Source organism: Oncorhynchus keta, unplaced genomic scaffold (assembly GCF_023373465.1).
Source record: "Oncorhynchus keta strain PuntledgeMale-10-30-2019 unplaced genomic scaffold, Oket_V2 Un_contig_5009_pilon_pilon, whole genome shotgun sequence".
Classification (NCBI taxonomy): domain Eukaryota; kingdom Metazoa; phylum Chordata; class Actinopteri; order Salmoniformes; family Salmonidae; genus Oncorhynchus; species Oncorhynchus keta.
The window spans coordinates 1-52054 of record NW_026288071.1 but is presented as its reverse complement, the minus strand read 5'-3'; the positions used below and the strand labels follow the sequence as shown (position 1 = coordinate 52054).

At 46.4% G+C, this 52054-nt stretch overlaps 2 long non-coding RNA genes and 1 pseudogene across 2 annotated transcripts; 2 read left to right on the top strand and 1 right to left on the bottom strand.

Annotated features, from left to right (window-relative positions):
- The first annotated feature begins 12799 nt into the window (after nt 1–12799).
- On the top strand, nt 12800–40616 carry LOC127925049 (casein kinase I-like; annotated as a pseudogene).
- On the bottom strand, nt 20688–23696 carry LOC127925050 (uncharacterized). The gene is made up of 3 exons (XR_008119591.1): nt 22876–23696; nt 22366–22781; nt 20688–22296 (listed from the first exon to the last, which is right to left on the bottom strand). It is a non-coding gene; the product is annotated as an uncharacterized LOC127925050 (long non-coding RNA).
- Nucleotides 37601–38429, top strand: LOC127925051 (uncharacterized). Its single transcript, XR_008119592.1, has 3 exons — nt 37601–37671; nt 37935–38013; nt 38332–38429. It is a non-coding gene; the product is annotated as an uncharacterized LOC127925051 (long non-coding RNA).
- Nucleotides 40617–52054: the final 11438 nt, after the last annotated feature.

The window sequence follows — 52054 nt, the reverse complement described above, 5'->3', positions numbered from 1 at the left end:
ATTCCTGCTAGGTCTAGCTATAGCATGATGTTGATGTATTCCTGCTAGGTCTAGCTATAGCATGATGTTGATGTATTCGATTCCTAGCATGATGTTGATGGATTCTGCTAGCTAGCTATAGCATGATGTTGATGTATTCCTACAAGGTCTAGCTATAGCATGATGTTGATGTATTCCTACTAGGTCTAGCTATAGCATGATGTTGATGGATTCTTACTAGGTCTAGCTGTAGCATGTTGTTGATGGATTCCTGCTAGGTCTAGCTATAGCATGTTGTTGATGGATTCCTACTAGGTCTAGCTATAGCATGATGTTGATGTATTCTACTAGGTCTAGCTATAGCATGATGTTGATGTATTCCTGCTAGGTCTAGCTATAGCATGATGTTGATGGATTCCTACTAGGTCTAGCTATAGCATGATGTTGATGTATTCCTGCTAGTCTAGCTATGGCATGATGTTGATGGATTCCTACTAGGTCTAGGCTATAGCATGATGTTGATGTATTCTACTAGGTCTAGCTATAGCATGATGTTGATGGATTCTGCTAGGTCTGGCTATAGCATGATGTTGATGGATTCCTACTAGTCTAGCTATAGCATGATGTTGATGGATTCCTGCTAGGTCTAGCTATAGCATGTTGTTGATGGATTCCTACTAGGTCTAGCTATAGCATGATGTTGATGTATTCCTACTAGGTCTAGCTATAGCATGATGTTGATGGATTCCTGCTAGGTCTAGCTATAGCATGATGTTGATGTATTCCTACTAGGTCTAGCTATAGCATGTTGTTGATGCGATTTTTAAAATGGTATACCACTTTTCCAGGCATTTTAAAGATCTGTTAATCTGTAAGATTTGTGTGGGACTATCTGGACCAAATGAACCTATTGCCTACCAAAAGGCTCTTTATAAAACGGAGAGATGGAGTCCTAATCTTAGATGAAATGTCTGTGACACTTCAACCAGAGACAAAACCCCTCTAGATTGCTGACCCGCATAGATGTCTAATAATACCAGGCCTGTTGAGATCGGCTGCGTGTTCAACCCAAATATCTCTACTGTGTGTTTGTACACGCACTGCAAGTCATCCTTGGGCCGCTATTACCATGGTAGGTTACCATGTATCATATAGTTTGAAACCACTTTCTCTGGCTTATCATACTTTATTTTGTCAGTGTAAAGACAGCCTAAGTCATGTTATGTCCACACTGTCCCAACTGGCAACCTAGTATCTATTACAGCCATTCTGTCCACACTGTGTCCCAACTGGCAACCTAGTATCTATTACAGCCATTCTGTCCACACTGTGTCCCAACTGGCAACCTCGTATCTATTACAGCCATTCTGTCCACACTGTGTCCCAACTGGCAACCTAGTATCTATTACAGCCATTCTGTCCACACTGTCCCAACTGGCAACCTAGTATCTATTACAGCCATTCTGTCCACACTGTGTCCCAACTGGCAACCTCGTATCTATTACAGCCATTCTGTCCACACTGTGTCCCAACTGGCAACCTCAGATCTATTACAGCCATTCTGTCCACACTGTGTCCCAACTGGCAACCTAGTATCTGTACAGCCATTCTGTCCACACTGTGTCCCAACTGGCAAAACTAGTATCTATTACAGCTGTTCTGTCCACACCGGAGCTCTACGGACAATTTCATGGCTTGGTTTTTGCTCTGACATGCACTGTCAACTGAGGGACCATATATAGACAGTTGTGTGCCTTTCCAAATCATGTCCAATCAATTGAATTTACCACAGGTGGACTCCAATCCAGTTGTAGAAACATCTCATGGATGATCAATGGAAATGGGATGCACCTGAGCTCCATTTTTTATGTATACGACCAAACAATTGACTAGTCAAGTAAATGGGGTCAGCTCTGTGTTCGTATATAAATCAAATTGTTATGAATCAATCTTCTTACATTAGCTGATGTCACAAAGTGCTGTACAAAACCCAGCATAATCCCCCAAACGGCAAGCAATGCAGGTGTAGAAGCACGGTAGCTAGGAAAAATTCCCTAGAAAGGCCAGAACCTAGGGAAGAAACCTAGAGAGGATCCAGGCTATGTGGGGTGGCCAGTCCTCTTCTGGCTGTGCCGGGTGGAGATTATAACAGAACATGACCAAGATGTTCAAATGTTCATAGATGACCAGTAGGGTCAAATAATATTAATCACAGTGGTTGTCGAGGGTGCAACACGTCAGCACCTCGGTAGTAAATGGCAGTTGGCTTTTCATAGCCGATTATTGAGAGTATCTCTACCGCTCCTGCTGTCTCTGGAGAGTTGAAAACAGCAGGTCTGGGACAGGTAGCACGTCCAGTGAACAGCTCAGGGTTCCATAGCCTGATGATTTTATTTCGCGACATCAAGTAGTGTCTTATAAGTGGGCTTGGCGTTATTAAGATTGTCATACCCTCATACCGACCTTGTGCCATACCCGGATATTCGGTAATACCGGCACTGAACACAAGGGGCGCTGTTTTCAAACCTCACTGATCCTCTATAATCCGAAGGTTAACAATGCTAACAAGTACATGTAAAATCCATTAGAATATGCTTACTAAATGCTAACAGGTTCATTGCGAACATTTTGTACCGTTTCTGACCTAAACTATACAAGTAACTCAAAAAGGCTACACAGTTTGCTGTACTCACAAAACAAATCTCAGCCAGGAGGGGATTTCTCTGCTGTTACCAAGCGAATGCTTGATTTTGGTAGACCCTAACCACATAATTAGATAGCTAACCAGCTACTAAATTAACAAAACCAAAAGCACAACTGCAGAGCATTTAGCATATTTTAGACAGTTAACTTAATAGTTATAAGATATCTAGCAGGCAAAGATTTAGTTGTGAATTCCATACTGTAACCTGGCGCTGTTGAACAACTGAGTGAATCACACGGCTCCGGTCTCTGGTCGTTTGGTGTGTTTTTATAAACAGACACCACGTGACTGGGAACAACTGTAAGCTACGTAATAATGTTCTTTATCCCCTAACCAGGGACATCACTAGACATTCAGAACATCCGGGTCTCAGCCCTGAAGACTCCGGAGGGGGTGGGGATTTGATTCCTGCGTGGGCCCCGCACTCTGGCCTCGCATGCTAGCAGTGAACATGTAGCAAAACACAACGCGATGTTGCATGTCTCACTGCTTTGTTCCATGCGCTGTGCTCTCCTGATCATGAACACTTAATATTGACCACGTATTGTTCCAAATACAACGGTTGGTGGTTAGCTAGCTGGCGAATTGTAGCTTTATTTGCATATGGACATGAAATCAAATGCCTCAAAACACCACATGGTATCAATAACATGCAGAAATAAGCCACCGTGACAAATAAAGTTTGATTTTGAAAACCAATGGAACAGGCTACTGGTTTCAAATGGTAAATCAGAATATACTGGTCACCTCAACGTACTTAACAGATGTTATTGTGGGTGTAGGGAAATGCTTGTGTTCCTATCTCCAACAGTGCAGTAATATCTTACAATACACAAGGGGCTCCCGAGTGGCACAGCGTCTCAGGCACTGCATCTCAGTGCTAGAGGCGTCACTACAGACCCTGGTTCGATTCCAGGCTGTATCACAACCGGCTGTGATTGGGAGTCCCATAGAGCGGCGCCCAATTGGTCCAGCGTCGTCTGGGTTTGGCCGGGTAGGCCGCCATTGTAAATACGAATTTGTTCTTAACTGACTTGCTTTGTTAAATAAAGGTTGAATAAATAAATAACAATACACACATCTCAAATTAAAAGAATAAAATTAAGAAATGTATGAATATTAGAGGAGCAATGTCGGGGTGTCATTGACTAGAATACAGTTGAATACAGTATAGACATATGAAATAGTATGTAAACATTAAAGTGATTCCATGTCTATGGATATAGGGTAGCAGCCTCTAAGGTGCAGGGTTGAGTAACCAGGTGAGTGATTCTATGGATATAGGGTAGCAGCCTCTAAGGTGCAGGGTTGTGTAACCAGGTGAGTGATTCTATGGATAAAGGGTAGCAGCCTCTAAGGTGCAGGGTTGTGTAACCAGGTGAGTGATTCTATGTCTATGGATATAGGGTAAGCAGCCTCTAAGGTGCAGGGTTGTGTAACCAGGTGAGTGATTCTATGGATATAGGGTAGCAGCCTCTAAGGTGCAGGGTTGAGTAATCAGGTGGTTACTTTTACAGCCTGATGGCCTTTAGATAGAAGCTGTTTTTCAGTCTCTCGGTCCCAGCTTTGATCATGTCCTTGATGATCTTTATATATGGAAGTCTATTTATTAAATTATTGCTTCCACTTATATGGTAAGATTTTTGCCTAGGCTACTTTGAAGCAAGGTTAAACATGCCTCATAATATGTAGTAAAACGTCCTTGATGTCTTTTATTCCCCCAGTAAGATAAGTGTCCTTGATGTCCTTGATATATATGTCTGTATTGTACAGACACTCTTTTGGCGACTCCTCAAAGTTGTCGTTCTGTCTGTCCACAACAGCTGACATGATTGTGGTCCTTCTGTAGCTCAGTTGGTAGAGCATGGCGCTTGTAACGCCAGGGTAGTGGGTTCGATTCCCGGGACCACCCATACGTAGAATGTATGCACACATGACTGTAAGTCGCTTTGGATAAAAGCGTCTGCTAAATGGCATATTATTTATTTTTATTATTTAGAGTGCGAGGTCCGTTCCTCTAAGCAGAGAGCTGGGCTGGAGAGGGAGGGGTGATAGGACAGACAGAGGCAGAGAGCGCTAGAGAGAGAGCTTGGCCGGGAAAAGAGAGAGCGCAAGAGAGGGGGGTGATAGGACAGAGTGGCAACGAGCACTAGAGCGAGAGCTTGGCTGGGGAAGCGAGAGAGCGAGGAGGGTGATAGGACAGAGCGGAAAAGAACACGAGAGAAAGCTTGGCTGGGGAAAGAAAGAGAGAGAGAGAGAGAGAAAGGGGTGATAGGACAGAGCGGCAAAGAGCACAAGAGAGAAAGCTTGGCTGGGGAAGCGAGAGAGAGGAGTGTATTTTTAGAGCTGGTACTCAAACACTAGATAACACTTCCTGCCTGCAGTTGTAGGATGAAATGGGCTCTGGTTTCTGGACCTGACCAGTAGCTGTACTGTAGGATGAGGTGGGCTCTGGTTTCTGGACCTGATCAGTAGCTGTACTGTGGGATGAGAGGGGCTCTGGTTTCTGGACCTGACCAGTAGCTGTACTGTGGGATGGGAGGGGCTCTGGTTTCTGGACCTGACCAGTAGCTGTACTGTAGGATGAGGTGGGCTCTGGTTTCTGGACCTGACCAGTAGCTGTACTGTAGGATGAGGTGGGCTCTGGTTTCTGGACCTGACCAGTAGCTGTACTGTGGGATGGGAGGGGCTCTGGTTTCTGGACCTGACCAGTAGCTGTACTGTAGGATGAGGTGGGCTCTGGTTTCTGGACCTGACCAGTAGCTGTACTGTAGGATGGGAGGGGCTCTGGTTTCTGGACCTGACCAGTAGCTGTACTGTAGGATGAGGTGGGCTCTGGTTTCTGGACCTGACCAGTAGCTGTACTGTGGGATGAGAGGGGCTCTGGTTTCTGGACCTGACCAGTAGCTGTACTGTGGGATGGGAGGGGCTCTGGTTTCTGGACCTGACCAGTAGCTGTACTGTAGGATGAGGTGGGCTCTGGTTTCTGGACCTGACCAGTAGCTGTACTGTAGGATGAGGTGGGTTCTGGTTTCTGGACCTGACCAGTAGCTGTACTGTAGGATGAGAGGGGCTCTGGTTTCTGGACCTGACCAGTAGCTGTACTGTAGGATGAGAGGGGCTCTGGTATCTGGACCTGACCAGTAGCTGTACTGTAGGATGAGGTGGGCTCTGGTTTCTGGACCTGACCAGTAGCTGTACTGTAGGATGGCTCTGGTTTCTAACTCCGTCAGTCAGACGCCGAGCAGGCAGCTGCAGTAAATGACATACAGCTTTCAACACGACTTCCATTCTACTTTCTGTCCTGGATAATTCCCTCTCCCTCCACCTTTTAGTTCTGTTTGACGATCAGAGGAAAAATGGATGTCTACCTACAAAGATAGCGCCCAGAGCACTATGCAACATTTCTAAATGCACATACAGCTGTATATTGTAACACATAGTGGCTGACTAATGTCAGAGACAATTCTGCACATTCTAATACTTTGTTTTAGTTTGTCATGTCCTTGACCTTATCTAATTAAAATGGTTAACACTAAAATGATGGTCTAATTTTGTTATTACAAACATGTAATGAAAAGTTGTTATGATTGGTTTCCAGATATGTCCTGCTGTGCTATCTAGGTGGTGTTTTTTTCACAACACAGTTAAGCCAAAACCATGGCCTGTTATTCAGAGGGGCCATTTCACCCTTAGGCAATAGGGGGCAGTTTGGGATGTAGGCAATTGCAGGAAGCTTGGCCCCAGTGAAGTACTGTGCCGTACGCACTACCCTCTGTAGCGCCTTGCGGTCAGATGCCGAGCAGTTCCCATACCAGGCGGTGATGCAACCGGTCAGGATGCTCTCGATGGTGCAGCTGTTGAACTTTTTGAGGATCTGGGGAACCATGCCAAAGCTTTTTAGTTTCCTGGGGTGGGGGAAGGTTTTGTCGTCCCCTCTTCAAGACTGTCTTGGTGTGTTTGGACCATGATAGATCGTTGGTGATGTGGACACCAAGGAACTTGAAACTCTCGACCCGGTCCACTACAGCCCCGTTGATTTTTAATGGGAGACTGTTCTGCCCACCCTTTCCTGTAGTCCACGATCAGGTCCTTCTGTCTTGCTCACATTGAGGGGAAGGTATTATTATTATTATATTATATTAAGGTTGTTGTCCTGGCACCACACTGCCAGTTCTCTGACCTCCCTATAGGCTGTCACATCGTTGTCGGTGATCAGGCCTACCACTGTTGTGTCGTCAGCAAACTTAATGATGGGGTTGGAGTTGTTTGGCCACGCAGTCGTGGGTGAACAGGGAGTACAGGAGGGGACTGAGCACGTACCCCTGAGGGGCCCCAGTGTTGAGGATCAGCATGGCTATTCTGGTTGGGATATGTACGTACGGTCACCGAGGGATGACGTCGTCGATGCACTATTGATGAAGCAGGTGACTGATGTGGTATACATCTTATTGCCATTGGGTGAATCCCGGAACATATTCCAGTCTGTGCTAGCAAAACAGTCCTGTAGCATAGCATCCGTGCCGTGCCATCTGACCACTTTCGTATTGAGCGAGTCACTGGTACTTCCTGCTTTTATTTTTTCTTGTAAGCAGGAATCAGGAGGATAGAAAATGGTTGGATTTGCCAAATGGAGGTCGGGGGAGAGCTTTGTGTGCGGAGTAAAGGTGGTCTAGGATTTTTTTCCCCCTCTGGTTGCACATGTGACATGCCGATAGGAATGAGGTAAAACTGATTTAAGTTTCCCTGCATTAAAGTCCCCGGCCACTAGGGGGCGCCGCTTCTGGGAGAGCATTTTCTTGTTTGTTTATGGCCTTATAGAGTTGGTTGAGTGCGCTCTTAGTGCCAGCGTCGGTCTGTGTAGACGGCTACAAATAATGTAGATAAGAACTCCCTTGGTAGAGAGTGTGGTCTACAGCTTATCATAAGGTACTCTACTTCAGGCGAGCAATACCTTGAGACTTCTTTAATATTAGACATCGCGCACCAGCTGTTATTGACAAAAAGACACGCACGCCCACCCCTCGTCTTACCAGACGTAGCTTTTCTGTTCTGCCGGTGCATTGAAAATTATTTCTCGAGTCAGTTGTTTGAATGGCGTTAGGAGTGTGTTCATGTTTCAAGTTTCAAACATGTTCTCAAATGCCGTTGAAATGGCAGCAGAGGTATGAGAACCAGCCCATTCTTGAGAAATACGGCTTTCCTCAGTACGAAATCCTCATCGACCCACTGTACTGTCAGACTCAGCATGCTCATGGTGCTATTGAAGCTAATAACAGTGATACCCATAGCAAGTAGCTCGTGGATGTGCATTTCAGCAATACTGTGTAACTCCGGTAGAACAACATCTGGAAAATAGTGCCTACTTGGTAGTGTGTACCGGAGCTCGAAGTGCTCGACCAGTCGGCGAAAGCCAACATCATCCACGACAGAGAACGGTTGATTGTCAAGGGCAATGAATTCCATTTTCTTGGCATTAATGGATTTAGCCTTTTGAGTTTCAAATGACTGCTCGACTTGATCTTGTTTCGTTATTGTAAGTGTGTGTTTAGTTTTTTTTCTTTTTGCTCTAAGTAGTTGCTGAACGTCTGGAGTTGATGCACTTTCTAATGAGTAGTTAGGTTTGTGGTATTGAAAATGTCACTTTCTCCCCTCCTCGAAATAGTAGCAGCACAAACGGTGCATATGGCCTTTACCTTCCTTTGAAACGTTAAAATAGATCCAGACAGCAGACGTTGTGGGCCAGGTTAGGAATGCTGTGTTGCACATGGCCTTTATCTTCCCTTTGAAACGTTAAAATAGATCCAGACAGCAGACGTTGTGGGCCAGGTTAGGAATGCTGTGTTGCACATGGCCTTTATCTTCCTTTTGAAACGTTAAAATAGATCCAGACAGCAGACGTTGTGGGCCAGGTTAGGAATGCTGTGTTGCACATGGCCTTTATCTTCCTTTGAAACGTTAAAATAGATCCAGACAGCAGACGTTGTGGGCCAGGTTAGGAATGCTGTGTTGCACATGGCCTTTACCTTCCTTTGAAACGTTAAAATAGATCCAGACAGCAGACGTTGTGGGCCAGGTTAGGAATGCTGTGTTGCACATGGCCTTTACCTTCCTTTGAAACGTTAAAATAGATCCAGACAGCAGACGTTGTGGGCCAGGTTAGGAATGCTGTGTCGCACGTGTAGCGCTGTACTTTTCATGGCGGCGTCATCATCTTCCTACGTTATGTAGGTATGCACGGCAGCTTTGACATTGGTTTTGTACCTAACCTAGACATCGGGCCGATGTTACCGTTTTTAGCAAATATCCGCCGATTCCGATATGCTTACCAAAAATCAACATTTCTTCGATTCTCCCCCAGACCTCAAGTGGTTTAAGCATTGTTGTGGAATAACAACATCGAATTTTGTTGTTTTTCTATAAGAAGTGTGATTTTTGAGACTGAAAACTGGGGAAAAACAGAACCTGGAAACTAAACGGAGAGCAGGTGAAGAGATGGTACCAGATGAATAAAAATAACCTTCTGGTATTGGACACAAAGGGACGATAACCTTCTGGTATTGGACACAAAGGGACGATAACCTTCTGGTATTGGACACAAAGGGACGATAACCTTCTGGTAATGGACACAAAGGGACGATAACCTTCTGGTATTGGACACAAAGGACGATAACCTTCTGGTATTGGACACAAAGGGACGATAACCTTCTGGTATTTGACACAAAGGGACGATAACCTTCTGGTATTTGACACAAAGGGACGATAACCTTCTGGTATTTGACACAAAGGACGATAACCTTCTGGTATTTGACACAAAGGGACGATAACCTTCTGGTATTTGACACAAAGGGACGATAACCTGGTATTTGACACAAAGGACGATAACCTGGTATTTGACACAAAGGAACGATAACCTTCTGGTATTGACACAAAGGGACGATAACCTGGTATTTGACACAAAGGGACGATAACCTGGTATTTGACACAAAGGGACAACGTTTAGGTATTTAGTTAGACACAAATGGACAAACGTCAAAACAATAAACAGTAGTAAAGAAGCAACCAAACGGCTACAAAAGGCTAAACGCCTGTAAGCCTATAGCAGGCTTTTCATACTCTCACCACTGAGAATTAGTTGTAGACCTAAGTAACAAGTTACCTTCACAACAGTCCTCTCGATTGACAAAGAACGGGTATATATACTCACAGCAACCGGCACATTCAATTAGGAGAAACCGGACCAATGCGCACTTTATTGAGTGAAGTAAAAGCAGCCAACAAGTGCTCAGCATATGTGGGAACTCCTTCAAGACTGTTGGAAAAGCATTCCAGATGAAGCTGGTTGAGAGTGCCAATAGTGTGACAAGCTGTCTTAAAGGCAAAAAAGGGTGGCTATTTGAAGAACCTTAAATATAAAATCTATTTTGATTTACCTTTTTTGGGGTTACTACATGATTACATGTGTCGTTTCATAGTTTTGATGCCTTCACTATTTTTCTACAATGTAGAAAATAGTAAAAATAAAGAAACCCTTGAATGAGTAGGTGTTCTAAAACGTTTTACCGGCAGTGCACATACAGGCCTATAGCGACATACAGGCCTATAGCTGCTATAGTGACTGAATAAGCAATCAACTTGCGCGATATAGAGGTAGGTGGGAGGTGCGCACACTCTAGGAACACTGCGCGGCCTCGAAGGATTGTGTGCCCGATACCACGCCCTAGAAACACGGTGCGCCAGACACCACGCCCTAGAAACACGGTGGGCCAGACACCACGCCCTAGAAACACGGTGGGCCAGACACCACGCCCTAGAAACACGGTGGGCCAGACACCACGCCCTAGAAACACGGTGCGCCAGACACCACGCCCTAGAAACACGGTGGGCCAGACACCACGCCCTAGAAACACGGTGGGCCAGACACCACGCCCTAGAAACACGGTGGGCCAGACACCACGCCCTAGAAACACGGTGGGCCAGACACCACGCCTAGAAACACGGTGCGCCAGACTCCACGCCCTAGAAACACGGTGGCCAGACACCACGCCCTAGAAACACGGTGGGCCAGACACCACGCCCTAGAAACACGGTGGGCCAGACACCACGCCCTAGAAACACGGTGCGCCAGACACCACGCCCTAGAAACACGGTGGGCCAGACACCACGCCCTAGAAACACGGTGGGCCAGACACCACGCCCTAGAGACACGGTGGGCCAGACACCACGCCCTAGAAACACGGTGCGCCAGACACCACGCCCTAGAAACACGGTGCGCCAGACACCACGCCCCTAGAAACACGGTGGGCCAGACACCCGCCCTAGAAACACGGTGGGCCAGACACCACGCCCTAGAAACACGGTGGGCCAGACACCACGCCCTAGAAACACGGTCGCCAGACACCACGCCCTAGAAACACGGTGCGCCAGACACCACGCCCTAGAAACACAGTGCGCCAGACACCACGCCCTAGAAACACGGTGCGCCAGACGCCACGCCTAGAAACACGGTGCGCCAGACGCCACGCTCTAGAAACACGGTGGGCCAGACGCCACGCTCTAGAAACACGGTGTGCCAGACACCACGCTCTAGAAACACGGTGGGCCAGACACACGCTCTAGAAACACGGTGGGCCAGACACCACGCCCTAGAAACACGGTGGGCCAGACGCCACGCCCTAGAAACACGGTGGGCCAGACACCACGCTCTAGAAACACGGTGGGCCAGACACCACGCTCTAGAAACACGGTGCGCCAGACGCCACGCCCTAGAAACACGGTGGGCCAGACACCACGCTCCGAAACACGGTGCCGCTTTTGAAACACTGTGTCGCCCTAGAAACACGGTGCGCCAGGCACCACGCTCTAGAAACAGAGTTTGGAGAAATGGAAATGTCTGTACTTGGCGCTTGTGGAAATGGAAAGGTGGTTCGATGAGAAAGCAGTGGAAAGCTGGCGTCCTCACCGATTGATTTAAACACATTGTTGAATTACAGCATGCTATAGCTCCCTAGCTGTTTGTGTGTATATGAGATCCATTTGAATTGCTATGTTGTTTAATTAATTAATGGAGTATTCCCTGATTATAACAGTTGACGTTCTGTCTCTTCCCCCAGGTGTAGAGCTGTTGTGTTAGCCCGTCTGTCCAACCAACCGCTCCCCCAGGTGTAGAGCTGTTGTGTTAGCCCGTCTGTCCAACCAACCGCTCCCCCAGGTGTAGAGCTGTTGTGTTAGCCCGTCTGTCCAACCAACCGCTCCCCCAGGTGTAGAGCTGTTGTGTTAGCCCGTCTGTCCAACCAACCGCTCCCCCAGGTGTAGAGCTGTTGTGTTAGCCCGTCTGTCCAACCAACCGCTCCACCAGGTGTAGAGCTGTTGTGTTAGCCCGTCTGTCCAACCAACCGCTCCACCAGGTGTAGAGCTGTTGTGTTAGCCCGTCTGTCCAACCAACCGCTCCACCAGGTGTATCAGACCGCTGGGGAATGACTACACCTTCACAACCTCACCAGGAGTGGGCCCTGGAGGACGACGCCCACATCAATCACACAGCCAGGAGCTAGGAGCACCTTCCTTCCTTTAGCTAGGATAGCCTTTCTTACTTTAGCCAGGAGCACCTTCCTTCCTTTAGCTAGAGCACCTTCCTTCCTTTAGCTAGAGCACCTTCCTTCCTTTAGCTAGGAGCACCTTCCTTCCTTTAGCTAGGAGCACCTTCCTTCCTTTAGCCAGGAGCACCTTCCTTCCTTTAGCCAGGAGCACCTTCCTTCCTTTAGCCAGGAGCACCTTCCTTCCTTTAGCCAGGAGCACCTTTCCTTCCTTTAGCTAGAGCACCTTCCTTCCTTTAGCTAGGAGCACCTTCCTTCCTTAGTTAGCTAGTGTGTGTCCAGTCCTAGGTTTAGATGCAGCTATGATGCTGGTGGTGATTTAGAGAGAGAGAGAGACCCACAGAAGAGGATGGCTCATCAGTTCACCTGATCTCTACCCTCACTGTTGCTAACTTGATTAGTAGTTATCAGCCGTAGGCCTCATAAAGAGTATATTCACACTCACACATTCAGTACTAGTCCTACACTGTGTGGTGACTTGGCTCCCGCCACCTCTCAATTCCCTCCACGCCCCCTGCCGGTCTGGTGGATGTTTTGGCGGCTCTGAGGACTGCATGGCAGTGGCGTAATCGTGGAGAGGCCAGGGTACCACAAACTTATGGACTTTGACAAGAGAGGAGGAGGAAAGGGGGAGGCAGAGGAAGGGAAGAGGATGTCAAAGACGGGAGGGAGCCGGTCGGGCACGGCAGTCGTAGCTCGGGGAGCAACTCCGGGTGCTCATGGTGGGCCTAACTTCCGGGTCGGGAAGAAGATCGGCTGTGGGAACTTTGGAGAGCTACGCCTGGGAAGAACCTGTACACTAATGAATATGTGGCTATCAAACTGGTGAGTGGACCTAATGCTATAACATATTATATGAACATGGAGGTTGAACCTTGAGACTGTTCTCTCTGCTAGCGCACGGCAAGTGGTCCCGGAGCGCAAGTCTAGGACCAAGCCATAAGACTCCTCAACATATAAACAAATGGGTACCCAGACTATTTGCATTGCCCCCGACCCTTATTTTATGCCCAGCTACTCTTTATTATCTATGCATAGCCACTTTAATAACTCTACCTACATGTACATAATTACCTCGACACCGGTACCCCCGCACATTGACACATTGACTGTGTATAGCCCCGCTATTGTTAATTATTTGTTTTTCTTATCTCTTACTTTTTTTTAGGGATTTTCTTAAAACTGAATTGTTGGTTAAGGGCTTGTAAGTCAGCATTTCACAGTAAGGTCTACACTTGTTGTATTTGGTGCATGTGACAAATAAAATTGAATTTGAAGTAGCTAGCAAGCTAGCCAACCTTAGCCTGTTAGCTTGGGTGCTTGACTGCCATTGTGAGGCCAGAATGCTCGGATCAACCCTACTCCTCGGCCAGAGTCCAGTGTGTGCTCTGAACTCTGAGAGGGAAACAATTTGGATTTAGACTATACCTTAGTTATATTATATAAACATGAGGTTGAACCATACAGTGCATTTGGAAAGTATTCCGACCCTTGACTTTTTTAAACATTTTGTTATGTTACAGGCTTATTCAAAATGTAATTAAATTATTTTTTCCCCTCAATCTACAGTGGGTTGTGAAAGTATTCACCCCCTTGGCATTTTTCCTATTTTGTTACCTTACAACCTGGAATTAAATTTGATTTTTTTTTTTGGGGGTGTGTGTGTATCATTTGATTCACACAAAATGCTTACCACTTTGAAGTTTTTTTGGTGAAACAAACAAGAAATAAAACAAAAAAATTTAAAACTTGAGTGCGTATAACATTCATCCCCCCAAAGTCAATACTTTGTAGAGCCACCTTTTGCAGCAATTACAGCTGTAAGTCTCTTGGGGTATGTCTCTATAAGCTTGGCACATCCAGCCATTGGGATTTTTGCCCATTCTTCAAGGCAAAACTGCTCCAGCTCCTTCAAGTTGGATGGGTTCTGCTGGTGTACAGCAATCTTTAAGTCATACCACAGATTCTCAATTGGATTGAGGTCTGGGCTTTGATTATGCCTTTCCAAGACATTTAAATGTTTCCCCTTAAACCACTCGAGTGTTGCTTTAGCAGTATGCTTAGGGTCATTGTCCTGCTGGAAGGTGAACCTCCGTCCCAGGCTCAAATCTCTGGAACACTGAAACAGGTTTCCCTCAAGAATTTCCCAGTATTTAGCACCATCCATCATTCCTTCAATTCTGACCAGTTTCCCAGTCCCTGCCGATGGAAAAACATTCCCACAGCATGATGGTGTTGATGGTGGGATGGTGTTCTCGGGTGATGAAAGGTGTTTGGTTTGTGACAGACATTGCGTTTTCCTTGATGGCCAAAAGCTCAATTTTAGTCTCATCTGACCAGAGTACCTTCCATGTTTGGGGAGTCTCTCACGTGCTTATTTATTTCTGGCCACTCTTCCGTAAAGCCCAGCTCTGTGTAGTGTACGGCTTAAAGTTGTTCTATGGACAGATATTCCAATCTCCGCTGTGGAGCTTTTGCAGCTCCTTCAGGGTTATCTTTGCTCTCTTTGTTGCCTCTCTGATTAATGCCTCCTTGCCTGGTCTGTGAGTTTTGGTGGGTGGCCTTCTCTTGGCAGGTTTGTTGTGGTGCCATATTCTTTCCATTTTTTAATAATATATTTAATGGTGCTCAGTGGGATGTTCAAAGTTTGTTATTTTTTTATAACCCAACCCTGATCTGGACTTCTCCACAACTTTGTCCCTGACCAGTTTGGAGAGCTCCTTGGTCTTCATGGTGCTTCTTGCTTGGTGGTGCCTCTTGCTTAGTGGTGTTGCAGACTCTGGGGCCTTTCAGAACAGGTGTATATATACTGAGATCATGTGACCACTTTTCTGGGGTTTTTAAAAATACTTTTTTGAAACAAGTAATTTTTTTCATTTCACTTCACCAATGTGGGCTGTTTTGTGTATGTCCATCACATGAAATCCAAATTCCAAGGTTGTAATGCAACAAAGTAGGAAAAACACCAAGGGGGATGAATACTTTTGCAAGGCACTGTACTCACAATACCCCATAATGACAAAGCAAAAACAGTTTTTTAGAAATGCTTGCAAATTTGTAAAAAAAAATGTTTTTAAAGGAAATATCACATTTACATAAGTATTCAGACCTAAGGGGAGCTTTGAGTTGGTCAGTAGCCTACAGAGTGGTGGAAGTAGAGTACCATCCTCTAGCCAGTACCATCCTCTAGTCAGTACCAGTAAAAGTACCATCCTCTAGCCAGTACCATCCTCTAGTCAGTACCATCCTCTAGCCAGTACCATCCTCTAGTCAGTACCAGTAAAGTACCATCCTCTAGCCAGTACCATCCTCTAGTCAGTACCATCCTCTAGTCAGTACCATCCTCTAGTCAGTACCAGTAGAGTACCATCCTCTAGCCAGTACCATCCTCTAGTCAGTACCAGTAGAGTACCATCCTCTAGTCAGTACCAGTAGAGTACCATCCTCTAGCCAGTACCATCCTCTAGTCAGTACCAGTAGAGTACCATCCTCTAGTCAGTACCATCCTCTAGTCAGTACCATCCTCTAGTCAGTACCAGTAGAGTACCATCCTCTAGTCAGTACCATCCTCTAGCCAGTACCATCCTCTAGTCAGTACCAGTAGAGTACCATCCTCTAGTCAGTACCAGTAGAGTACCATCCTCTAGCCAGTACCATCCTCTAGTCAGTACCAGTAGAGTACCATCCTCTAGCCAGTACCATCCTCTAGTCAGTACCATCCTCTAGTCAGTACCATCCTCTAGTCAGTACCAGTAGAGTACCATCCTCTAGCCAGTACCATCCTCTAGTCAGTACCAGTAAAGTACCATCCTCTAGCCAGTACCATCCTCTAGTCAGTACCAGTAAAGTACCATCCTCTAGCCGGTACCAGTAGAGTACCATCCTCTAGTCGGTACCAGTAGAGTACCATCCTCTAGTCAGTACCAGTAGAGTACCATCCTCTAGTCAGTACCAGTAGAGTGCCATCCTCTAGTCAGTACCAGTAGAGTACCATCCTCTAGTCAGTACCAGTAGAGTACCATCCTCTAGTCAGTACCATCCTCTAGTCAGTACCAGTAGAGTACCATCCTCTAGCCAGTACCATCCTCTAGTCAGTACCAGTAGAGTACCATCCTCTAGCCAGTACCATCCTCTAGTCAGTACCATCCTCTATTCAGTACCAGTAGAGTACCATCCTCTAGCCAGTACCATCCTCTAGTCAGTACCAGTAGAGTACCATCCTCTAGTCAGTACCATCCTCTAGTCAGTACCATCCTCTAGTCGGTACCATCCTCTAGTCGGTACCAGTAGAGTACCATCCTCTAGTCGGTACCAGTAGAGTACCATCCTCTAGTCGGTACCAGTAGAGTACCATCCTCTAGTCAGTACCAGTAGAGTACCATCCTCTAGTCAGTACCAGTAGAGTACCATCCTCTAGTCAGTACCAGTAGAGTACCATCCTCTAGTCAGTACCATCCTCTAGTCAGTACTGTGTAGACCTCACTGTGAAATGCTTACTTACAATTCCTTAACCAACAATGCAGTAAAAAAATGTTTATTCTGTGCTTTCAGACGAGAGTGATCTGAATTTACGATCGCACCCTTTAACTAAACTACGGACTCTGTCGTCACACAGGACCGCGTGCTGACAATTATGGGCCGGCAGGCTACGAGGAGGCTAGATCTTTGTTCGTGGACCTAAGGGATATGCTATCCAGATGAGTGTAGAGTCAGTGTGCCTGTCAAGTGGGGATATAGCTGCCAAAAGGTTGCACGTACGTATCGTTAGGAGCGTAAGAAAAGCTATGCGTGAAACATGAAACGTAAACGTTCAAATAGATCTTTAAACGTACAAACTCTGTTACGACTATGAATGGACATTTACATGTTCAATTCTGACTTTACGTCTTCCTTTACTCGGTTACAGATATTTTTTTTTATAGATGCCACGTTACTGACAAAAGTTTGTATCTGCAAAGGACATAAACCGAACGTAGCTAGTTGAAATTAGCTAGTCAATCAAGCAACTAAAGGACATAAACCGAACGTAGCTAGTTGAAATTAGCTAGTCAATCAAGCAACTAAAGGACATAAACCGAACGTAGCTAGTTGAAATTAGCTAGTCAATCAAGCAACTAAAGGACATAAACCGAACGTAGCTAGTTGAAATTAGCTAGTTAATCAAGCAACTAAAGGACATAAACCGAACGTAGCTAGTTGAAATTAGCTAGTCAATCAAGCAACTAAAGGACATAAACCGAACGTAGCTAGTTGAAATTAGCTAGTCAATCAAGCAACTAAAGGACATAAACCGAACGTAGCTAGTTGAAATTAGCTAGTCAATCAAGCAACTAAAGGACATAAACCGAACGTAGCTAGTTGAAATTAGCTAGTTAATCAAGCAACTAAAGGACATAAACCGAACGTAGCTAGTTGAAATTAGCTAGTCAATCAAGCAACTAAAGGACATAAACCGAACGTAGCTAGTTGAAATTAGCTAGTCAATCAAGCAACTAAAGGACATAAACCGAAGGTAGCTAGTTGAAATTAGCTAGTCAATCAAGCAACTCCAGCCCAGACGTTGGAGTTGCTTTGCAGGTTCTGGTTTCTTTTTCAAAAAAGAAGTCGAGAGCTTGTTTTAGACCTGCATTCAATAACGATGTTATACCAGTAGATGGCGTAGTAAAGGCTTGGGCCTTCAGCAAATGACTCATGTGAGAATGATAAAGATCCAGAAGAGCCTTGTCAAGAATAACCGCCTGAGCTGCAAAAGAGAAGTAAATCTGATTTAAGCTAGGCCTATTCTAGGATCTAAATATGCCATCCTGTTGTGTGTCATTTAATTGCATTGTTTATTTTTATAGCCGCGTGGGGCTAATGTGGTGATCATGTCATCAAATGAATCACACTTTTCCCAGTATTTGGGAGCACGGACTGTAGGCCTTATATTAGTCATTATGACTGGTGTCTTTGTGAATTCTACTCTGTGTGTAGGCTTGTTGCAGCCATTTGCGCTGCTCAACCCTGTCACATATTAGGATACAGTTGAAGTCTGAAGTTTACATACACCTTAGCCAAATACATTTAAACTCAGTTTTTCACAATTCCTGACATTTAGTCCTAGTAATAATTCCCTGTCTTAGGTCAGTTAGGATCACCACTTTATTTTAAGAATGTGAAATGTCAGAATAATAGTAGACAGAATTATTTATTTCAGCTTTTATTTCTTTCATCACATTCACAGTGGGTCAGAAGTTTACATACACTCAATTAGTATTTGGTAGTATTGCCTTTAAACTGTTTAACTTGGGTCAAACTGTTTAACTTGGGTCAAATGTTCGACAACAGCCATCCTCGAAGCAGCGTTAGCCTCTCGGCCCTTGCAGAGCGAGGGGAACAACTACTCCAAGTCTCAGAGCAAGTGACGTCACCGATTGAAACGCTATTAGCGCGCACCTCGCTAACTAGCTAGCCATTTCACATCGGTTACACCAGCCTAATCTCGGGAGTTGATAGGCTTGAAGTCATAAACAGCTCAATGCTTGAAGCACAGCGAAGAGCTGCTGGCAAACACATGAAAGTGCTGTTTGAATGAATGCTTACGAGCCTGCTGCTGCCGACCACCGCTCAGTCAGACCGCTCTATCAAATATCAAATCATAGACTTAATTATAACATAATAACACACAGAAATACGAGCCTTAGGTCATTATGGTCAAATCCGGAAACTATCCTTTTAGAAAACAAAATGTTTATTCTTTCAGTGAAATACGTAACCGTTCCGTATTTTATCTAACGGGTGGCATCCCTAAGTCTAAATATTGCTGTTACATTACACAACCTTCAATGTTATGCCATAATTACGTACAATTCTGGCAAATTAATTACTGTCTTTGTTAGGAAGAAATGGTCTTCACACAGTTCGCAACGAGCCAGGAGGCCCAAACTGCTGCATATACCCTGACTCTGCTTGCACTGAACGCAAGAGAAGTGACACAATTTCCCCAGTTAAAAGAAATTCATGTTAGCAGGCAATATTAACAAAATATGCAGGTTTAAAAATATATACTTGTGTATTGATTTTAAGAAAGGCATTGATGTTTATGGTTTGGTACACATTGGAGCAACGACAGTGCTAAATCATCACCCGTTTGGCGAAGTAGGCTGTGATTCGATGAAAAATGAACAGGCACCGCATCGATTATATGCAACGCAGGACACGCTAGATAAACAAGAGTTTAGAGCGTTGGACTAGCTGCCCTCGTGTAACAGGTAGTCGGCCTGCCACGCAGGCTCCTCATGGAGTGCAATGTAAGGCAGGTGGTTAGAGCGTTGGACTAGCTGCCCTCGTGTAACAGGTAGTCGGCCTGCCACGCAGGCTCCTCGTGGAGTGCAATGTAAGGCAGGTGGTTAGAGCGTTGGACTAGCTGCCCTCGTGTAACAGGTAGTCAGCCTGCCACGCAGGCTCCTCGTGGAGTGCAATGTAAGGCAGGTGGTTAGAGCGTTGGACTAGCTGCCCTCGTGTAACAGGTAGTCGGCCTGCCACGCAGGCTCCTCGTGGAGTGCAATGTAAGGCAGGTGGTTAGAGCGTTGGACTAGCTGCCCTCGTGTAACAGGTAGTCGGCCTGCCACGCAGGCTCCTCGTGGAGTGCAATGTAAGGCAGGTGGTTAGAGCGTTGGACTAGCTGCCCTCGTGTAACAGGTAGTCAGCCTGCCACGCAGGCTCCTCGTGGAGTGCAATGTAAGGCAGGTGGTTAGAGCGTTGGACTAGCTGCCCTCGTGTAACAGGTAGTCAGCCTGCCACGCAGGCTCCTCGTGGAGTGCAATGTAAGGCAGGTGGTTAGAGCGTTGGACTAGCTGCCCTTGCGTAACAGGTAGTCAGCCTGCCACGCAGGCTCCTCGTGGAGTGCAATGTAAGGCAGGTGGTTAGAGCGTTGGACTAGTAGCAAGAAGGTTGCAAAAACGAATCATCGAGCTGACAAGGTAAAAATCTGTCTTTCTGCCCCTGAACAAGGCAGTTAACCCACCGTTCCTAGGTAGTCATTGAAAATGAGGCGGCAGCGTAGCCTAGTGGTTAGAGTGTAGAGGCGGCAGCGTAGCCTAGTGGTTAGAGTGTAGAGGCGGCAGCGTAGCCTAGTGGTTAGAGTGTAGAGGCGGCAGCGTAGCCTAGTGGTTAGAGTGTAGAGGCGGCAGCGTAGCCTAGTGGTTAGAGTGTAGAGGCGGCAGCGTAGCCTAGTGGTTAGAGTGTAGAGGCGGCAGCGTAGCCTAGTGGTTAGAGTGTAGAGGCGGCAGCGTAGCCTAGTGGTTAGAGTGTAGAGGCGGCAGCGTAGCCTAGTGGTTAGAGCGTTGGACTAGTAACCGTAACACTCTAACCACTAGGCTACGCTGCCGCCTCTACACTCTAACCACTAGGCTACGCTGCCGCCCCGCTCATTGAAAATACGAATGTGTTCTTAACTGACTTGCCTGGTTAAATAAAGATTAAATAAAGAAAATGGCTAAATCGGTGTCCAAAAATACCGATTCCCAATTGTTATGAAAACTTGAAACCGGCCCTAATTTATCAGCCATTCCGATTAATCGGTCGACCTCTAGTAGATACTACTGGTTATGATTCCTTATTCCTGGTGGATACTACTGGTTATGATTCCTGTTAGATAAAGCTGTTATAGTCCTGCAGCATGTATGTAGTTCTAAAGCTGTTATAGTCCTTCAGTATGTATGTAGTTCTAAAGCTGTTATAGTCCTGCAGTATGTATGTAGTTCTAAAGCTGTTATAGTCCTGCAGTATGTATGTAGTTCTAAAGCTGTTGTAGTCCTGCAGTATGTATGTAGTTCTAAAGCTGTTATAGTCCTGCAGTATGTACGTAGTCCTAAAGCTGTTGTAGTTCTAAAGCTGTTGTAGTACTGCAGTATGTATGTAGTTCTAAAGCTGTTGTAGTCCTGCAGTATGTATGTAGTTCTAAAGCTGTTGTAGTACTGCAGTATGTATGTAGTTCTAAAGCCGTTGTAGTACTGCAGTATGTATGTAGTTCTAAAGCCGTTGTAGTACTGCAGTATGTATGTAGTTCTAAAGCTGTTATAGTACTGCAGCATGTATGTATTCCTAAAGCTGTTGTAGTACTGCAGTATGTATGTAGTTCTAAAGCTGTTGTAGTACTGCAGTATGTATGTAGTTCTAAAGCTGTTGTAGTACTGCAGCATGTATGTAGTTCTAAAGCTGTTGTAGTACTGTCGCATGTATGTATTCCTAAAGCTGTTGTAGTACTGCAGTATGTATGTAGTTCTAAAGCTGTTGTAGTACTGCAGTAATGTATGTAGTTCTAAAGCTGTTGTAGTACTGCAGTATGTATGTAGTTCTAAAGTTGTTGTAGTACTGCAGTATGTATGTAGTTCTAAAGCTGTTGTAGTACTGCAGTATGTATGTATTTCTAAAGCTGTTGTAGTACTGCAGTATGTATGTAGTTCTAAAGCTGTTGTAGTACTGCAGTATGTATGTAGTTCTAAAGCTGTTGTAGTACTGCAGTATGTATGTAGTTCTAAAGCTGTTGTAGTACTGCAGTATGTATGTAGTTCTAAAGCTGTTGTAGTACTGCAGTATGTATGTAGTTCTAAAGCTGTTGTAGTACTGCAGTATGTAGTTCTAAAGCTGTTGTAGTACTGCAGTATGTATGTAGTTCTAAAGCTGTTGTAGTACTGCAGTATGTATGTAGTTCTAAAGCTGTTGTAGTACTGCAGTATGTATGTAGTTCTAAAGCTGTTGTAAGGTTAGCTGTTCAGAACATCCTGTGGGTTTAAATGCAATCTGTTTCTGTTTGGCTTGTTGGTTTGGTTTTACACACACTTGCTCAGAAAGCCCTCTCGTCTGTGGTTTGCTTGCGCACTGAGTGTCATGAATGACTCAACCCCCTGTGGTCCTGAACCCCACCACCCGTGCTTAGTCGGGGACACACGTTCACCCACCAACTGAGTTATTGGGATTGATTGATTCACAGTCTCTTTCCTATGATGAGGTTATGAGCTATCCCCATTGTTTGACCTCTAACCCTCATGGTGTTTATCCTCTAACCCTCATGGTGTTTGACCTCTAACCCTCATGGTGTTTGACCTCTAACCCTCATGGTGTTTGACCTCTAACCCTCATGGTGTTTGACCTCTAACCCTCATCATGTTGTTTGACCTCTAACCCTCATCATGTCGTTTGACCTCTAACCCTCATCATGGTGTTTGACCTCTAACCCCCATGGTGTTTTGACCTCTAACCCTCATGGTGTTTTGACCTCTAACCCTCATGGTGTTTTGACCTCTAACCCTCATGGTGTTTGACCTCTAACCCTCATGGTGTTTGACCTCTAACCCTCATGGTGTTTGATCTCTAACCCTCATGGTGTTTGAACTCTAACCCTCATCATGGTGTTTGACCTCTAACCCTCATCATGGTGTTTGACCTCTAACCCTCATCATGTTGTTTGACCTCTAACCCTCATCATGGTGTTTGACCTCTAACCCCCATGGTGTTTTGACCTCTAACCCCCATGGTGTTTTGACCTCTAACCCCCATGGTGTTTTGACCTCTAACCCCCATGGTGTTTTGACCTCTAACCCCATGGTGTTTGACCTCTAACCCTCATGGTGTTTGACCTCTAACCCTCATGGTGTTTGACCTCTAACCCTCATGGTGTTTGACCTCTAACCCTCATCATGTTGTTTGACCTCTAACCCTCATCATGTCGTTTGACCTCTAACCCTCATCATGGTGTTTGACCTCTAACCCTCATCATGTTGTTTGACCTCTAACCCTCATCATGGTGTTTGACCTCTAACCCCCATGGTGTTTTGACCTCTAACCCTCATGGTGTTTGACCTCTAACCCTCATGGTGTTTGACCTCTAACCCTCATGGTGTTTGATCTCTAACCCTCATGGTGTTTGAACTCTAACCCTCATCATGGTGTTTGACCTCTAACCCTCATCATGGTGTTTGACCTCTAACCCTCATCATGTTGTTTGACCTCTAACCCTCATCATGGTGTTTGACCTCTAACCCCCATGGTGTTTTGACCTCTAACCCTCATGGTGTTTGACCTCTAACCCTCATGGTGTTTGACCTCTAACCCTCATGGTGTTTGACCTCTAACCCTCATGGTGTTTGATCTCTAACCCTCATGGTGTTTGAACTCTAACCCTCATCATGGTGTTTGAACTCTAACCCTCATCATGGTGTTTGACCTCTAACCCTCATCATGTTGTTTGACCTCTAACCCTCATCATGGTGTTTTGACCTCTAACCCTCATGGTGTTTTTACCTCTAACCCTCATGGTGTTTTGACCTCTAACCCTCATGGTGTTTTGACCTCTAACCCTCTTGGTGTTTTGACCTCTAACCCTCTTGGTGTTTTGACCTCTAACCCTCATGGTGTTTATCTCATTTCCAGGAGGCCATCAAGTCCCGGGCCCCACAGCTCCACCTGGAGTACAGGTTCTATAAACAGCTGGGGAGTTCAGGTGAGAAACATCACAGAATTATATTGATTCTCTGTGGTCATGAACACCAATGTAATGGAAGTTTATTATCAGGAAAACTGTTAAATGTAGTATTGAATCCACCAATATAATGGATGTTTATTATGAGGGAAACAATTAAATATATCTTCAACTAAACTGTACCCCCGCACATTGACTCGGTACTGGTATCCCCTGTATATTTTCTCCACATTGAGAGTGTGTGTGTGGCAGGCTTACAGTGATGTCAAAAAAACAACATTTGAGAGTGTGCTGACCCTGGTGCTAGAGGGGGTACAGCTGACCCTGGTGCTAGAGGGGGTACAGCTGGAGGTTGAATGTTTGAAGGGGTACGGGAATATAACCAGTCTGGGAACCACTGATCTAGGACCCAAAGGGCTTCTTAACAGCTTCTATCCTCAAGCCATGAGACTCTTGAACACGTAATCAAACGGCTACCTGGACTATTTGCATTGTACCCACCATGTCCTCCATTTTGACGCTACTGCTACTCTGTTTATTATCCATATACATACATCCAGTCACCTCTATCTACATGTACATATTACCTCAACTACCTCCACCAACCGGTGCCCCAGCACATTGACTCTGTACCGGTGCCCCCCAGTTTATAGTGTCGCTATTGTTATTTTACTGCTGCTCTTTAATTACTTGTTATATTTCAATATGATTTTTTTGTTTTTCTTAAAACTGCATTGTTGATTAAGGGCTTGTAAATAACATTTGATTTGATTTAGATTTGATATTGATATAACAGGCTGAGTGAGGTACAGTCACCAGGTGCTCTCCACTATAACAGGCTGAGCTCGTCACCAGTCACCAGGTGCTCTTCACTATAACAGGCTGAGCTAGTCACCAGTCACCAGGTGCTCTCCACTATAGCAGGCTGAGCTAGTCACCAGTCATCAGGTGCTCTCCACTATAGCAGGCTGAGCTAGTCACCAGTCACCAGGTGCTCTCCACTATAACAGGCTGAGCTAGTCACCAGTCACCAGGTGCTCTCCACTATAGCAGGCTGAGCTAGTCACCAGTCACCAGGTGCTCTCCACTATAACAGGCTGAGCTAGTCACCAGTCACCAGGTGCTCTTCACTATAACAGGCTGAGCTCGTCACCAGTCACCAGGTGCTCTCCACTATAGCAGGCTGAGCTAGTCACCAGTCATCAGGTGCTCTCCACTATAACAGGCTGAGCTAGTCACCAGTCACCAGGTGCTCTCCACTATAGCAGGCTGAGCTAGTCACCAGTCACCAGGTGCTCTCCACTATAACAGGCTGAGCTCGTCACCAGGTGCTCTCCACTATAACAGGCTGAGCTAGTCACCAGTCACCAGGTGCTCTCCACTACAACAGGCTGAGCTAGTCACCAGGTGCTCTCCACTATAACAGGCTGAGCTAGTCACCAGTCACCAGGTGCTCTCCACTATAACAGGCTGAGCTCGTCGTCAGGTGCTCTCCACTATAACAGGCTGAGCCAGTCACCAGGTGCTCTCCACTATAACAGGCTGAGCTAGTCACCAGTCACCAGGTGCTCTCCACTATAGCAGGCTGAGCTAGTCACCAGTCACCAGGTGCTCTCCACTATAACAGGCTGAGCTCGTCACCAGTCACCAGGTGCTCTCCACTATAGCAGGCTGAGCTAGTCACCAGTCACCAGGTGCTCTCCACTATAACAGGCTGAGCTCGTCACCAGGTGCTCTCCACTATAACAGGCTGAGCTAGTCACCAGTCACCAGGTGCTCTCCACTATAACAGGCTGAGCTAGTCACCAGTCACCAGGTGCTCTCCACTACAACAGGCTGAGCTAGTCACCAGGTGCTCTCCACTATAACAGGCTGAGCTAGTCACCAGGTGCTCTCCACTATAACAGACTGAGCTAGTCACCAGGTGCTCTCCACTATAACAGGCTGAGCTCGTCACCAGGTGCTCTCCACTATAACAGGCTGAGCTCGTCACCAGGTGCTCTCCACTATAACAGGCTGAGCTAGTCACTCGTCACCAGGTGCTCTCCACTATAACAGGCTGAGCTCGTCACCAGGTGCCCTCCACTATAGCAGGCTGAGCTAGTCACCAGTCGCCAGGTGCTCTCCACTATAACAGGCTAGGCTAGTCACCAGTCACCAGGTGCTCTCCACTATAACAGGCTGAGCTAGTCACCAGGTGCTCTCCACTATAACAGGCTGAGCTAGTCACCAGTCACCAAGTGCTCTCCACTATAACAGTTTTTCTGATATTAAACTTCCATTACATTGGTGGATTCAAATCAAATCAAATTTTATTTGTCACATGCGCCGAATACAACAGGTGTAGACCTTACTGTGAAATGCTGACTTTACATACCTGTGGATGTATTTCAAGGCCTACCTTCAAACTCGGTGCCTCTTTGCTTGACATCATGAGAAAATCAAAAGAAATCAGCCAATCAGCCGTCATACCGCTCAGGTAGGAGACACGTTCTGTCTCCTTGAGATTAATGTACTTTGGTGCGAAAAGTGCCAATCAATCCCAGAACAACAGCAAAGGACCTTGTGAAGTTGCTGGAGGAAACAGGTACAAAAGTATCTATATCCACAGTAAAACGAGTCCTATATCAACATAACCTGAAAGGCCGCTCAGCAAGGAAGAAGCCACTGCTCCAAAACCACCGTAAAAAAAGCCAGACTACGGTTTGCAACTGCACTGGGGACAAAGATCGTACTTTTTGGAGAAATGTCCTCTGGTCTGATGAAACAAAAATATAACTGTTTGACCATAATGACCATCGTTATGTTTGGAGGAAAAAGGTGGAGGCTTGCAAGCTGAAGACACCATCCCAACCGTGAAGCACGGGGGTGGCAGCATCATGTTGTGGGGGTGCTTTGCTGCAGGAGGGACTGGTGCACTTCACAAAATAGATGGCATCATGAGGGAAGAAAATTATGTGGATATATTGAAGCAACATCTCAAGACATCAGTCAGGAAGTTGAAGCTTGGTCGCAAATGGCTCTTCCAAATGGACAATGACCCCCAACGATACTTCCAAAGTTGTGGCAAAATGGCTTAAGGACAACAAAGTCAAGGTATTGGAGTGGCCATCACAAAGTGTGTGTGAGCAAGGAGGCCTACAAACCTGACTCAGTTACACCAGCTCTGTCAGGAGGCCTACAAACCTGACTCAGTTACACCAGCTCTGTCAGGAGGCCTACAAACCTGACTCAGTTACACCAGCTCTGTCAGGAGGAATGGGCCAAAATTCACCCAACTTATTGTGGGAAGCTTGTGAAAGGCTACCCGAAACGTTTGACCCAAGTTAAACAATTTAAAGGCAATGCTACCAAATACTAATTGAGTGTATGTAAACTTCTGACCCACTGGGAATGTGATGAAAGAAATAAAAGCTGAAATAAATCATTCTCTCTACTATTATTCTGACATTTCACATTCTTAAAATAAAGTGGTGATTCTAACTGACCTAAGACACGAGGCTACTCAGGCAAGAGGGGGAACTCATCCAAATGTATAGCCCCGTTGGCACCAAGAGGACTGGTGTTGGCTTTAAAGAGCAATAGCAGTCTATTGACCTAATGAAATGAGACCAGCACTCACTTGATTCTAAGTTACAATTGAAGCTTTGTTTTACTGTTTAAAAAAATAAAATAAATAAACAATGTCTTATTGTAATCACACACTGTTGTTTTTCTTGCATCTTCAGTGTGTTTGTGAAACCATTCACTTTGTCTCTGCAGAGGGCGTCCCCCAGGTATTCTACTTCGGGCCCTGTGGGAAGTATAATGCCATGGTTCTGGAGCTGCTGGGACCCAGTCTGGAAGACCTGTTTGATCTGTGTGACAGAACCTTCTCCCTCAAGACCGTCCTCATGATCGCTATTCAGCTGGTACAAATGCACACTCTTTATTTCACTTTGTAGCGGTAATTATTAGTGAGGGGTAAAGATAAAGATTGTGTTCGGGCGCCGGGCAGGTATTAACCATGCCAAAAGGAGAAGAGTAGAATAGAGAGTGTACCACTACCAGACCCACACACATCAGCAGAAGAGACTGCCTAGAGTGTAGCCTGTTCACCAGATAGCCAGTGGAGAGAAAAGGGAATACACACCCTATGAAACCCACAGATCAGCACAAGGGTAACCCCACCCAGAATACCTCATCAGCACAGGGGTAAGTCGAGTATCGGTAGGATAGTCAGTTTTACTAGGGTAAGCTTGGCAGCGTGAGTGAAGGAGGCTTTGTTGTGGAATAGAAAGCCGACTCTTGATTTGATTTTCGATTGGAGATGTTTGATATGGGTCTGGAAGGAGAGTTTGCAGTCTAGCCAGACACCTAGGTACTTACAGGTGTCCACATATTCAAGGTCAGAACCATCCAGGGTGGTGATGCTAGTCGGGCATGCGGGTGCAGGCAGCGATCGGTTGAAAAGCATGCATTTGGTTTTACTAGCGTTTAAGAGCAGTTGGAGGCCACGGAAGGAGTGTTGTATGGCATTGAAGCTCGTTTGGAGGAATCTACAAAGAGCTCTGTTCATGTTCCTGCTACACAAAACCAGGGAAGTCCTCCTCATCAGAGTCCTCCACGAAGAGGTCCTGCAGGTGTTGCTTTTGCCTGCGATCCAGCTCTTCTGCCGTAGGGTAGCAGGGCTTTAGGTCAACAACATGCACTGTCCTGACATCTTCCCCAGTGTCCTCCAAACAGACCAAGTAGTTCACTGGTCCCAACTGCTGCACTACACGGTATGGACCTTTCCATCTCGAAGCTAGCTTGGCAGTGAACTTTTTAGATGCCTTTGACAGATTATGTGAACGTACTCAGACACTGGGGTGGAAAACACACGTCTCGTCTATGTTTGTCATAGTTTCTCAGCTGTCGTTGTTTGGCTTTGGTTTTGCTGGCCTCCACTCTGGCTAGCAAGGTGTGGTGGTGTTGTAGGGTATCAAACGCTGGGCAGTCAGGTGAAACATTTGAACTTTGCAAGAGTCTGTCCATCGGACCTTTTAATGGTCTTCCCAGGTGGAGTTCGGCGGGAGTGACCCCAGAAGTCTCCTGCACGGCAGAGTTCAGTGCAAAGCGAAATTCAGGGAGATGCTGATCCCACCTTGTGTGCTGATCCCCCACGAATTAAGCAATCATCCCCTTCAGGGTTCGGTTTACCCTCTCGGTCAGGTTGGTCTGAGGATGGTAGGCTGTGGTCAACTTGGCAATTACACCCCAGTAGGTACAGAGCTCTTTGTAGATTCCTGATATGAACTGCAGACCTCGGTCAGAGAGGATTTGGTCTGTAATTCCGAATCTGGTAAAGACCTCCCTTCGCAGAATTAGAGCAATGGCTGATGCAGTGGCTTTGCGGAGGGGGAACAACTCCACCCAATGTCTCTCTCTCTCTCTCTCTCTCTCTCTCTCTCTCTCTCTCGTTCGTTCGTTCGTTCGTTCGTTCGTTCGTTCGTTCGTTCTGTCTCTCTCTCTCTCGTTCTGTCTCTCTCTCTCTCGTTCTGTCTCTCTCTCTCTCGTTCTGTCTCTCTCTCTCTCGTTCTGTCTCTCTCGTTCTGTCTCTCTCTCTCTCGTTCTGTCTCTCTCTCTCTCGTTCTGTCTCTCTCTCTCTCGTTCTGTCTCTCAATCGGTGTCTCTCGTTCTGTCTCTCAATCTGTGTCTCTCGTTCTGTCTCTCAATCTGTGTCTCTCGTTCTGTCTCTCAATCGGTGTCTCTCGTTCTGTCTCTCAATCGGTGTCTCTCGTTCTGTCTCTCAATCGGTGTCTCTCGTTCTGTCTCTGAATCGGTGTCTCTCGTTCTGTCTCTGAATCGGTGTCTCTCGTTCTGTCTCTGAATCGGTGTCTCTCGTTCTGTCTCTCAATCGGTGTCTCTCGTTCTGTCTCTCAATCGGTGTCTCTCGTTCTGTCTCTGAATCGGTGTGTCTCTCTCTCTCTCTCTCTCTCTCTCTCTCTGAATCGGTGTCTCTTGTTCTGTCTCTTAATCGGTCTCTCTCTCTCTCTCTCTCTGAATCGGTGTCTCTCGTTCTGTCTCTGAATCGGTGTCTCTCGTTCTGTCTTTGAATCGGTGTCTCTCGTTCCGTCTCTGAATCGGTGTCTCTCGTTCCGTCTCTGAATCGGTGTCTCTCGTTCCGTCTCTGAATCGGTGTCTCTCGTTCCGTCTCTGAATCGGTGTCTCTCGTTCCGTCTCTGAATCGGTGTCTCTCGTTCCGTCTCTGAATCGGTGTCTCTCGTTCCGTCTCTGAATCGGTGTCTCTCGTTCCGTCTCTGAATCGGTGTCTCTCGTTCCGTCTCTGAATCGGTGTCTCTCTCTCTCTCTCTGAATCGGTGTCTCTCTCTCTCTCTCTGAATCGGTGTCTCTTGTTCTGTCTCTTAATCGGTCTCTCTCTCTCTCTCTCTGAATCGGTGTCTCTCGTTCTGTCTCTGAATCGGTGTCTCTCGTTCCGTCTCTGAATCGGTGTCTCTCGTTCCGTCTCTGAATCGGTGTCTCTCGTTCCGTCTCTGAATCGGTGTCTCTCGTTCCGTCTCTGAATCGGTGTCTCTCGTTCCGTCTCTGAATCGGTGTCTCTCGTTCCGTCTCTGAATCGGTGTCTCTCGTTCTGTCTCTGAATCGGTGTCTCTCGTTCCGTCTCTGAATCGGTGTCTCTCGTTCCGTCTCTGAATCGGTGTCTCTCGTTCCGTCTCTGAATCGGTGTCTCTCGTTCCGTCTCTGAATCGGTGTCTCTCGTTCCGTCTCTGAATCGGTGTCTCTCGTTCCGTCTCTGAATCGGTGTGTCTCTCTCTCTCTCTCTGAATCGGTGTCTCTTGTTCTGTCTCTTAATCGGTCTCTCTCTCTCTCTCTCTCTGAATCGGTGTCTCTTGTTCTGTCTCTTAATCGGTCTCTCTCTCTCTCTCTCTGAATCGGTGTCTCTCGTTCTGTCTCTGAATCGGTGTCTCTCGTTCCGTCTCTGAATCGGTGTCTCTCGTTCCGTCTCTGAATCGGTGTCTCTCGTTCCGTCTCTGAATCGGTGTCTCTCGTTCCGTCTCTGAATCGGTGTCTCTCGTTCCGTCTCTGAATCGGTGTCTCTCGTTCCGTCTCTGAATCGGTGTCTCTCGTTCCGTCTCTGAATCGGTGTCTCTCGTTCCGTCTCTGAATCGGTGTCTCTCGTTCCGTCTCTGAATCGGTGTCTCTCGTTCCGTCTCTGAATCGGTGTCTCTCGTTCCGTCTCTGAATCGGTGTCTCTCGTTCCGTCTCTGAATCGGTGTCTCTCGTTCCGTCTCTGAATCGGTGTCTCTCGTTCCGTCTCTGAATCGGTGTCTCTCGTTCCGTCTCTGAATCGGTGTCTCTCGTTCCGTCTCTGAATCGGTGTCTCTCGTTCCGTCTCTGAATCGGTGTCTCTCGTTCCGTCTCTGAATCGGTGTCTCTCGTTCTGTCTCTGAATCGGTGTCTCTCGTTCTGTCTCTGAATCGGTGTCTCTCGTTCTGTCTCTGAATCGGTGTCTCTCGTTCTGTCTCTGAATCGGTGTCTCTCGTTCTGTCTCTGAATCGGTGTCTCTCGTTCTGTCTCTGAATCGGTGTCTCTCGTTCTGTCTCTGAATCGGTGTCTCTCGTTCTGTCTCTGAATCGGTGTCTCTCGTTCTGTCTCTGAATCGGTGTCTCTCGTTCTGTCTCTGAATCGGTGTCTCTCGTTCTGTCTCTGAATCGGTGTCTCTCGTTCTGTCTCTGAATCGGTGTCTCTCGTTCTGTCTCTGAATCGGTGTCTCTCGTTCTGTCTCTGAATCGGTGTCTCTCGTTCTGTCTCTGAATCGGTGTCTCTCGTTCTCTCTCTGAATCGGTGTCTCTTGTTCTGTCTCTGAATCGGTGTCTCTCGTTCTCTCTCTGAATCGGTGTCTCTCGTTCTCTCTCTGAATCGGTGTCTCTCGTTCTGTCTCTGAATCGGTGTCTCTCTCTCTCTCTGAATCGGTGTCTCTCGTTCTGTCTCTGAATCGGTGTCTCTCGTTCTGTCTCACTCTAATTGTTTTATATTTTTTACATTTTGTCATGAAATGCAGCTCTGTCTCAGGTTCTGCTGTTGTGCAGTGGTTACACAGACTTTCCTCTACAGGGAGCCATGTTTTCCTGTGTCTACCCTTCTCAATGGTAAGGCTGTGCTCACTGAGCCTGTACTTTATCAAGGTTGTTCTAAGGTTTTGATCAGTAACCATGGTCAAATAGTTTGCCACGGTGTACTGTTGATTTAGGGCCAGATAGCACTGCATTTTCCCAATGAGCAATGTAGTTTAGTTTTGAGTGTGTTGTAATTTGGTTTATTCTGATTGATTGGATGTTCTGGTCCTGAGGCTTCAGTGTGTTAGTAGAACAGGTTAGTGAACTCAGCCCCAGGACCAGCTGGATGAGGGGACTGAGGCTTCAGTGTGTTAGTAGAACAGGTTAGTGAACTCAGCCCCAGGACCAGCTGGATGAGGGGACTGAGGCTTCAGTGTGTTACTAGAACAGGTTAGTGAACTCAACCCCAGGACCAGCTGGATGAGGGGACTGAGGCTTCAGTGTGTTACTAGAACAGGTTAGTGAACTCATCCCCAGGACCAGCTGGATGAGGGGACTGAGGCTTCAGTGTGTTAGTAGAACAGGTTGGTGAACTCAGCCCCTGGACCAGCTGGGTGAGGGGACTGAGGCTTCAGTGTGTTAGTAGAACAGGTTGGTGAACTCAGCCCCTGGACCAGCTGGGTGAGGGGACTGAGGCTTCAGTGTGTTAGTAGAACAGGTTAGTGAACTCAGCCCCTGGACCAGCTGGGTGAGGGGACTGAGGCTTCAGTGTGTTAGTAGAACAGGTTAGTGAACTCAGCCCCTGGACCAGCTGGATGAGGGGACTGAGGCTTCAGTGTGTTAGTAGAACAGGTTAGTGAATTCAGCCCCAGGACCAGCTGGATGAGGGGACTGAGGCTTCAGTGTGTTAGTAGAACAGGTTAGTGAACTCAGGACCAGCTGGATGAGGGGACTGAGGCTTCAGTGTGTTAGTAGAACAGGTTTGTGAACTCAGCCCCAGGACCAGCTGGATGAGGGGACTCTTTTCTTTGCTCAGCTCTTGGCATTGCAGGGCTTGGTAATGATATGAGAGGGGGTCACTGTATTTGAGATGTTTCCAAAACTTATTTGCTCTTTTTTAATTTTGTATTATTAGTGGATATTGGCCTTATTCTGCCCTGCATGCATTGTTTGTAGTTTTCCTCTGGACATGTAGGAGAATCTTACAGAACTCTGCATGCAAGGTTTCAATGGGGTGTTTGTCCCATTTGGTGAAATCTTGTTTTGCAAGTGGACCCCACACCTCGCTGCCGTGGAGTGCAATTGGTTCAATGACACATTCAATTAGTATTTCAATTTGAATTGGTTTTTTAATGGTGTAGAATGCCCTGTGTACTTTCTCTCTCAGCTCATTCACTGCCTCATTAAGGTGTCCAGTTGAGCTTATTTTTAAAGTAATAGTAGTGTGTGCAGTACTCTATATATTTTGTACCAATTGAGAACGTTGGTCTAATTCCCTGAGATCTGGATCTTCTCTGGAAAATCATTATTTTAGTATTTTGGGGGTTTACTGCCAAGGCCCAGATCTGACAGTACTGCTGTAGCAGGGCCACGCTCTGCTGTAGGCCATGTGCCGTGGGCGACGGCAGGCATAGATCATCTGCGAAGAGCAGTCATTTAACCTCTGAATTGTGGAGACTAACACCAGGGGATGAGAATTTTTCTAGAATAGTGGCCAGTTCGTTGATGTAAACATTGAAGAGTGCAGGGCTCAGATTGCAACCCTGGCGAAGACCCTGCCCCTGGTGGAAAAAAAAAAACGTATTTTCTTGCCAATTTGAATGCTTATACATTGATTTAATTCTGTCATATGTTTTACCCCCTACACCACTTTCACTAACTTTGTAGAACAGTCCTGTATGCCAAATAGAATCAAATGCTTTTTGAGTTTGGCGTTGTTCTGCATTTGTGTCAATTTGAACGGTGTCGTAGAGCGTTTTAAAATGGGTTGTCCATATGTCACCATTTTGTATCGCTAATTCCTCTTGTTTAGATTTGTTTCGTTTTTTTAAATTTTGCCAGAATTTGTTTGTGTTTATGGACTCTTCAGTTAGTGTCAGCTGCTTGCTGTTGTACTGTGCTTTTATGGTTCTGAGTGTTACGTTTATAGAGTTTTAAAAGTCTCACAGTAATGAAGGCGTAATTCACCATTATTTAGGTCTCTGTGCTTTTATGGTTCTGAGTGTTACGTTTATAGAGTTTTTAAAGTCTCACAGTAATGAAGGCCTAATTCACCATTATTTGGGTCTCTGTGCTTTTATGGTTCTGAGTGTTACGTTTATAGAGTTTAAGTCTCACAGTAATGAAGGCGTAATTCACCATTATTTAGGTCTCTGTGCTTTTATGGTTCTGAGTGTTACGTTTATAGAGTTTTAAAGTCTCACAGTAATGAAGGCGTAATTCACCATTATTTAGGTCTCTGTGCTTTTATGGTTCTGAGTGTTACGTTTATAGAGTTTTAAAGTCTCACAGTAATGAAGGCGTAATTCACCATTATTTGGGTCTCTGTGCTGTTTGGTTCTGAGTGTTATGTTTATAGAGTTTTAAAGTCTCACAGTAATGAAGGCGTAATTCACCATTATTTAGGTCTCTGTGCTGTTTGGTTCTGAGTGTTATGTTTATAGAGTTTTTAAAGTTTCACAGTAATGAAGGCGTAATTCACCATTATTTAGGTCTCTGTGCTTTTGGTTGGAAAGTGTTCTACGTTTATTCCTTATAATTTTACAATCTGCTTCACACCAGTTGTCATTTGTGGTCTTTTTCGTTTTGTTTTTTTAATCAATTTCAGTTGTGCTTCTTTTGCTGTTTGCCTGAATATATAGTCTATGTTTTGTACTGATAGATTGATGTCTGTACTGTGGGACAGTGAGTGACAATATCAGCCTTACACCACATCTCTCCTGCAGAATGATGATGTCAACATCTTTCAGATGTTTGTTGAACTCTAGTGCCAAACTCGTCAGTCCAAAGGTTGATGAGTTTAGGCCCTGAATGTTCCACATGCCAACTGATAATGATTTCATGTTGCAAAGAGGACCTCTTTCTCTCCCCCTATCCCAGATCACGCGGATGGAGTTCGTCCACACCAGGAGTCTGATCTACCGGGACGTGAAGCCAGAGAACTTCCTGGTTGGCCGGCCCGGCAGCAAGCGGCAGCACACCATCCACATCATCGACTTCGGCCTGGCCAAAGAGTACATCGACCCTGAGACCAAGAAACACATCCCTTACAGGGAGCACAAGAGCCTGACGGGCACCGCACGTTACATGAGCGTCAATACTCACCTGGGCAAAGGTAAACAGCCTGACAGACCCTACATGAGCATCAATACTCACCTAACGGGCACCACACCCTACATGAGCATCAATACTCACCTGACGGGCACCACACCCTACATGAGCATCAATACTCACCTGGGCAAAGGTAAACAGCCTGACAGACCCTACATTAGCATCAATACTCACCTGACGGGCACCACACCCTACATGAGCATCAATACTCACCTGACGGGCACCACACCCTTACATTAGCATCAATACTCACCTGACGGGCACCACACCCTTACATTAGCATCAATACTCACCTGACGGGCACCACACCCTTACATTAGCATCAATACTCACCTGACTGGCACCACACCCTTACATTAGCATCAATACTCACCTGACTGGCACCACACCCTTACATTAGCATCAATACTCACCTGACGGGCACCACACCCTTACATTAGCATCAATACTCACCTGACTGGCACCACACCCTTACATTAGCATCAATACTCACCTGACTGGCACCACACCCTTACATTAGCATCAATACTCACCTGACGGGCACCACACCCTTACATTAGCATCAATACTCACCTGACGGGCACCACACCCTACATGAGCATCAATACTCACCTGACAGGCACCAGACCCTACATTAGCATCAATACTCACCTGGGCAAAGGTAAACAGCCTGACAGGCACCACACCCTACATGAGCATCAATACTCACCTGACGGGCACCACACCCTACATTAGCATCAATACTCACCTGACGGGCACCACACCCTTACATTAGCATCAATACTCAAAAAGACCCCAAAACACACATGACAAAGATGGAGGAAGAGGAGTGTTTCCGATGACATCATTAGTGTGCATCATGTGATTAAAAAAAATAAAAAATATGAGGAGGCATTGCCTTCTGATTGGTAGACGATGTCATTGGAAACACTTATCTTCTTCCTGAAATATATTTCACTGTAAAAAAAAATAGAAATGCTCCATTTTCACATGTTGATGTTGGGGCGGTGCTGCAGAGGAAATGAAGGTGTCCCTTTAAGCCTGAATTCATTTGTCCTGTTTAAATCAGTGGATGTCCTCCTTGAAATCTCAATCCCGTATTAGTCTGTCATGTTACTGTTGGAGGTGACAGGAAGTCGATCCAAAGTGCTGCTAGTCCAGGGGGAACCCTGAGATAACAGCTGTCATGCGTTTTGCTACACCAGTCTTTCGACTCAGGGTGGATTTTTATGGAGCTGTTTTCTGGATTAGTCCATCTGCTTCAACAGGCGGGATTGGTCAGCATCCGCTATCAGAGCAGCTAACCGATCGCTGCAGCTGTACATAGTTAAATAAAGGTGTTCTCAACTAGGCTACCTGGTTAAATAAAGGTGTTCTCAACTGGCCTACCTGGTTAAATAAAGGTGTTCTCAACTGGCCTACCTGGTTAAATAAAGGTGTTCTCAACCAGCCTACCTGGTTAGATAAAGGTGTTCTCAACTAGCCTACCTGGTTAAATAAAGGTGTTCTCAACTGGCCTACCTGGTTAAAAAAAGGTGTTCTCAACTGACCTACCTGGTTAAATAAAGGTGTTCTCAACTAGCCTATCTGGTTAAATAAAGGTGTTCTCAACTGGCCTACCTGGTTAAATAAAGGTGTCCTCAACTGGCCTACCTGGTTAAATAAAGGTGTTCTCAACTAGCCTACCTGGTTAAATAAAGGTGTTCTCAACTGGCCTATCTGGTTAAATAAAGGTGTTCTCAACTGGCCTATCTGGTTAAATAAAGGTGTTCTCAACTAGCCTACCTGGTTAAATAAAGGTGTTCTCAACTAGGCTACCTGGTTAAATAAAGGTGTTCTCAACTGGCCTACCTGGTTAAATAAAGGTGTTCTCAACTGGCCTACCTGGTTAAATAAAGGTGTTCTCAACTAGCCTACCTGGTTAAATAAAGGTGTTCTCAACTAGGCTACCTGGTTAAATAAAGGTGTTCTCAACTGGCCTACCTGGTTAAATAAAGGTGTTCTCAACTGGCCTACCTGGTTAAATAAAGGTGTTCTCAACTGGCCTACCTGGTTAAATAAAGGTGTTCTCAACTAGCCTACCTGGTTAAATAAAGGTGTTCTCAACTAGCTTACCTGGTTAAATAAAGGTGTTCTCAACTAGGCTACCTGGTTAAATAAAGGTGTTCTCAACTGGCCTACCTGGTTAAATAAAGGTGTTCTCAACTAGCCTACCTGGTTAAATAAAGGTGTTCTCAACTAGCCTACCTGGTTAAATAAAGGTGAAATATATAGACAAATAAAACAATTAGGTGATTTTCTCTTAGTTAGAACTCATTTGTTCCTGTGTTTGAAATGGGCTTGTGTGTGTGTCTCTGAAACTGTGTTTTGTTTCCTGTCTCTGCAGAACAAAGCAGGAGAGATGACCTGGAAGCTCTTGGTCACATGTTCATGTACTTTCTGCGAGGCAGTCTGCCCTGGCAAGGCCTGAAGGTAGGAACAAACACACCTTAAGGTTAGGAACGAATGTAATGTCACACACACTACACTAAACAATTCCCATATGTTATTAGTTGATTAAAGGTCTAGCTAGTTACTGTTGATTTAAAGGTCCAGCTAGTTACTGTTGATTAAAGGTCCAGCTAGTTACTTTTGATTAAAGGTCCAGCTAGCTACTGTTGATTAAAGGTCCAGCTAGTTACTTTTGATCAAAGGCCAAGCTAGTTACTGTTGATTAAAGGTCCAGCTAGTTACTGTTGATTTAAAGGTCCAGCTAGTTACTGTTGATTTAAAGGTCCAGCTAGTTACTGTTGATTAAAGGTCCAGCTAGTTACTGTTGATTAAAGGTCCAGCTAGTTACTGTTGATTAAAGGTCCAGCTAGTTACTGTTGATTTAAAGGTCCAGCTAGTTACTGTTGATTAAAGGTCCAGCTAGTTACTGTTGATTTAAAGGTCCAGCTAGTTACTGTTGATTAAAGGTCCAGCTAGTTACTGTTGATTAAAGGTCCAGCTAGTTACTGTTGATTAAAGGTCCAGCTAGTTACTGTTGATTAAAGGTCCAGCTAGTTACTGTTGATTTAAAGGTCCAGCTAGTTACTGTTGATTTAAAGGTCCAGCTAGTTACTGTTGATTAAAAGGTCCAGCTAGTTACTGTTGATTTAAAGGTCCAGCTAGTTACTGTTGATTTAAAGGTCCAGCTAGTTACTGTTGATCAAAGGTCCAGCTAGTTACTGTTGATCAAAGGTCCAGCTAGTTACTGTTGATTAAAGGTCCAGCTAGTTACTGTTGATTAAAGGTCCAGCTAGTTACTGTTGATTAAAGGTCCAGCTAGTTACTGTTGATTAAAGGTCCAGCTAGTTACTGTTGATTTAAAGGTCCAGCTAGTTACTGTTGATTTAAAGGTCCAGCTAGTTACTGTTGATTTAAAGGTCCAGCTAGTTACTGTTGATTTAAAGGTCCAGCTAGTTACTGTTGATTAAAGGTCCAGCTAGTTACTGTTGATTTAAAGGTCCAGCTAGTTACTGTTGATTTAAAGGTCCAGCTAGTTACTGTTGATTTAAAGGTCCAGCTAGTTACTGTTGATTTAAAGGTCCAGCTAGTTACTGTTGATTTAAAGGTCCAGCTAGTTACTGTTGATTTAAAGGTCCAGCTAGTTACTGTTGATTTAAAGGTCCAGCTAGTTACTGTTGATTTAAAGGTCCAGCTAGTTACTGTTGATTTAAAGGTCCAGCTAGTTACTGTTGATTTAAAGGTCCAGCTAGTTACTGTTGATTTAAAGGTCCAGCTAGTTGCTGTTGATTTAAAGGTCCAGCTAGTTGCTGTTGATTTAAAGGTCCAGCTAGTTGCTGTTGATTTAAAGGTCCAGCTAGTTACTGTTGATTTAAAGGTTACTGTTGATTTAGGTCCAGCTAGTTACTGTTGATTTAAAGGTCCAGCTAGTTACTGTTGATTTAAAGGTCCAGCTAGTTACTGTTGATTAAAGGTCCAGCTAGTCTGCCCTTATCAGTTCAGACAGACACACAGCCGTCAGTCACATGTCTCTATGCACATCACTAACTGAACACGCTGACCGTCGTACTTCACATGACATTGTTCAGAGAGAAAGTTGTCTGTTGTGTGAAACCTATATCAAAGTTAGCCATCACAAGTCCCTGATTGGTCCGTTTACCCTTTGACACTTCTGGTATTTCATTCCACAATTAAACATTCCGGACAGGCAATGAAGTCTGTCTCTCTGTCTCTCTTTCTGTGTGTCTCTCTCTCTCTGTCTCTCTCTCTCTCTCGGGTCTATCTCTTTGTGTGTCTCTCTCTCCCTCTCCCTCTCGGGTCTATCTCTTTGTGTCTCTCTCTCCCTCTCCCTCTCTCTCTCTCTCTCTCTCGCTCTCGCTCTCGGTCTCTCTCTTTGTGTGTCTCTCTCTCTCCCTGCCCCCCCAGGCAGACACTCTGAAGGAGCGCTATCAGAAGATAGGTGACACCAAGAGAGCCACGCCCATCGAGGTGCTATGTGAGAGCTTCCCAGGTCTGTTTATCTGTCTTCCTGAAATACAACAGTTAGGTACACCCATCTAGTACGGGATAAGAACCCCCTTTGCCTCTAGACGTTGTTCAGTTGGTATCAAGGGACCTAACGTGTGCCAGGAAGACATTCCCCACACCGTTACACCACCAGCCTGTACCTGTTGACCCCAGGCAGAACGAGGACATGGAGTCATCCTCCTGATGCCAAATCCTGACTGCCATCAGCATGACCCAACAGGAACCAGGATTCCTTAGACCAGGCCATGTTTTCCACTCCTGAATTGTCCAGGGTTGGTGATGGCGTTGCCCACTGGAGCCGAGTCTTCTCGTTATGATCGGAGTGGAACCCGGTGTGGTCGTCTGCTGTCTTTTCATATCCATGACAAGGATCAGAGAGTTCTGTTGGAGAAGCTGTTCTGCACACCACGGTTGTACTGCTCCGTTATTCTCCTGTTTGTGGCCAGCCTGTAAGCATGAGCCATTCTCCTTCAACCTCTCGTCAACGAAGATGTTTTCGCCCACAAGACTGCCGCTGACTGGAGGTTTGTTTGTTTGTTGCACTATTCTCTATAAACCCTAGACGATGTTGCGCGTGAGAAGCCCAGGAGGTCAGCGTTCCTTTTTTTTTTTTTACCTGCTCCCAACATGTGGAAATGATTTGGAATGAGTGAACACTACCTCTACAGACTAACCTGAACCAGAAGGCCTTTCATCACCATGACAACTAGGTGTTTTCTTTCCTATCTGAATGAATAGAACAGGTGTGATCCTACCTGAATGTAATGTGTGTGTCTCCCTGTAGAAGAGATGGCCACCTACCTGCGTTATGTGCGGCGCCTGGATTTCTTTGAGAAGCCGGACTACGACTACTTACGCAAACTCTTCACCGACCTCTTCGATAGGAACGGCTACGTCTTTGATTACGAGTACGACTGGGTCGGCAAGCCACTGGTCAGTCCCTGGTATTACCCCTCAGTCCTAACCCTAACCCCTCAGTCCTAACCCTGGTATTACCCCTCAGTCCTAACCCTAGTATAACCCCTCAGTCCTAACTCTAGTATTACCCCTCAGTCCTAACCCTAACCCCTCAGTCCTAACTCTAGTATAACCCCTCAGTCCTAACCCTAGTATTAACCCTGGTATTACCCCTCAGTCCTAACCCTGGTATTAACCCTCAGTCCTAACCCTAGTATTACCCCTCAGTCCTAACCCTGGTATTACCCCTCAGTCCTAACCCTAGTATTACCCCTCAGTCCTAACCCTGGTACCCCTGTCCTAACCCTAGTATTACCCTCAGTCCTAACCCTAGTATTACCCCTCAGTCCTAACCCTGGTATTACCCCTCAGTCCTAACCCTAGTATTACCCTCAGTCCTAACCCTAGTATTACCCCTCAGTCCTAACCCTAGTATAACCCCTCAGTTCTAACCCTAGTATACCCCTCAGTCCTAACCCTGGTATTACCCCTCAGTTCTAACCCTAGTATTACCCCTCAGTCCTAACCTAGTATAACCCCTCAGTTCTAACCTAGTATAACCCCTCAGTTCTAACCCTAGTATTACCCCCAGTCCTAACCCTAGTATAACCCTCAGTCCTAACCCTAGTATAACCCCTCAGTTCTAACCCTAGTATTACCCCCCAGTTCTAACCCTAGTATTACCCCTCAGTCCTAACCCTAGTATTACCCCTCAGTCCTAACCCTAGTATTACCCCTCAGTTCTAACCCTAGTATACCCCTCAGTCCTAACCCTAGTATAACCCCTCAGTCCTAACCCCCCCTCAGTTCTAACCCTAGTATAACCCCTCAGTCCTAACCCTAGTATTACCCCTCAGTTCTAACCCTAGTATAACCCCTCAGTTCTAACCCTAGTATTACCCCTCAGTTCTAACCCTAGTATAACCCCTCAGTCCTAACCCTAGTATTACCCCTCAGTTCTAACCCTAGTATTACCCCTCAGTCCTAACCCTAGTATTACCCCTCAGTTCTAACCCTAGTATAACCTCAGTCCTAACCCTAGTATTACCCCTCAGTTCTAACCCTAGTATAACCCCTCAGTTCTAACCCTAGTATTACCCTCAGTCCTAACCCTAGTATAACCCCTCAGTCCTAACCTAGTATTACCCCTCAGTTCTAACCCCTAGTATTACCCCCTCAGTCCTAACCCTATTACCCCTCAGTATCGGTAACCTAGTATTACCCCTCAGTCCTAACCCTAGTATAACCCCTCAGTCCTAACCCTAGTATTACCCCTCAGTCCTAACCCTGGTATTACCCCTCAGTCCTAACCCTAGTATAACCCCTCAGTCCTAACCCTGGTATTACCCCTCCAGTTCCTAACCCTATAACCCCTCAGTCCTAACCCTAGTATTACCCCTCAGTTCTAACCTACCCCTCAGTCCTAACCCTAGTATTACCCCTCAGTTCCTAACCCCTAGTCCTAACCTAACCCCTCAGTCCTAACCCTAGTATAACCCCTCAGTCCTAACCCTGGTATTACCCTCAGTTCTAACCTAAGTATAACCCCTCAGTCCTAACCCTAGTATAACCCCTCAGTCCTAACCCTAGTATAACCCCTCAGTCCCCCTCAGTCCTAACCCTAGTATTACCCCCTCAGTTCTAACCTAGTACCCCTCAGTCCTAACCCTAGTATTACCCCTCAGTTCTAACCCTAGTATAACCCCTCAGTCCTAACCCTAGTATTACCCCTCAGTTCTAACCCTAGTATAACCCCTCAGTCCTAACCCTAGTATTACCCCTCAGTTCTAACCCTAGTATTACCCTCAGTCCTAACCTAGTATAACCCCTCAGTTCTAACCCTAGTATTACCCCCTCAGTCCTAACCCTAGTATAACCCCTCAGTTCTAACCCTGGTATTACCCTCAGTTCTAACCCTAACCCCTCAGTTCTAACCCTAACCCTAGTATTACCCCTCAGTCCTAACCCTAGTATTACCCCTCAGTTCTAACCCTAGTACCCCTCAGTCCTAACCCTAGTACCCCTCAGTTCTAACCCTAGTATTACCCCTCAGTTCTAACCCTAACCCCTCAGTCCTAACCCTAGTATTACCCCTCAGTCCCCTCAACCCCTCAGTCCTAACCCTGTCCCCTCAGTTCTAACCCTAGTATAACCCCCTAACCTAGTATAACCCCTCAGTCCTAACCTAGTATAACCCCTCAGTCCTAACCTAGTATAACCCCTCAGTCCTAACCCTAATTACCCCTCAGTTCTAACCCTAGTATAACCCCTCAGTCCTAACCCTAGTCCTAACCCTTACCCCTCAGTTCTAACCCTAACCCCTCAGTCCTAACCTAGTATTACCCCTCAGTTCTAACCCTAGTATTACCCCTCAGTCCTAACCCTAGTATAACCCCTCGGTCTAACCCTAATAACCCCTCAGTCCTAACCCTAGTATAACCCCTCAGTCCTAACCCTAGTATGGCCCTCAGTTCTAACCCTAGTATTACCCCTCAGTCTAACCCTAGTATTACCCCTCAGTTCCTAACCCCTAGTATTACCCTCAGTTCTAACCCTAACACCTCAGTCCTAACCCTAGTATTACCCTCAGTCCTAGTATAACCCCTCAGTCCTAACCCTAGTATTACCCCTCAGTTCCTAACCCTAGTATTGCCCCTCAGTCCTAACCCTAGTATAACCCCTCAGTTCTAACCCTAACCCCTGGTCTAACCCCTCAGTCCTAACCCTAGTATTATAACCCCTCAGTCCTAACCCTAGTATTACAGTTCTAACCCTAGTCCCCTCGGTCTAACCTAGTATTGCCCCTCGGTCCTAACCTAGTATACCCCCTCAGTCCTAACCTGGTATTGCCCTCAGTCTAACCTAGTATTACCCCTCAGTCCTAACCCTAGTATTACCCCTCAGTCCTAACCCCTAACCCCTCAGTCCTAACCCTAGTATTACCCCTCAGTTCTAACCCTAGTATTACCCCCTCAGTTCTAACCCTAGTATTACCCCTCAGTTCTAACCCCTCAGTTCTTACCCCTCAGTCCTAACCCTAACAGGTCCTAACCTAGTACCCCCTCAGTCCTAACCCTAGTATAACCCCTCAGTCCCCTCAGTCCTAACCCTAGTATTGCCCTCGGTCTAACCTAGTATCCCCTCAGTCCTAACCCTGGTATTGCCCTCACCCTAACCCTCAGTATTAACCCCTCAGTCCTAACCTAACCCCTCAGTCCTAACCCTAGTATAACCCCTCAGTCCTAACCTAGTATTTACCCCCAGTCCTAACCTAGTATAACCCCTCAGTTCTAACCCTAGTATAACCCCTCAGTCCTAACCTCCTAGTATTACCCCTCAGTCCTAACCCTAGTATTACCCCCCCTCAGTTCTAACCTAGTATTACCCCTCAGTTCTAACCCTAACCCCTCAGTCTATTATAACCCTCAACCCCTATACCTCAGTTCTAACCCTAGTATTACCCCCTCAGTCCTAACCCTAGTATTACCCCTCAGTCCTAACCCTAATTACCCCTCAGTCCTAACCCTGGTATTACCCCTCAGTCCTAACCCTAGTATTACCCCTCAGTCCTAACCCCTAATTGCCCTCAGTTCTAACCTAACCCTCAGTCCTAACCCTAGTATTACCCCTCAGTCCTAACCTAGTATTACCCCTCAGTCCTAACCCTAGTATAACCCTCAGTCCTAACCCTAGTATTGCCCCTCAGTCCTAACCTAGTATTACCCCTCAGTCCTAACCCTAACCCCTCAGTCCTAACCCTAGTATTACCCCTCAGTCCTAACCCTAGTATTACCCCTCAGTTCTAACCCTAACCCCTCAGTCCTAACCCTTACCCCTCAGTCCTAACCCCTAGTATACCCCTCAGTCCTAACCCTAGTATAACCCTCAGTCCTAACCCTAGTATTACCCCTCAGTCCTAACCCTAACTTTTAGTCCTAACCCTAGTATTACCCTCAGTCCTAACCCTGGTATTACCCTCAGTCCCCTAACCCCTCAGTCCTAACCCTAGTATTACCCCTCAGTCCTAACCCTAGTATTACCCCTCAGTTCTAACCTAACCCCTCAGTCCTAACCCTGGTATTACCCCTCAGTCCTAACCTGGTATTACCCTCAGTCCTAACCTGGTATTACCCCTCGGTCCTACAACCTGGTATTACCCCTCCCCCTAACCCTAGATATTACCCCTCAGTCCTGAGTATTGCCCCTCAGTCCCTAACCCCTCAGTCCTAACCCTGGTATACCCCTCAGTCCTAACCCTGGTATTACCCTCAGTCCTAACCCTGGTATTACCCCTCAGTCCCTAACCTAGTATTACCCCTCAGTCCTAACCCTAGTATTGCCCCTCAGTCCTACCCTCACCCTAGTAACCCTGCCCCTCAGTCCTAACCTAGTATTGCCCCTCAGTCCTAACCTCAGTCCTAACCCTGGTATAACCCCTCAGTCCCCAACCCTAGTCCTAACCCTAGTATTACCCTCAGTCCTAACCCTAGTATACCCCTCAGTCCTAACCCTGGTATTACCCCTCAGTCCCTCAGTCCTAACCCTAGTATTATCCCCTCAGTCCTAACCCTAGTATTACCCCAGTCAGTCCTAACCCTAGTATTACCCCTCAGTATTACCCCTCAGTCCTAACCTAACCCCTCAGTCCTAACCCTAGTATTACCCCTCAGTCCTAACCCCTAGTATTACCCCTCAGTCCTAACCCTCCTGGTATTACCCCTCAGTCCTAACCCTGGTATTACCCCCTCAGTCCTAACCCTAGTATTACCCCTCAGTCCTAACCCTGGTATTACCCTCAGTCCTAACCCTGGTATAACCCCTCAGTCCTAACCCTGGTATTACCCCTCAGTCCTAACCCTGGTATTGCCCCTCAGTCCTAACCTAGTATTACCCCTCAGTCCTAACCCTGTGTATTACCCCTCAGTCCTAACCCTGGTATTACCCCTCAGTCCTAACCCTGGTATTACCCCTCAGTCCTAACCCTAGTATTACCCCTCAGTCCTAACCCTGGTATTACCCCTCGGTCCTAACCCTGGTATAACCCCTCAGTCCCCTCCCCTCGTCCTAACCCTAGTATTACCCCTCAGTATTGCCCCTCAGTCCCTAACCTGGTATTACCCCTCAGTCCTAACCCTAGGGTATTGCCCCTCAGTCCTAACCCCCCTCGTCCTAACCCTAGTATTACCCCTCAGTCCTAACCCTAGTATTACCCTCAGTCCTAACCCTGGTATTACCCCTCAGTCCTAACCCTAGTATTACCCCTCAGTCCTAACCCTGGTATAACCCCTCAGTCCTAACCTAGTATTACCCCTCAGTCCTAACCCTGGTGTGCCCTCAGTCCTATAACCCTCAGTCCTAACCCTAGTATTACCCCTCAGTCCTAACCCTAGTATTGCCCTCAGTCCTAACCCTAGTATTGCCCCTCAGTCCTAACCCCTAACCCCCTCAGTATTATTACCCCTCAGTCCTAACCCTAGTATTACCCCTCAGTCTAACCCCTGGTATTATACCCCTCCCCCTAGTCCTAACCCTAGTATTACCCCTCAGTCCTAACCCTAGTATTGTATTACCCCTCAGTCCTAACCTAGTATTGCCCCTCAGTCCTAACCCTAGTATTACCCCTCAGTCCTAACCCTGGTATTGCCCTCAGTCCTAACCCCTAGTATTACCCCTCAGTCCTAACCCCTCCCCTCAGTCCTAACCTAGGTATTGCCCTCAGTCCTAACCCTAGTATTACCCCTCAGTCCTAACCCTAGTATTACCCCTCAGTCCTAACCTAGTATTACCCCTCAGTCCTAACCTGGTATTACCCCTCAGTCCTAACCCTAGTATTACCCTCAGTCCTAACCCTAGTATAACCCCTCAGTTCCCCTCCAGTCCTAACCCTATTACCCTCAGTTCCCCTCAGTCCTAACCCTGGTATAACCCCTCCTCAGTCCCCTAACCTAACCCTGGTATTACCCCTCAGTCCTAACCCTAGTATAACCCCTCAGTCCTAACCCTGGTATTACCCCTCAGTCCTAACCCTGGTATAACCCCTCAGTTCCAACCCCTATTGCCTCAGTCCTAACCCTAGTATTACCCCTCAGTCCTAACCTAGTATTACCCCTCAGTCCTGACCCTCACCCCTCAGTCCTAACCCTGTATTACCCCTCAGTCCTAACCCTAGTATTACCCCTCAGTTCAACCCCTCAGTCCTAACCTCCTAGTATTACCCCTCAGTCCTAACCCTAGTATTACCCCTCAGTCCTAACCTCAGTATTACCCCTCAGTCCCCTAGTATTGCCCAGTCCTAACCCTAGTATTACCCCTCAGTCCTAACCCTAGTATTACCCACCTCAGTCCTAACCCTGCTATTATCCCTCAGTCCTAACCCTAGTATTACCCTCAGTCCTAACCCCTAGTATTACCCCTCAGTCCTAACCCTAGTATTACCCCTCAGTCCTAACCCTGGTATTACCCCTCAGTCCTAACCCTAGTATTACCCCTCAGTCCTAACCTGGTATTACCCCCTCAGTCCTAACCTAGTATTACCCCTCAGTCCTAACCCTGGTATTACCCCTCAGTCCTAACCCTGGGTATTGCCCCTCAGTCTAACCCTAGTATTACCCCTCAGTCCTAACCCTGGTATTACCCCTCAGTCCTAACCCTGGTATTACCCTCAGTCCTAACCCTGGTATTACCCTCAGTCCTAACCCTGGTATTGCCCCTCCTAACCCTGTCCTCAACCTAGTATTGCCCCTCAGGTCCTAAACCCTGGTATTACCCTCAGTCCTAACCTGGTATGCCCCTCAGTCCTAACCCTAGTATGACCTCACCCCTCAGTCCTAACCCTGGTATTACCCCTCAGTCCTAACCCTGGTATTACCCCTCAGTCCTAACCCTCACTACCCTCAGTCCTAACCCTAGTATTACCCCAGTCCTGGCCCTCCTCCTAACCCTGTATTACCCTCAGTCCTAACCCTAGTATTACCCAGTCCTAACCCTCCCCCTCAGTCCTAACCCTAGTATTACCCTCAGTCCTAACCCTAGTATTACCCCTCAGTCCTAACCCTGGTATTACCCCTCAGTCCTAACCTGGTCCTATCTATTACCCTCAGTCCTAACCCTGGTATTACCCCTCAGTCCTAGCCTAGTATTGCCCTCAGTCTTAACCTCCTAGTATTATCCCTCAGTCCTAACCTAGTATTACCCTCAGTCTAACCCTGGTATTACCCTCAGTCCTAACCTGGTATTACCCCTCAGTCCTAACCCTGGTATTGCCCCTCAGTCCTAACCCTGGTATTACCCCCTCAGTCCTAACCCTGGTATTACCCTCAGTCCTCCTGGTATTACCCCTCAGTCCTAACCCTAGTATAACCCTCAGTCCTAACCCCTGGTATAACCCTCAGTCCCCCTGGTATACCCCTCAGTCCTAACCCTAGTATTACCCCTCAGTCCTAACCCTAGTATTACCCCTCAGTCCTAACCCTAGTCCTAACCCTGGTATTACCCCTCAGTCCTAACCCTTGTACCCTCAGTCCTAACCTAGTATTACCCCTCAGTCCTAACCCTAGTATTACCCCTCAGTCCTAACCCTAGTATTACCCCTCAGTCCTAACCCTAGTATTACCCTCAGTCCTAACCCTAGTATAACCCTCAGTCCTAACCTAGTATTACCCCTCAGTCCTAACCCTGGTCCTCAGTCTTAACCCTGGTATTACCCCTCAGTCCTAACCCTGGTATTACCCCCTCAGTCCTAACCCTGGTATTACCCCTCAGTCCTAACCCTGGTATTGCCCCTCAGTCCTAACCCTGGTATTGCCCCTCAGTCCTAACCCTATTACCCTCCAGTCCTAACCCCTGGTATTACCCCTCAGTCCTAACCTAGTATTACCCCTCAGTCCTAACCTGGTATAACCCCTCAGTCCTAACCCTAGTATAACCCCTCAGTCCTAACCCTCATAACCCCTCAGTCCTAACCCTGGTATTACCTCAGTCCTAACCTAGTATTACCCCTCAGTCCTAACCCCTGGTATTACCCCTCAGTCCTAACCTAGGTATTACCCTCAGTCCTAACCTAGTATGTACCCTCAGTCCTAACCTAGTATTACCCTCAGTCCTAACCTAGTATTACCCTCAGTCTTAACCCTGGTATTACCCCTCAGTCCTAACCCTAGTATTACCCCTCAGTCTTAACTAACCCTAGTATATTACCCCTCAGTCTTAACCCTGGTATTACCCCCTCAGTCCTAACCCTGGTATTACCCCTCAGTCCTAACCCTGGTATTACCCCTCAGTCCTAACCCTGGTATTACCCCTCAGTCCTAACCCTAACCCCTCAGTCCTAACCCTAGTATTACCCCTCAGTCTTAACCCTAGTATAACCCTCAGTCCTAACCCTAGTATAACCCCTCAGTCCTAACCCCTAGTATTACCCCTCAGTCCTAACCCTAGTATTACCCCTCGTCCTAACCTAGTATTGCCCCTCAGTCCTAACCCTGGTATTACCCCTCAGTCCTAACCCTAGTATTACCCCTCAGTTCTAACCTAGTGGCACCCTCAGTTCTAACCCTGGCCTCAGTTCTAACCCTAGCCCCTCAGTTCTAACCCTAGCCCCTCAGTTCTAACCCTAGCCCCTCAGTTCTAACCCTAGCCCCTCAGTTCTAACCCTAACCCCTCAGTTCTAACCCTAGCCCCTCAGTCCTAACCCTAGCCCCTCAGTCCTAACCCTAGCCCCTCAGTCCTAACCCTAACCCCTCAGTCCTAACCCTAACCCCTCAGTCCTAACCCGAGCCCCTCAGTATTACTGTAGTATTACCCCTATGTCATAGATTTGATGTATATGGGACATAGCTCTGATGAACAGCTTTATGTAGGACATGGCTCTGATGAACAGCTTGATGTAGGACATGGCTCTGATGAACAGCTTGATGTAGGACATGGCTCTGATGAACTGCTTGATGTAGGACATGGCTCTGATGAACAGCTTGATGTAGGACATGGCTCTGATGAACAGCTTGATGTAGGATATTGCTCTGATGAACAGCTTGATGTAGGACATGGCTCTGATGAACAGCTTGATGTAGGACATGGCTCTGATGAACAGCTTGATGTAGGACATGGCTCTGATGAACAGCTTGATGTAGGACATGGCTCTGATGAACAGCTTGATGTAGGACATGGCTCTGATGAACAGCTTGATGTAGGACATGGCTCTGATGAACAGCTTGATGTAGGACATGGCTCTGATGAACAGCTTGATGTAGGACATGGCTCTGATGAACAGCTTGATGTAGGACATGGCTCTGATGAACAGCTTGATGTAGGACATGGCTCTAATGAACAGCTTGATGTAGGACATGGCTCTGATGAACAGCTTGATGTAGGACATGGCTCTGATGAACAGCTTGATGTAGGACATGGCTCTGATGAACAGCTTGATGTAGGACATGGCTCTGATGAACAGCTTGATGTAGGACATGGCTCTGATGAACAGCTTGATGTAGGACATTGCTCTGATGAACAGCTTGATGTAGGATATGGCTCTGATGAACAGCTTGATGTAGGACATGGCTCTGATGAACAGCTTGATGTAGGACATGGCTCTGATGAACAGCTTGATGTAGGACATGGCTCTGATGAACAGCTTGATGTAGGACATGGCTCTGATGAACAGCTTGATGTAGGACATGGCTCTGATGAACAGCTTGATGTAGGACATGGCTCTGATGAACAGCTTGATGTAGGACATGGCTCTGATGAACAGCTTGATGTAGGACATGGCTCTGATGAACAGCTTGATGTAGGACATGGCTCTGATGAACAGCTTGATGTAGGACATGGCTCTGATGAACAGCTTGATGTAGGACATGGCTCTGATGAACAGCTTGATGTAGGACATGGCTCTGATGAACAGCTTGATGTAGGACATGGCTCTGATGAACAGCTTGATGTAGGACATGGCTCTGATGAACAGCTTGATGTAGGACATGGCTCTGATGAACAGCTTGATGTAGGACATGGCTCTGATGAACAGCTTGATGTAGGACATGGCTCTGATGAACAGCTTGATGTAGGACATGGCTCTGATGAACAGCTTGATGTAGGACATGGCTCTGATGAACAGCTTGATGTAGGACATGGCTCTGATGAACAGCTTGATGTAGGACATGGCTCTGATGAACAGCTTGATGTAGGACATGGCTCTGATGAACAGCTTGATGTAGGACATGGCTCTGATGAACAGCTTGATGTAGGACATGGCTCTGATGAACAGCTTGATGTAGGACATGGCTCTGATGAACAGCTTGATGTAGGACATGGCTCTGATGAACAGCTTGATGTAGGACATGGCTCTGATGAACAGCTTGATGTAGGACATGGCTCTGATGAACAGCTTGATGTAGGACATGGCTCTGATGAACAGCTTGATGTAGGACATGGCTCTGATGAACAGCTTGATGTAGGACATGGCTCTGATGAACAGCTTGATGTAGGACATGGCTCTGATGAACAGCTTGATGTAGGACATGGCTCTGAACAGCTTGATGTAGGACATGGCTCTGATGAACAGCTTGATGTAGGACATGGCTCTGATGAACAGCTTGATGTAGGACATGGCTCTGAACAGCTTGATGTAGGACATGGCTCTGATGAACAGCTTGATGTAGGACATGGCTCTGATGAACAGCTTGATGTAGGACATGGCTCGATGAACAGCTTGATGTAGGACATGGCTCTGATGAACAGCTTGATGTAGGACATGGCTCTGATGAACAGCTTGATGTAGGACATGGCTCTGATGAACAGCTTGATGTAGGACATGGCTCTGATGAACAGCTTGATGTAGGACATGGCTCTGATGAACAGCTTGATGTAGGACATGGCTCTGATGAACAGCTTGATGTAGGACATGGCTCTGATGAACAACTTGATGTAGGACATGGCTCTGATGAACAGCTTGATGTAGGACATGGCTCTGATGACAGCTTGATGTAGGACATGGCTCTGATGAGCAGCTTGATGTAGGACATGGCTCTGATGAACAGCTTGATGTAGGACATGGCTCTGATGAACAGCTTGATGTAGGACATGGCTCTGATGAACAGCTTGATGTAGGACATGGCTCTGATGAACAGCTTGATGTAGGACATGGCTCTGATGAACAGCTTGATGTAGGACATGGCTCTGATGAACAGCTTGATGTAGGGCATGGCTCTGAACAGTTTGATGTAGGATATGCCTCTGATGAACAGCTTGATGTAGGACATGGCTCTGATGAACAGCTTGATGTAGGACATGGCTCTGATGAACAGCTTGATGTAGGACATGGCTCTGATGAACAGCTTGATGTAGGACATGGCTCTGATGAACAGCTTGATGTAGGACATGGCTCTGATGAACAGCTTGATGTAGGGCATGGCTCTGAACAGTTTGATGTAGGATATGCGCTCTGATGAACAGCTTGATGTAGGACATGGCTCTGATGAAC